This window comes from Zingiber officinale, chromosome 5B (assembly GCF_018446385.1).
Source record: "Zingiber officinale cultivar Zhangliang chromosome 5B, Zo_v1.1, whole genome shotgun sequence".
Lineage (NCBI taxonomy): Eukaryota > Viridiplantae > Streptophyta > Magnoliopsida > Zingiberales > Zingiberaceae > Zingiber > Zingiber officinale.
Window position 1 is genome coordinate 109,066,063 of NC_055995.1, and position 72,089 is coordinate 109,138,151.

The 72,089-nt window shown below is 38.7% G+C and overlaps 2 protein-coding genes across 5 annotated transcripts; one reads left to right on the top strand and one right to left on the bottom strand.

Moving 5' to 3' along the window:
- The first annotated feature begins 4,156 nt into the window (after positions 1–4,156).
- Positions 4,157–44,911, top strand: LOC121985318. Of its 4 annotated transcripts, XR_006113116.1 has the most exons (9): positions 4,164–4,555; positions 4,631–4,748; positions 4,884–4,927; positions 15,690–15,800; positions 16,239–16,331; positions 16,436–16,554; positions 27,072–27,224; positions 27,337–27,622; positions 44,621–44,903. XR_006113116.1 is itself a non-coding variant. In XM_042538688.1 (8 exons), the coding sequence occupies exons 2-8, from the start codon at positions 4,690–4,692 to the stop codon at positions 44,677–44,679; spliced, it is 654 nt and encodes a 217-aa protein (XP_042394622.1). In that variant the 5' UTR covers positions 4,157–4,555; positions 4,631–4,689; the 3' UTR covers positions 44,680–44,911. The 4 variants fall into 4 exon arrangements, 3 of the variants coding, with proteins under 3 accessions (XP_042394622.1, XP_042394620.1, XP_042394621.1); XM_042538688.1 differs by lacking the exon at positions 27,337–27,622 and having other exon boundaries at positions 4,157–4,555; positions 4,631–4,764; positions 44,621–44,911; XM_042538686.1 differs by lacking the exon at positions 27,337–27,622 and having other exon boundaries at positions 4,158–4,555; positions 44,621–44,908.
- Positions 44,912–53,703: 8,792 nt separating this feature from the next.
- Positions 53,704–56,339, bottom strand: LOC121985319 (BTB/POZ domain-containing protein At1g63850-like). Its single transcript, XM_042538689.1, has 2 exons — positions 55,129–56,339; positions 53,704–55,051 (listed from the first exon to the last, which is right to left on the bottom strand). The coding sequence occupies exons 1-2, from the start codon at positions 56,083–56,085 to the stop codon at positions 54,038–54,040; spliced, it is 1,971 nt and encodes a 656-aa protein (XP_042394623.1). The 5' UTR covers positions 56,086–56,339; the 3' UTR covers positions 53,704–54,037.
- Between the last annotated feature and the right edge of the window lie 15,750 nt (positions 56,340–72,089).

The window sequence follows — 72,089 nt, forward strand, 5'->3', positions numbered from 1 at the left end:
CAGATCTATAGAGATAGACCTAAGAGATTGCTTGTCCTAAGTCAGAGTACATATATTGACAAGGTACTCCTTCGGTTTGCCATGCAGAACTCCAAGAAGGGATTTCTGCCGATGTCACATGGCGTGAGTCTTTCGAAGACTCAAAGTCCCTCTTCTAGAGAGGAGAGAGACCGCATGGATCAGATCCCTTATGCCTCAGCCATAGGATCTATCATGTACGTCATGCTATGTACTCGACCTGATGTCTCGTATGCTTTGAGCATGACGAGCAGATACCAATCAGATCCAGGTGAAAGTCACTGGATAGCGGTCAAGAATATTCTTAAGTACTTAAGAAGGACTAAAGAATATATTTCTTGATATATGGAGGCGATGACGAGCTAGCTGTAAAGGGTTACAGTGATGCTAGCTTCCAGACCGACCAGGATGATTATCGATCGCAGTCAGGGTTCGTGTTTTACATTAATGGTGGTGTTGTGAGCTGGAAGAGTTCGAAGCAGGACACAATCGCTGATTCTACGACAGAGACCGAGTACATTGCTGCATCAGAGGCAACAAAGGAGGCAGTTTGGATCCGCATGTTCATCACTGAACTTGGGGTGGTTCCTAGTATCGCTGACCCTATTGAGCTCTATTGTGACAACAATGGAGCTATAGCACAGGCTAAGGAACCTCGCTCACACCATCGGACCAAACACATACTATGGCGCTTCCATCTCATTCAAGAGATTATCGAGAGAGGAGATGTGAAGTTTTGCAGAGTACCTACAGAGTCTAACATCGCAGATCCCTTGACCAAGGCTTTGGCATAGAGGAAGCATGATGGTCACACTAGGTCATTGGGCCTTAGAGCCTACACTGATTGACACTAGTGCTAGTGGGAGATTGTTAGTTAGAGCCCTAGAGCCAATCATTTGATGATTGTATTATGGACTTGTTGTATCATATTCTTATATAAATAAAGACATTTGTTTTTGGTTATTATACTTACTTGTATTAGTACCAAATAAACTAAGTATAATAGCGTCCTTGAGTAGAAGGCTGTTACCTATATCAATCGGTTAGTTGAACCGATAGTGAGATGATATAGGGAACACTACTCTTAATCATTCCTAGTCGAGTATTAACATTCAGGGGCAATGTTAATGCAATAAGACTAGCATGTAGGTCAACTCGATGACTTGATCTCACAAGTCATGGATATAGAGATATCAAGTTGACACATGGGTATGCATTGGAGAATGTATACTGAATGACCCGCCATGAGAAAGTATCATGGATCGTTATATGAGTGTCATATACTTTCTCATGTGACTATTAGTACGACTACTAGTCCTTAGACCTGAAGTCACCATGGTTCCCTACATAAGGAGTTATGTATTTTGGTTTCGTCAAACGTCACCCGTAACTGGGTGGACTATAAAGGCGATTACTGGGTATGTAACGAATTATGCAGAAGGATGTGAGTGATGTAGATGAGATCTATCCTTCCTATATGATGGGAGAGACATCAATATTCTTGATAGAGTGAGACCACGAAGTGCATGGCCATGCCCAAATGAGTCAATATGAGATATTGAGCTCATTTGATTTAGTGAGTCTACTTGGAGTTCAAGATTTAGATTGGTCAGAGGATGACACGGTCTATGCCTCACATTGATCAATCTAGATGTCTAGGATAGAAGGACACTTGTCATATATTTTGTGAGGAGTCACAATTAGTAGTCACAAGGTGATGTTGGATCTCAACATTCTTGTAACTTGGGTAGTAATGATGTGTTGCTAGATACCTCTTATTACTTATGCTCCTAAATGAGTTTAGGGGCATTGCCAACGTTACAAGAACCTATAGGGTCACACACTAAAGACAATTAGATGGAGATTAGGTTCATATGATGAATCAAGAGGATTAGATTCATGTGATGAATCAAATTGAATTAAGAGTAATCCTAATTGGGCTAATTGAGTTGGACTCAAGTTGATTCATGTGTTCAATGAGTCTAATTTAGATTATAACTCATTGAATCAATTTAATTAAATGAATTAGATTCATTATATTAAATTAGCTTGAATTAAATGGTTGGATTAGATCAACCATGAGAGAGATTAAGTCAAGTTTGACTTGACTTGAGAGGAAGAGGAAGAGTCAAGTTTGACTTGACTTTATGCCACATCATTTGTGAGTTGGCATTAAGTGGCCAATAATGGTGTTACACATCATCATGTTTAGAACATGTGTATGCCACCTCATGGAGGTTACAAATCTCCTCCTCATTTTAATGGCCACATTAAATGAGAGGAGTTACAATATTGTGGCCGGCCACTTTTGTGAGGAATGAAAAATTCATTTTTCATTCAAGGGCATTCACTTCATCTTCTTCCTTGCTCTCTCTTCTTGCTCTCCCTCTCCTCTCTTGGCCGAACCTTACCAAGGTGCTAGCACACCTTTGTGTTAGGTTTTCTCCACCTAATCGTTCGTGTGGATACTTCTAGAGGGTTGTACACTTGACAACCTCGAGATCCGACATCACTTGGAAGAGCGGGATACGCGAAGGGCTTCACATCAAGGGTAATTTCTTCTTCTAGTTTAGAACTAGCATAAAACTCGTACTCGTAATGTTTTCGAAAGTTTTACTTCGCACGGATCCGGTGGCATGAGGTTTCGGGGTTTTCGCGGCCCGAAAAATCCAACATCTTTAGCATAGTCACTCATTCACCCTTTGCTTATTGGCACATAGGAGGTTACCTACCAGAGTTTAGCTGGACTATATGGAGGGCAGATTCTCTGGTAAATCAGGGGATGGACCATTTGCAATTGCGGCTAGATCGTGGCTGTGATCCTGTCGTAATTGGTTGTGATCCCTTTTTGGATTCACCATCCCCTTGGTTATAGTTTGGGTCGGGATGGATGGCCAAAGGCTACCCGGAGGCTGTCGGCGGTGGGCAAGTGGCCAGGCAGCCTGACACCGACAGGGGGGGTGGGGGTGGCCTTCGGCCCCTGGCCCCGATGCCAATTATAACCTAGGGAGACGGTGAACCCAGAGAGAGGTCACAACCAATTATGATCGGATAACGGTCACGATCTGACCGCAATTACAAATGATTCATCTCCTAGTTCACTTTTTTATGGACCAAAGGATTTGACCTCGACTATATGGAGGACTGGATCTACACCTTCTTTGGAGTGACAGAGGAGACCCATGAGTATTTATTCTTTCTATGCTTGCAAATAAATGATCTCCAAAGCAGGATCGAATGGTGGCTATAGATGCCTTAGGAGATGACCAAATGCTTCGTGTCTTTGAGAGGCACTTCAGAGGTACTAGCAGGTTGATGTAGGCTTGACACCTCGACATATCCTTGATGATATATCATCTATAATAAGTAAGGAATTGAGGTATGTTTGATGATGTATCTTCTGATGTACAATTAGTATTTAGGAAAAATACAGACACATATATCATAACTTGGATGTCTACTTCTTTTTTATATATATACCAAACTTCTTTTTATATATATATATATATATATATATATATAAATAAAAAAGAAGTAGATATCCAAGTTATGATATATGTGTCTGTATTTTTCCTAAATACTAAACACATATATCAAATACACAAGCAATATTTAACTTAAATCCTTTATTCAAATATTAAACCCAAGGTTGTAAAGAACCACATTACATCTTGGTGTTCTTGGTTTGTGTATTGTTCTTTTTTTTCATTACCACTGTGTTTTAGTTGTGTTAACTTTATTAAGTAATTAACAAGAATTCTTAAGGTGTAAATTAAAGACATTCAATATTCATCCCCTCAAGCTTGATCGCATAGGTCCTAATAATTACTACATTGAATTTCATTAACGTTAACGTATCATTTGTACTTGTAGAGACTTATTGCCTTATTTATAGGTGTGGTTTATGACTAATCGAGAAATTCAAACTTGGATAAAACTACATGGTAAGGAAAACAAATTTTACATCATTACATGGAAAACCTCTTTTAATGATAAGGGTAGAAACTAGAAGATTTTTTTTATTAATCATCAAGACAAAGAGTATATGATTGTTTATCTCAATTCAGTCACAACAATGATCAGACTGTGTATACCTCAATCTACACGATCATTATTTTCAATGTCAACATAAGATGTGCCAAAATAATCTCCATCGTAATGCTATCTCGGTGTCATCTTAGGTCACTTTCTTCATTATTTGTGAACGGCACCCTGGTGCCTAATGTCCAGTGTGCCGGGAATGAATCGGAATCGACATGCCCAGTGTCCGGCTGGGACTGCTACTGGTCTGGTCTATTTTACTGCATATTATCACTCGAGCATTGGTTTTGTTGGGTTCGGGTGTTGGGGGACGATCGTATCTGAATCGGAGATTTGACTCCGATCTCGTTGAGCCTAAAGCCTCCTAAAGCCTAAAGACATGGCCGTCGTTTGAATCTTCCAAAATGCTGGAAAGCTTCTTCGCAGCGAGGTCAAGTCAGTGCAGCGTTACTGAATCCGTTCCTCCCATCATCCTTCTTTCCGGCCCTCGCTCCTGGTTTCCCTCTTCCTCCTCATTTTATTCTTCTTTCGCTGATTCAGTTCTTTGATTCTTTCACTGAAAATGAATCAGTGGGAAGACTTCTATTTTGTTTCAATTCGCTATCAACCGCGCCCGGGAGAGTCGTGGTAATGTGGTTTTCATCTGCAACAAGAGGCGGCTGGAGTACAAGCCACCCTTTTTGTCTCAGGCATTCAGTTTGGATTGTGAAGTCTATTTCGTTTTGAGTTTGGATGTTTTTTTTTCCTTTTATCTTCTTTATATCCTTTTTCCCCCTGTGCTGATCCCTTTATTTTTCCTGAAATCTTTATTTCTCCTTTTCCAGGACGGTGATCCATCTGCTGATGTCCTTGAAAGAATAGAAATGAAGTAAGATATGCTTACCTCACTTGCTTCCTCTTTGCATTGCATGCCTACCTGTTTAGTATAATGGAACCGGTATCTAGAGTTATTGAGTTTGATCTTATGCCTTGTTTTTCTAGAATCCTCAAATTTTGCTACCTGCAATTAGCCTCAGTTTCTTCCTCTTTTCATATAAATAAATTGCAGATTGTTATTAATTTTTTCTGCTGTTTCGAGGAAACTGATTGAACTCCTCAAATGTATTCAAGAGGTGTGAGTACACCAGAGATCTTTAAGGAGCTTACTCGAAGCTTTGAATTTTATTCTGTGGGGAGCAGTATAATAACCCAAAGTGTGGATGTCTTGATCATATTCAAGCAGGGGTGTGATGAATGACTATCAAAATTTATGGGAAGGTTTATTGAAGCTTCAAAACATAGATAACTTATGTCCAACCGCTTGATGATACCTTTAAAATGTCATTTAAGCCACCAAAAATTTTCACATTAATAATATAAAAATCATCCAAAAAACTTTAGTATGACAATAAATATACTACTGTAAATGATGAGATGCAAAGATATCAAACTGAAGTCGGGAAGGATTGACGAGTGCAAGAGCATTTGACCATATTATTATGTAAAATGCCAAGGGACTTTGGAAGGTGGCCAAAGTGATGAGAATCGGAAACCAAGGTGACCAAGAGAATTTGATTGAGTGTCCCGCATTACGGTGTGTTCACATAAATTAAAGATCAAAATTTATTGCTTGAACCTCAACAAGTTTTATTTGTAATGCACAAGATAGAGAAGACAAAGGATTGCAAATACCATCAGGAATATGGACATAAAATTGATGATGCTTCACTTTAAGTGTTAGATTGATTGTCTGATCAGAATAGGCTACTTGAGAAAGTTTGTGGGCAGAAAAGGGAGCAAACATAGTAAGAGCAGGGAAGACCCACAATCCAGCTCAAAAACAAATAGACTTGATAAGATGGCCAACTACTGATGCGGAGAGTAACAAGAAGTCCAAGTCATATATTTGGAACAAGCTTTGTGTTTTATTCTACATATAGAGTTTGCGTATAGTTGGGATTTAGCCTTTTACAATGGAATAGACATGAGGAATAAACTTGGATTATCAAAATACTCTTGTTGTTTGACCCTAGATTGCTGACTGTTTAGTAAAGAGGGCTGTGGTAGACAGTGGCAGCTAAAAAGAGATATTATGTATTAAAAAGAGATATTCTTGAGGTGATCTGGATGATAGAGTACTACTAGGTTCATAAGGAATATACATATAACATTAGGAACTGTTGATCTATTTATGATCTCAGGATGGAGCTCTGTGTTTGAGCTGTGGAAGTGAGATTTTAGTATTAGACTTGCCTTTAGCTTATATAATGTAATTATAGGATGGTTCACTCTCAACATGCTGAGTGCTATTTTGTAAACTTCACTTGGTAATGAAGTTCTCAACTTAAAAGGAGGTGGGGGTCATGAGGAATTATCCAGAATCATGAAGGTATTTAAGAATGGACTAAAAATTAGCAGAGAGGAGTCATCTCATAAACTATGGAGTTAAAAGAAGAATATGAAGAAGGAAAGTTGGAAACCCTATAAGAAGGTTTGTGAATGAAGTTTAAGTGTTTTGAGTTTAGTTTGAGAGTAGAGGTTTATTATATTGGAAAATTGAATTCATGATCTAGCTAGCCAATATGGTGATTGTCAAGAAACCTAATGGTAGATGGAAGATGTGTGAATTTTACTAATTTACACAAAGCCCATATGAAGGATTGTTTTTCATTGCTATGGATGAACTAGATGGTAGTCAACAATGTGATGTATGAGATGCTAAGCATTTTCCTTCTGAAATTATAATCATTGTTTTTGTGAATTAAAAGAAGAGTATGAAGAAGGAAAGTTGGAAACCCTATAAGAAGGTTTGCAAATGAATTTAAATGTTTTGAGTTTAGTTTGAGAGTAGAGGTTTATTATATTGGAAAATTGAATTCATGATCTAGTTAGCCAATATGGTGATTGTCAAGAAACCTAATGGTAATTTTACTAATTTACACAAAGCCCATATGAAGGATTGTTTTTCATTGCTATGGATAAACTAGATGGTAGTCAACAATGTGATGTATGAGATGCTAAGCATTTTCCTTCTGAAATTATAATCATTGTTTTTTTGTTGTAAAAATATACCTCTTTCAATAAAAATTTCACTCTTATACTTTGTAGCATGACCAGGAGCATTCTTTCATGTATAAGAAGATACTCTTCCTAGTGATAATTTGCCAAAAAGTAATATCCTTAACGAACATGAAATAGACATATGTCATATGGCTATATAGTAAATATGCATTTTATTCTTTTCTAAAGGTAACTAAATTAGATTTTAAAGTGTAAGCAAGTACATCTTGAATAAGGAAAATGCTATAAGTATTATTTTGAAAAAGAAAGTACAAGAAATTGTGCGTAAGGGAAATGCTGAAAGGAATGTAGATGTTGAAAATCATTATTTAATGAAAATTTCCAACATGTTTAGGTATTCATGACTAACTCTTAACTTGGCTTAAACCAGGCTTAAACCAAAAAACACTTCAATTACCTAGCTTTTTTTGCAAAATTGAAGGCCAAAGATACACAAATTAAGCACAAAATTTCCAAGTGATTAAGATGCATGAACAAGATACATTTGTTGTAAGTATATAGTTAGCTTTCAATCTTTATATCACTAGTGTTGGTGCTGGGAGCTGAACATTGAATCTATAGTTTTGATGTATGACTAAGGTTAAAGTTAGGTTTGTTGAGATCTAACAAGTTGGTGTCCAGTGTGTATGAACATGTTACTTGACAAATGATGAAGTCCTGGATGGAGTGACTAAGTCTTAGTAGATCTAGGCTGAAACGACCCTAACTTCCACTTTACTTAAATTATTTTAAGAAAAAAAATATGGTTGAGAAATACTATATATATATAAAAGCTAATTTACTATCATTTTTAAAATAAATCTCAACTGCAATAAAAATATGAATTTACCATCCATTTAACATCAGTCTAACCCATATTATCCAAAATTATTTAAAACCAACTAGTAAATAAAAATCCAACATTTAACTTAAAAATTATTTAATTCTCTCATGAAACCTCTCATAAAATCATAATCATAGTTTTATGCGGAAATGCTAGGTCTTCGGGAGTGTACTGCCCAGTCTGATCCAATCAAGAGTCAGAGCCTCTTGCCTCAATCTCATCCTCACCTGCAACCATTCAAACATAGGAGTCTAATGACTCAGCACGTTCAAACCATAATGACTAATATATAAATATACATTCACATGCATTTAAAGGTACTTCTAAGAAAAATGCATTTAACTTTAAAATCATTTGCATTTACATTCACATAGATCTTTAAAATACTTTAAGCATCATATAACTTTTTCCTCATTATAAATCATAAACATTTTAGGTATGGTTTGTCAATTGAAAGTGACTCCCTTATCCTCTGTTCAATTGATCAATCTATAATAATAAAAAAACACCATGGTACCATGCGGCGGAGTTCAACGAACCCTTATTCATTGCATCCCTTTTGCCCAAATATGGAAATCCAATACTGTGCTCCCTTTGGGGTATTTTCCTTGTAAACGGACTCCCTTTGCATTTTTTCTCGTGGTATTCCCATCAATCATTTATAAGTTCACCGTCCGCGTTTTTGATGGATTCCTCACACATCCTCTTTGTCACAGTCAAATCACATTCCTCAAAAATATTTTTTCCTTTCTTTTCCTTTTCTTTTAAAAATAAATGGCCTTTTTCTCATTTTCATGAAATAAGCATGCATCCAAATATTTCATGCATTTAACAGAAGCCTTGAGACTTATAAAACTTTTCATATAATTGTTCAAACATTTATTATGGTTACTCGGGACAATGCCAGACCTTTTATTTTTCCCTTAAACATAACTTTCCCATTTTACCCTTTATCATACCCATAAAATCCTAAACTCTATCCTTTTGACTTTTTACCATAAACTTCGACTCGAGCCCTTCCTAAACCATTCCATATACATTTTTTTTACTTCTAAAAATTCCTCAAACATGTTGTTGAGCCTCTCGACTCGTTCAACATGACTTAACTTCCCATGCAAACACTAGGCCCATTTTTGACCCAAATCGACTCAAACCTTAAAAACTTCCTTCCCAACTCGAACCATGACTCGACTAGACCCTTACAAGCATCCTAGGACCCTCCTGGACCACAATAAACTAGCAACTAGCCTGCACACCGTCTATGCTCAGTCCTAGCCCTTTTTTCCCCTCAAATCGTGCACCCTAAGTGGAGAACAAGCCCATAGCCGAGCCCTCCATGGTTCCCTCGACTCCAGACCAGTTAGCACTTCTCCTAGGATTCGTCTGGACCCTGACATGGCCCACAACCACTACTGCATGCCATGTACGACCCCTCCCCTTCCTTCCCTTAACCTCTGACCTCATGGCTCAAAAACCCTAGCCATGGGTTCGGCCACTTTCCTCTCTGTCTAGACCCATCTAGCATACATGAAACACTTCTAGGACCACTAGACATCATCCCCTTACTCCTTAATGGCAGCCCTTGTCCCTAGCAATCCACAACAAATCTCAAATTTTGATAAAAACATCAAAACTTTGTAAAAATACATCAAATGCTTATAAAACTTTAACACAATCATTTTGCATGCATAATCACATAAAACATACATAATATGGATTGAATGGTGCAAAAGAAAGGTTTAAAAAAACATGCATTTGCATTTAAAATGCTCGAATTTTGAATACCAGCAAGAGGAGTCGAAGTGCACGACCGGGGGATGACTTAGCTTCACTTTTCCTACTATGAAAATCACGTTTTTCTCACTATTATTTGCTACTATATTCCACGGTTGCAACCCCTTTAGGAACCCTAGGTTTGATGGTGAGATTTTTGAAAATAATACCTAAGGAGACTAGGGGTATTTAAACTTAGGGTTAATTAAGCTCACTAACCTTAGTTAATTAGGCCTAATTAAAGTCAAATACAACTGGCATAAAATGTTAATAATATTAAAGTTTTCAAAATTATTTGACTAGTCTACCAAAAGTCGCTTAATTTGTCGAAGTGCACGACCGGGGGATGACTTAGCTTCACTTTTCCTACTATGAAAATCACGTTTTTCTCACTATTATTTGCTGCTATATTCCACGGTTGCAACCCCTCTAGGAACCCTAGGTTTGATGGTGAGATTTTTGAAAATAATACCTAAGGAGACTAGGGGTATTTAAACTTAGGGTTAATTAAGCTCACTAACCTTAGTTAATTAGGCCTAATTAAAGTCAAATACAACTGGCATAAAATGTTAATAATATTAAAGTTTTCAAAATTATTTGACTAGTCTACCAAAAGTCGCTTAATTTGTCGAAAATTAGTTCTTAAAATAAAATAAACATCGACTTGTAATTAAATAGAAAACCTATAATTTTTTTAGAAAATTTCATACTTAAATAAACATATTTTCGAGCCATTAAAATAAATATTTATTTAAATCATTTATTTAAATTATTTTAGCACATTTAAATTCTTCATGCATGTGATTTACGTGGTCTTTGGGGGTGTTACAATTCTACCCCCCTTAAAATGAATTTCGTCCTCAAAATTCACTTAGTCTTGATACTTGAAAAGCTTAGACTCACATATTCACTTCATACTTAATCTAATTGACTAAAATTTTACACTCTATCACGCTTTCATTAGGTACATATCTCCTAGTTTCTTAAGCAAATTTCATCATATTTCATATTAAAATTCCCATCAGGATTCTATGTCAGAAGATATCTTCCATCAGTCTACTAGTGTTGATTGTCGATTTGTGGAGATTATCACTTTCCCCATTATGGGTTCATCTAAGGTAATTCTTCATGATGGTATTCTCAATAGCAAGCTCTTCACTTCTAGGTTTTTAGGTATCAATTGCAGTGCATCAACATTTTCTCAGATTGCAAGTCTCTCAAAATATATTCAATCTGTGTCATTGTTTCATATAGGTAATTCTACTGCTTGCACAAAGCGATTACTAGATGAACACAGATTCTAAATTTCAGAGACTCTAAGCATGTCTGGTATTCTCTATGTGCAAACCAACAACATCTCATCCTATTCATGTCACTCTAGCAGAAAGGCCACTTTGATGAGTAAGGTTGTTAGTCGGAAAACTCCTACATCTTTATCACCTTTTTTTTCTCTATAGCCTATAGACAATTTTTTCAATTTACTATCTGTGATTACCATTTGTAATTATTTAAACACCAACCTCAGCAACATTAAGGACCTTAGTCTTATGTCTAGGGATGAACTTGTTACTGCTAGTCCTAGGAACTGCTACTTTCCGGGCAACATCACTAGTTCTGAATCTAACTTCTTTTGATTTTGACCGCAACATTACTTTTTCAAGGTACTCCACAAGTACACTACTTCACATCCTTTTAATAGATATATCTCATATCCTTATCCCTCACTTGTCCATTTTTTCTTCATTTCTTCTTTAGCTTCATATTCTATCCCTAAGATAATTTTTAGACACTCTATTTAATCCAAGATAACAATAGGCTATGACTGATAAGATGACATCTTTTCAATCTAATGGTACTTGAGCACCAGTTCCTCTTTGGCAAATACATAGTTGGTTGTGAGTGGGTATTCAATTTCAAGCCTCCCAATACATTGTCTATGATGACTAAGATTACTTCGGTTTACGCTTTTCTTATATTGTCAACTATATCCTAGTGGTTATTACGTTAACTAGACATTAAAAATATTTTCCCTCCCACTGATCTATATGAGGATTATATATCCAACAAATATCTCAGTTTGTTACTCAGGAAAGATAGCTTTCATGTGTAATCTAAAGAAATGACTCCTTAGGGCACAATAAACTCAGCTTTGTTCTTTAGTTTCGGATGCTTAAAAGTATATCAAAAAAAAAATCTCAATATTTTATTATACTTATAACGCTGGGGCACATGTCCTTTTTATTGCCGATTTGGATGGTATCATCATTTCTAGTGATGATTCTCCAAGAATCATAGCACCAAAAGTATACCTTCACCATCAACTTCAAAGATCTTGGCAACCTACCACACTTTCATAACAAAATGATTGTTCAATTAGGGGGAAAGATCTATGTTTCTCAATGTCTTAATGGAAGTATATACTTGACTTGCTCAAGCAGGATGGTATGCGAAGAGCAAAGCTAGTTGATATTCCCATAGATTCAAATGTTATATACTGATATCAGGATAAAAAGAGTTATTATCAGATTTAAAGAAATATAAGAGAATAGTTAGATGCTAAACAACCTCACCTTCACTAGGCTTAACATTTTATTTATTGTATCTCTGATTGGTGAATTTTAGAAGCTTCGTATCATGATCATATAGAAGCATCCTCAAGAATTCTATGGCATTTCAAAAATGCTCTAAGAAGGATTTTTTAGACCATGATGATAGCCATTTACAAACTATAGGTATATCAATGTAGATTGGGCAAACTCTTCATAGTTTACATCAATATTGTGCTCTTCTTGGGGATAACTTAATATTTGAAGAGCAACAATAAAATTGTTTTGGCTAGGTTAAGTATAAAAGCATAGTACAAAGCTATTACTCTTGTTACATCTAAGCTTATCTTGTTCAATAACAAATTCAATATGTAAAGCTCTTAGTATTTCTTTGCTTTTGCAAATTGTCGGCTAACCTTTGGAATTTGCAAATTGTCGGCTAACCTTTGGAATTTCATCTTCGTTTATCCCCTATACCTAATTCCATTAAAACAACTAAGGATCAATGGCATGTAGCCCTATTGTAGCAACCACATTAATGGAATGATAAACTCTAGGCTTGAGGGAATCGGTCAAAACATTGCACCCGACTAATGTAATATAACTTGTTACTTCCTCTCTCTCTCTCTCTCTCCTACTTATTGATCCAAGAAAACCGACCCTTAATGGTTTAAAATAAACATTTAAGAACTATTATACATTGAATGATATAATAACTAACATTGTATTTTAAGTAAAATTTTAATGAACTTAGTGACTATTTATAAAAAAAACTATTTTTAACTTATGACATGGTATAACTAAAATTATAATTTAAGGGAATTTTTGTCTCTCTTAATGTTAGTAGCTCTAATGATTTTATTATTCAGTAATAATCAAATATTTTTTTTTTATATTTTCTTATATATGACTATTTTAAGAAAAAATCACTTTGGTAAAAAAAAAAAAAAATCATAGCCAACATTAATGAAAGTTTAAATAAGTCAATATAACATAACTTAACTTTCAAAAAAACTCAAAAATAACAACAAAATATTTAACCTTTTAACTTAATGCTCATAAAAGTAAACTTACAGACTTGTAGCTTCACTCCTTGAACTTCTCAGAACCGGCAGTAAGCACAATCCTTACAAGATCCTTGCTCTGATACCAACTGAAACGACCTTAACTTCTACTTTACTTAAATTATTTTAAGAAAAAAAATATGACTGAGAAATACTCTCTCCCTATATATATAATATAATATTTAAAAGCTAATTTACTATTATTTTTAAAATAAATCTCAATGGCAATAAAATTCTGAATTTACCAACCATCTAACATCAGTCTAACCCATATTAAAAGGGCAACCCGGTGCACGAAGCTCCCGCCACGCGGGGTCCCGGGGAAGGATCCATTGTACATAGTCTTACCCTATTTTTTGCAAGAGGCTGTTTCCAAGATTCGAACCCATGACCTTTTGGTCACATGGCAACAACTTTACCGTTACGCCAAGACTCCCCTTCCAGTCTAACCCATATTATCCAAAATTATATAAAACCAACCAGCAAATAAAAAATCTAACATTTAACTTAAAAAGCATTTAATTCTCTCATGAAACCTCTCTTAAAACCATAAATCATAGTTTTATGCGGAAATGCCAGGTCTTCGGGAGTGTACTGCCCAACCTGGTCCAATCAAGAGTCAAAACCTCCTACCTCAATCTCATCCTCACCTGGAACCATTCAAACCTAGTGAGTCTTGGATTGGGGTTGCTTCTCCATTCCTAGGAAGGGTTCTCCCCCTTGGGGGAACCCTACGACTTCCATCTTCTCAGATCCGAATGATCCGTCCACCTCTAGAGCGAGGATTACATGCAAGAAGACTAGCAACACATTGATAAGCTTTCTCCTCTCTTTATCTCATTTATTGAGTTGTAGATTGTTTAATTTATTATCTCTTGTTTGAGTCCTTTGCAATAGAGTAGATCTCCAGATCTGGGATGCATGAAGTAGTTGTAATGTGATGCGATGTATGAACTATGTATTTGGACATTTTCTTATTCAATGAAGTGTTTATGCCATGTTCTATATGTGTTGTATCTTGTATGTTTTTGACAAAATGTGTGTGAGGTCAATTCATATAGATGTAGAGGTTTGTTCACCATGAGAGGAGATACTCTAGTTTGTTTAACTGGGACCTTGTGACAGAGGGTATCCCTTATTTTCTAGGGCATCGTCCTTGAAACGGAGGGTAATTCCCTACAAGGGAAGCTAATTGGAGTTTAGAGGGTTTCTCCCAAATTAATGTTAGGAAGTAATTTGGGTAATCTAGCGATTGTATAATCGGGGAACCTTTGGGTATCCTTTTAGCCAGACTTTCTAGGGTACCTCTTCTACTTAATTGCATTAATCTACCGTAGAAAGTAAATCAGTTAACTCTAGTGATTGTATAATCGGAGGGCCCTCAGGTAACTTTTTAGTCAGACTTTCTAGAGTTACTTCTTTACTTAATAGCGTTAGAACTTGGGTAAACTCTGCGGTGCGACCTGTGCAGGGTTGTGCCGGACTTTAGTTAGAATTTCTACTCGAGTGTAAGTATGAAGTTAAGTAGATGAACAATGCACATTCATGAGCCAACCTTCTATTGTCTAGATAACTCATGAAAAATTAATTAGTGTCCCTACGATTGATATTTTATTACTTGATGACAATTGTGCACTTGTGGATTGTACACATCAGCGCACTTATGGCAGTGGCCTCAATCTACCACTAGAAGTTTAAATTTTTGTGTTGGTGAAGTTTATGATAATCAACAAGCTTCTTAGAAGTGCTATGTTGAGATGGTCTAGACCGACCTAAAGAGGGCCTATATAATTGGTAAGTCTGAAATGACGAGGTAAAATATGGCCACATGGTTTGTCATACCTAAGTTGTCGGCTCTCAAAATCAAACATTCAACCTGTCTATTCTAGTGTTTTCCTGGTTAAAGAGTATTGCCTCCTGTTTGTTAGATAGTCATAAATTACATAAAAGAGACACTTGAAACTCTGAAGCATTTTCAAAAACAAATTTCTAGTCATGGTTTGCACTTTTGAACTTCAGGAAGGGATGCGGACCTTGCATGACATGGATTTGGAGTTGCTATTTCTGATTATCATGAGTGAACTCATTGCCTGATCAGATGACCTGAGTGGAAGATACTGATTTCTTTGGACCACAAACCACTGAGGACCATATACCTTCAATGTTATTGCATCTTCAATCTCTTTTAGAATGGCTTTGTTTTAATGAATGTATATGAATTGAATTGTCAAAATAATTTTGGAGTTTAATTACCGCCTATTTGCAGGTTTTAGCATTGGGCATTGCAGTGGCTTATCCAAACAAAACAATCAGATGCATCTAACTTTTAAATGAGTTGGGGCCTCAACATTATTCTGTTTGCAGGTACATTGAAGACTATAATGGAATGATGAAGTATTTTGCAGCTTTTCACCTGCACAAGACCTTTCCTGCTGCAATTGTCATTGATGATTTTGAAGATCATTTTATTGATAGGTATTTCTTTCACTTATTTGTTGATTTATAGTCAAATATGAAACAAATCAAAGTCATGGTGTAGCTACCTATAAATTTCTGGTTACCCTCTTTTATGAACATTGATTACCCCATGCAATGCGCCAATTAGAAAGAAGCTTCCGTCCAGCAATGACTTCTTGATCCATAACTGTAGTACACAATTAACTAGTAGTCTAAATAGAATATTTGCAATTTCACAGCAACAACTTGTGATTACATTAAGTTCCTAAAATGTGTATTAATATATCTATCTCTATGCCATTTCTTTCCTTGCATATGAGTATAATTTTGGGAATAATAATATATACACATATGAATGTTACATCTTGTTTCTGGTAGTAATGGACCAAACTTCCAACCACCCCTATTTATTACCTGTTTGTGCATTGTAACCTACTATGTCTAATTCATTTCTAGGACCTGTAAACAAAGATATGGCAATGCAAGGGGTCGGGATCTAGCCATGGCCCGATGTCTTGCTTTATGCCGAGATGCAATACTACATGCAAAGTAAGAAACCCTTTGAGCTCAATATTTGTATTTTATTTAATTTCCAATTGATTACTAGTACTGTGAAACTCAATTTTTTTCAAACATTTTATATGCATCTTTAGCCAAAAACTGGAAGACCAAGCTTCGTGTAAACTTCTATTGGCTGATACGCACCAAGGAGACAACCCAAGGCTGCTATTTATCTATAAGAGATGGGTACATTGCATCTTGACAATTCATGGTGAGTTTTTATAAATTTGTTAATTTAAATAATTAATTCAATCACTTTCTTATCATGCTAGATGTTTTGTTATTGTTCTCCGATTTTACTTGCACATTCTCAAAAAGACACCGATTTTGTGCTCCCTATTTTATGGTACACATCATTAAAAAAAAAGTCATATCCAATTTAGTCATAAAAAAAATCTTCATTCATTATTTTTTTTACTTGCACTTAATTTGCTTATCATCCATCATGTTTACTTGCATTATCAATATTTCAAAAATGTGAGGCATCAACCAAATCATACTCATGTGAATCACGAACATAATGGCTATTATTGTTCAGATACTGTTCAATTTAGGAATGACATATATACAAGATCACAATCACATCATCCCATATCTAAAGAAAAATCTAATTATTTCAACGAACCATGTGTTAGGCTAACACATGCCCCTATATTTGATGGGACTAGGAGCCTTAATGTATTTCTTGATTGGTTACACTATATTGAAATTATTTTGACCAATATAATTTTTCCTCTATTGAACAAGTATGATTTGCCAAATTCACCCTCATGGGACTTGCTAAAACTTATTGGCGATGTGTCCAAAGTGGACAAGACCCTATTATACACTAGCATGAAATGAAAAAACAACTAATGGAAAGATATCTCCCACCAAACTTTAATAGACAATCTTCCTAAAGTCAATTTTCAAAATCATCATATGAAGAGTTGTGGTCAGATAAATCTTCTAATAGCTCAATCTCAATAAAATATATTTCTAATGACCATCTAGAAGAACCCTCTCATGACACTTTAAGCAAGTCTCTTAATAATGTAACTTTAGAAAAATCTCTTGTTGACTTGACCTCTGTAGAGACTAATTGACTTGATAATAATCATGACTTAGATTCTCAAATTATGACTCATTAATGTCATCAAAATAAAGTAAATGAGAAAACTAAAGAGAACAACCATCATGATATAGTAATGTAAGATAACAATTTAAAAATTTACAAATCACTTGACATAAATTCGTTCATATTTACTTCATTTGGTGATATTGTGAGAAAGATTATTATAATGCTTGTTTATTTAACTTTCCAACTTAGTTAAACACAAGTTCAATTTTAAAATTGGAGGATAAGCTAATTTACTAGGAGAAGTTTGAACATTAGTCTCCGTATGTTGATTTTGTTATAGGCTTTGCGGAATCATCCTCATCTTTTATCACCTTCACATTACATAATTTCGACAAAGACATGAATATCATTCTTGTCATATAATAAACTTAGATGTTTCCTACTCGTTGGAAAGGACGACCAAAAGAAGATATCTCAAAGTTAAAATGTAAAAATAAAAACAAAGTGCATTTATTTTTTTCTCATTGGAAGGGACATCCAAAGAATTACTAGAAGTTCAAGCATTTGTCTCTATATGTTAACTTTTTTACAAATTTATGGAAGTATCCTCATCTTTATGACCTTCACATTATATAATTTCAACAAAGACATGGATATTATTCTTATCGTACAACAAACTCAGATGTTTTCTTACTCATTGGAAAGGACGACCAAAAGAAGATATCTCAAAGTTAAAATATAGGGTTACCGAAGCAATTATTCCCTATGCTCGAAAAAGACGATCCAAGAAGAAAAAGTCAACAACTTGTAGGAGTCGAGTTTTTCTCAGTGAAGGAGAATAATGCAAACAAGGAACTATATTGGCATAAAAAATGTAATAATTGAAGAGATAAACCAACAATTATTCAGTTCGACAAAAGAGGCTCTCTGCTTCATTTCTATTACACCTTTCTATTTGACCAAGGAAACACATTGACATAAAAAAGGAAATGACCAAAGAAATAAATTAGCATTGTTTGACTGAGCTAAAAAGCTGTCTTGGTTTCAAACTACACCTTCCTATTGGACGGAGTCAAGTTCTCTTCAATTGAGGAGAATAATGCAGTCAAAAATTATTTTTTTTTAAAAGTTGTTTAAGTCGTTAATTTTTAAGTTAGCTTGAACTTTTAAAAAGTTGTTTAGTTTTTTTAGAAAAGTCTATTAGGGTTTTATTAGAAAAGTTAGGGTTTTATGTTATTTTATAAAGAATAAGTCGTGTCCTCAAACTATAAAAGGGGTTAGGATCCTATGTATTCATCATGTTAAGAGTCAATACAATTTGCAATTTCCTTTTCTCTAGGTGAGAATTGACAACTCTCCTCTGGGAGAGGATTGTATCCTTGTTCGCTTCGTTGTACTACATCAAAAGGTATTAGAGCTTTCCTTTGGGTGAGAATTGTATCTTTGTCCTTTTATTGTGCTGGATCAATTGGTATCAGAGCTTTCCTTTACATGAGGATCGTATCTCTATCCTTCCATTGTGCTACATCAAGACACTTCCAAATAAAGAATCTTGGTGGTGGAATAAGGTAAGAAAAGGCCAAGAAAACAATGAGTGGAGCTAGAATGAAGTTTTCAAATGCTTGTATTGACAATATAATACAAAAATGGAAAGGAACATTTTATAAAATAGTTAAAATGAGAGAAAGAAAAACAAGAGGTCTTACCAAAATAAGATGCATTAAAGATGAATCCAATAAGGTAGCAATGATAGATGATGAAATAATGGAGCTACGAAAGTGATATTTTTATTAACTTTTTAATGAACGTTTAGGTGATCAATTTAACTTAGGAAATTTAAGTAGATTAGGGAAAATTTTGATTGAAGAATTTACATTAAATGGCATGCAAAATCAGTTGAATTAGATGATGTTCCAATAGAGGTATGAAAATGCCTATGGAAGTAGGGTATTGAATAACTTACGAAGTTCATAAGCTAATGAATTATACCATGAAATTTAGAAAAAAATTAAGGGAAAACCAAGGTGATCAAGAATTAGTTTCAATTAATATATGAAAGGTCAACAATATAAATTATACATTTTCTTAGAAAATTGATTGAAAATATCACGAAAAGAAAGACTTGCACATGATTCATCGACCTAGAAATAGCTTAGATAAAGTTTTGAGAAAAATTATGTGGAGATCTTTAGAAAAGAACGGTGTTAGCGTAAAGTATATTTAAACAATTAAGAATATGTATGAGAATCTAATGACAACAGTAAAGACTATAAAAAGATTAACAACAGTGTTTTTTTATAAAGTCAAGGTTATGTGAAGGATCATTTTTTATAATAATCATAAATGAACTCATTGGACACATCCAAGACACGTGACAATGGCGCATGCTGTTTGCAAATGACATTGTTTTGATGATGAGACACGTGAGAGTAGATGTTGAGGTTGAATTTTAGCTGAAAATACTTTTTAGGCTTACGAGATAGAATTTAGAATATATAAAATTTAAGTTTATTTATGGTAGACGTAACAAGACAGTTGTTAAGATAAGAGATAATAAATTACCTATAATTGTGTAACTCAGAGTTTTAAGTATATAAGAATTTAGGATCAATGGAGGGGTTGATAGAGATGTTTTATATAGGATTCCAGCAAGATGGTTAAAATGGAGACAGACTTGAGGTGTTCTTTGTGATTGTAAAGTACATATAAAGTTTAAAGGGAAGTTTTACAAAACGATGGTTAGATCTAATATGTTAGTTGGAGCTAAATGTCGAGCTATGAATTGAACACACGAGTAGAAGATGAGAGTTGCAAATATGAGAATGTTAAGGTGCATGTACCGATATGAGGATGGAAAGAGAGAAAGTCAACATTGGTTAAGATAGTATGGATATGTATTTAAGCGACAAATAAATGCCCTAGTTGGGCGATGTTGAACCACAAATATGCATATTAATCGAGGAAGAAAGAGGCCAAAAAGACTTGGTTAGGAAGTATAAAATTCATTTAAATATAAACAAGGATATACTAGAGGATCAAATCTAATGGCGTAAGAGGATCCATATAGCCGACTTTAGTTGGTGGGATAAAAATTTGGTTGTTGTTTTCAATATTTTAGAATGGGTTATATTCTGTGGCATTTACTCATTTAGAGTTGAGGATTAAGAAAAACTTATAAACATTAAGAATGACTAGAGTATTATACTCAATATATGAAAATTTTTGTTAAGTTTATCAAGTTTATCTGTACTTTCAAAATGTCTCTCGCTCGATTATTTTACACCTTCAACTACACACTTTGTTGAGAAATTTTATAGAATATGCAAATTTTTAGCTACAATAAAATGAGGTCACATGTTTGTCATATTATGATTCCATTAAGATACTTAATGGGGTTAGTGGATGGAGGTAAAACGGCGAGTGTTAAAACATTTGGGGAGGGTATATTGATGATTTCAAAACACTGGAGGGCTTTTGAAAAAGTAGGAAAATTGTAAAGGTATAATGAAGTTTCCTACAATATAGATTTTATGTTAGTTATATGTACTATATAATTTGATGATCAAAATTTAGATATTTTGCATTAGGTCAATGGAAAAAAAACATTGATGGTGCAGCATCTCTATTTTAGTACAGTTGTGGATCAAAGTTTTTTTCTCCTTTAGATTGGTTACTGAAATGGCATAAAAAATGTGCACAAGTTGATCTACTACCGTGGATGGGGCTAAGTTCTTTAGAAGTGAAAGTTCAATTGCTTTTAACAAAAATTTAGATCAAATCATGGCACACATGACAAGACACTTACCAAATTAAGTGGCATACTTATGCATAATTAATAAAGTACAGCTCCAGTGATTTGGTCTGCATTTCAATTGAGTACATTCATGCCCCAGGAGCTATGTTGCCAACTATTATCTGTGAAAACACTGCATTTTTTGTATCACAAAACATATAACAAGCAAGTAGGGAAGCATTCTCTCATGCCTTAGCCAATGTTAATCCATGGAATAACAATCTTTGCTTGGTGTCTCTGAGTCAAAGTAATGTCAAAGAAAAACATGCCTCAATTGACAAAAATCATCCGTGAGTTTCTAGTGCAACCAACTTGATAGACATTCTGAATCAAGGAAGGTGGGTAAACATACAAAATAAACTTAAAAGTGGTAGCATGATGTATAAAAATAAGGTTAAAAGCATTCAATCATGAATAATGATTATAAATATTAATGATGGATAGAAATTATCAATAATGCAACATAAAAATGACTTAGAAACTTTGTAAAATTGCAAAAAACATTCAATCATGTCTATGCCCCTGTTAACAGCAACAAAATCCACCTCTAGTCACTAAAACTATGCAGCAACTAACTCAAAATTCCACATCTAAAGATGACTGCATTTTTATTAGTATAATATCAACTATTGTTGCAAAATGTGATTACGCTCACCCAGGTGCCCCTCATAGTCCGTCCCTAGGTTATATGAAGGGAGGTAAATCATGGAGTTAGCTTATAACCGACCGCCAAGTTGGCTAGGGGGTGGGAGGGTTTTTTTTCCCTAGGGCATGCATCTGTTGGGAATTGATCTCTTGTCCTATTGTTGTTGATTAGTTGATTCCGCTAGCCTCGGATTTTATTTACAACTGTTATCCCATCATCATAGCCTTCAGGCATCTATTTGTTGATAATCTTATGACTTCATCAATTAATTAGCTTTATCAATCAACTGGATATTGCATGTCAGTTGACTCATCCATGATATGTCACTATTTCATTTGGATCTAGACCTGTGTTCATCAGCTCACTAGTTGCTCATCATCAGTTGACTTAATTGTGACACGTCGTTTGTTTTGCTTTGATTTGGACCTGCTTATCTCTTGACTAGTTCATCAAACAATCGGACCAGATAAAATTGAGTCTGAATCCTTTATGCCACGATCTTGTCTCTCTCATTAAGTGAACACATCATCTGTTGACAAATAATACACCATTAGTCGACCACGCTTGAGTTTATTGCAACTACATTATCTGTTGACCGAATCTTTTGTTGACTAGACTATCAGTCAATTGTTCATTAGCAACTGATTGCACCATTAATTGATTGCTTTACCCATATCAGTCACCTATTTTACCCCAAATCTCACTAAACCACATCTTCATGGTTTTAGGTTCATCTAACGAATGACATTGATTGTAATCACACGAGGGTTGAATCCATGTCATACCAAGAGACTTCATGTCTCCAAAACTTTCTCATGTGCCTAATATGATCTTGACTAACTATGACTTCCAATGTCTATAGGTCAATTATTTGAGACTTTCTCCATTGCCTAACACCACTAGGACTTCCACTTGTCTAGTTTCAGGTGAAACTTGACCCGTCATAACTTCCACTTTCCTAGAGTCCTTTGGACTTCAACCTTGCCTAGAGTTCATTCCTCTAGGACTTCAACACATGCCAAGTATCCAGTCATACTTGAACTTCCACTTTCAATACCGATTGACTTCCTCCAGTGGCACGTGTCTAGTCTACTTGACTTACCTAAACTTCCTATCAATCAATTGTCAGATCCACTTGGACTTTTTCCTTTGCCAACGTCTGTTGGACTCTCCATGTATCTGCCAACACCAGTTAGTCTTTGACCGAAGACAAATGTCTAGTTAATCTTAACTCATTTAGATCTCTACTTGATTCCTCATCTTCAATCATTGAACATATTATTCAAACATATTGCTTAAACATCAAAATTCTTTGCCATGTCAACTTTGACTAAGGGCCGATTGTACTAATAATTTCTTCTATTTTGATGTTTGCTAATATATTTAACTTAAGCTTATCCATTAGTCCAACTTCTCACATTCTAAGAAAAAACCTAAATGAAGATTTTCTAATTTAAACTCTTTATTTTCCCCCTTGAGAATACATCAAAAAGATTCACCCATAACCTTCTGAATCCAAGTCCAATATCTATGCCTTGGGCATGTTATCCAAAGCTCAACCTTGAGCTTATCACTTAATCAAGGTGGGTACCTCCCTTTATTCCAATTTTATTTTCTCAACTCCTTTCCCTAATTTAGGGAAGCCCCTCTCCCTCCTAAGGAAATGCATTTTCTGAGTATCTCTCCCTTTGAGATCGTACCAACAATTATTTTGAAAAACTGCCAACTTATCTAAATGCAACAAATGAAATATCTTGAATACTTTAAACAATTGTTATAGAAGAAGACTGTTTACAAATTCTTTGAAAAATGCAGTAACAATAAAAGTATTTTTTTTTAAAAAAACCTTGTAAAGACTCAAAATTGGATTTTAAAATATCATGATGAAATGCCTTTTTAAGTGACAAAAGGATGTGTAGTGGAAATGTGGTTTTAAAAGACTTAATAGTGAAATTCATGCCCATGCTTTAGGAGATATGAAAGCAATAAATAAAAAATTGACATTGGTATTTTATGTGGTTCAAAACTCTTATTTTTAATCCACAGTATATGGATTCATAAGGTGAGTCGCCCCTTGAAAACTACTATACTTTTCCCTTTTCGAAAATCTTCCTAAGGTAGAGAAACATTTTTACAAAGCTAGTTACAATAGAAGAATAAGTAAAAAGGGAAAAAGTAAATGGAAAAACCTAAGAATAGTAAAAGTAACAACAACAACCATCAATCTTTATCCCACTAGGTGGGATCGACTATATGGATCTTTCTACGCCATTGAGTTCTATCCCATGCTATTTCATCATTTATATTTAAATAAATTTTATCTTGTTTTATTGTTACTAACCAAGTCTTTTTTTTATCTTCTTCATTTGATGTGCATATTTGTTATAGTTTTGCGTCGCCTAATTAATGCATTTAATTATCGTCTAAATACATGTTTATACCATCTTAAAAGTATCTCTCAAAGTTTTTTCTCAATATGTGCAATATCAACTTTCTCTTTAATATTTTTATTTCTTATTTTGTCCATCCTTGTATGTCCGCATATCCATCTTAACTCCCTCATTTCTACAACTCTTATCTTTTGCTCATGTACTCGAGTCATAGCCTAATATTCAGTTCCATATAATATAGTAGGTCAGATCGTCATTTTATAAAACTTATTTAAGTCATAGAGGTATTCTATGATCATAAACAACACCCGACACTCTCCATTTCAACCCTCCTGCATCTCTCTCATTCTCTCCATCATTCTTAAAAAATAATCATAAATACTTAAAACTCACGGTTACAGATAACTCGTCATCTCGTATCTTAACAATTGGTCTTATTACGTCTAATATTACTAAATTTATTTCACATATTCTATCTTTACTCTACGTTTAAAACCTTTCATTTCTAGCACTTCTCGTCAAGATTTGAGTTTAACATTTACTCTTTCACATGTTTCATCTACCAAAACAATATTATCTGCAAACAATATGCACTATAATATCATATCTGGGATGTATCCAGTGAGTTCGTCCATAATTAGTATGGACTTAGAGTTGATTTTTGATGCAACCCTATCCTTTTAGGAAACACTTCGGTTAATCCGCTTAGTGTCTTCTCTTTTGTCATTATATCCTCATATATCTTTTCTAGAATTCTCCATATAATTTTCTTTATCAGTTTTTTCTAAGTCGGCAAATACTAGGTGTAAGTTGCTTGAGAAGATGTATAACTTCTAGTGTCGACCTTCCAAGCATAAATCCAAATTGATTTTTTATCATCATGGTCTCCTTAGTCATTTTTTTGAAATCTTTTTTAAAGTTTTATGATATGACTTATTAATTTAATACCTCTATAGTTAGTGTAATTTTGTACGTCTTCTTTGTTCTTATATAAGATAACTAGAGTACTTACCCTATTAGGTATTTTTTTCGTTTTTATAAAATTATTTAATACCTTACTTCCCTAGGCATTTTTATATTTATATTGGAATATCATTTGGTCTAACTACTTTTCCATTGTGCATCCCATTTAAAATTTGTTCTATTTCTGAAGTTTGAATTATAATAAAAATTTAAATTTCTATACTCATTTGACCTACTTAAATTTTTTAAGTTGATCACTTGAACTTTCGTTAAAAAATTGATGAAGATATCTTTTCCATCTTCCATCACTCTTTTATTTTCTCATCGTTTAATAATACTTTATTGCATTCATCTTTAATACATTTTATTTAAGTAAGATCTTTTGTCTTTCTCTCTCTCGCTTTAGTTATTTTATAAATGTCTTTTTCTTCTTTTGTATCTAATTTTCGATATAAGTCTTCAAAAATTTCATTCTTGGTTTCATTCACTATTTTCTTGCCTTTCTTGGCTACTGAATACTTTTTTAAGTTTTCCTTATTCTTACAAGTGTTTTCTTGGCTATTCACTTTCTCTTGTATTTTCTCATTTCACCACTAAGATTCTTTACTTGATGGTGAACGCCTCTTTTACTCACCGAGGACCTCTTAGCTACTATTTCTAACATTGATACCATCTTATCCTATGTCGTATTCGAGTTGCCGTGTATTTATCCTAATAATAGTAAAAGCAAAGGTGAAAAATTGCAAAATAAGAAATACTCAATGAAGAACTTGTGTCGCAAAATCTTGCTATACATGGAGAGCACTTGTTGCTATTTCTTGAATGTAGTAGAATGTTTTTGGAATGCTTTATTCGAGCGGCCTTTGCTTACTATTTATGGAATCAGATCAATCAGCATTAATCAACTAGTTAGTGTTAATTAGTTGAGTGATCCACTCTTCTCGGATCTTATTTGCAACTAGACTTGTGTGATTGTTACTGCTTCTAGTCGATTGTTACTTGGCTGTCAGTCAACTATTCTGACATCAGCCGACTTAATTTGACTCTTAGCTGACTTTGCTAAATCAATCTTTCACACATCCTCTGTTCCACCTGATTACGACTATTCATCTGTTGACAAGTTTGTTAGTCTACTGAACCAGATAAAATTGTAACCGAATTAGTTGGATCATGATCGCGATGTGTTGACTGTATCCTTTGTCAACTTTGTCATTCACTGAGTCTGTCATGAGTGAACTATTCCTTAGATCACGAGTGACCCAAATCTAAATACAACTGATTTCTTAGATCATGACTGTCATCTATCTTGTGTTATTGGTCAAATGTGCCTTTGTTAGTGGTTGATTGGATCAAATCATATCCTGTTTAACGTTTATTTTATTTGAACTGAGTTTTACTTTTAGTCGATTGGACTTGGAACATAATCCCATCTATTGTAAGTCTTGGTTAACCATAAAAATCAGTTGTTTGTTCACTATCTGCAGTTGATTGATCCGTTGAGTGTGACCTTGAAACACATCTTCGCTTAAGTAAGAAAGCTACTAGAAGAATTACCTTCTTGACTTCTTCGTCCTTGACCTACTAGGCTTCATCATCTGCCAAGTTCTTCACCGTATGTTTTTGAGATAAGATGAATTGTCAGATAAAGTGATGGTTGAGCTAAAACTACATTATGATGGCTATTGTCCGGTCAGCAACAATTTTACTCCGGCCTGTATCATAAAAGTTTTCTAGGTTAATCAATATTTGATGCCATCCTACTAGATTTTTCACTTTTGTTCTGGTGTGTTTTTATTCAAAGAAACTTCAATTTTGTTGAAAACGTGTTGACGGAGACTTTTATCTCATAAAGCAATTATTTTCGTCTTTTAAACAGGTGATGTTAATGGTTTCTTCATTTTGAAGAATAGCAACGTTTCAAGCAACGCCCTGGAAACAAGAAGGGCCAAATACTCCATTGCACTCCAATCTCTCTTGCTGGAAGCGATACTTGAAAGTCCTGCTAAAAGTGACGAGCAAAGCCTGCCAGGTTTTATTTATTATCTACAGCAAGTACAATTACAATTACAATTACATTCTAGTTAAGCTGGCTAAACCTCAAATTACATATGCCAATCTGAGTGTCTGAAGTCTATCTGCAGTTGTGCGTTAGTGTTCACCGTTGGCCCTCATTTTCCAAAAATCCAAGGCTGCCACCTGGCAATGCAACACCAAAGACATGCTCCTCAAATTACCATGGAAGGCTCTTTTGTTCCTTTCTCGTCTTGTTCAAAATTTTGGCGAGGATGTTCCATGCCAATCGAGCTCGTCTAACTAATTCTTTAGCTTTTTCGTTTTCTTTGAGCAGTGAGTTGCGAAGCCAATGTAGCACTTTCAGTGATGTTGATTAGAAACTCTGAGAAACCCTTGGCCTGCAAATTTGCATCGGTAAGCTAGACATCCTCTATGGAATACCCGAATCCAATGTCCTTGGAATGTGGAATATTTTGGATGAATCAGAACGCCATTTAATACTTTTCACCGTGATTAAGATCTGCAATTGAGACATTTTAACTGGGGCAAAGAATTATAATCCCAGTGCCATAACTGAGCCATCTACCAAACCATGGTCGCATTCCTCAGCCGTCGCCAGGAATACAATATTCTGTGCCCCAGTAGACACAAATCTCTTACCAAAATTAAAGCACACCGCACAAATTACTTGAGTTTGGAGTCGCGCTAAAGCAGCGCAATTTAACAATGACTTTCTGAACATGAAGGTTAATCATCCACTGCGTACAATAGACATTACACATTGGTTATGAATTTTTAAATTGGTCAGGCTTGTTGGAGTGTATACTGAAAGCCTAAGCTTTGTAAACATTCATTATGAATAAAAAATCATATTTGGTCTAATTGTCTACATTTGTTTGTAGTTGTTCATTTAATTTATATTGTAGATAACATAGTATGTGGTGTCACATACAGAAGATGATGTTATCAGTACCTTATAAATTATAAACAGTAGCTCACGACTAAAATGGAAAGGAACAAACCATTAGAAGGTCGTAGTGTAATTAGGTATTAGTTTATCTTGACTATATAATTACACTAGTACACTCAGAGTGTATTGAGTAGGACCATTAGAGGTCGTTTCTTTTATACTAACTTTATAAAGGAACAAAGACCTCAGTTATTATGGAAGTGTGTGCTCTTAATCCTAATATAATAACAAGCACATATGTTTGATATTTATTTCTTTAATTTATCAATGGGTGAGATTTAGTTCGATGAATCAATAAACTCGATAAGTTGGGAAATGGTATCACTTATAGTGTGTGTTGTTGATTATAGAAGGAAACTGTGTCCTAGAGATACTAGGTTGATAATGTCCTCAAGAGGAGCTCATAAAGATTGTCATGTTAAACCCTGCAGTGGACTTAGTTCGACGTGATAATAAGGTTGAGTGGTACTACTCTTGGACTTAGATATTAATTAAATGAGTTGTCGGTAACTCACTTAATTAGTGGACATTCGATATCTTAAAACAGGGAGACTAACACACTCATAATAAGAAGGAGCCCAAAATGTAATTTGGGATTGGTGCGGTAGTTCAATGATAGTTCTCTAGTGGAATGAATTATCATTGATAAAATTAAGTTGTGTGTTGGCGAACACGGGATGTTTAATTTTATCGGGAGACCAAACCAATTCCTCCTCTCGGTCCCTATCGTAGCCTCTTATTTGTAGAGTTCTATACCCACCTATACCCACCTTCTATACCCACCTGAACCAAGCTAGGGCCGGCCTAGGTATATTATTGGGTGGTCGGCCCTAGCTTGAACCCAAGTTAGTAGGGCCGGAAAATAAATTAAAAAGAAATTTAATTTTAATTTTTATTATTATGTGGAAGATATAATTTAAAGAGAATTAAAATTAAAATATCTCTCTTAAAGATACAAAAGATTAAAGAAAGAGATTAGATCTCTTTCCTTATTTGTAGATTGGAGAGATGTTTTATTTTCTCTTTAAAAATTATTCACATGTTGATAAAATTAAAATTATAGAAATTTCCTTTTATCAACCATGAAGAGATTTTAAAGAGAAATTTTATTTTTTAAAATTTCCGGAAACAAATTAGGAAGTTTTAATTGTTGATTAAAACTTGTCCAATTTGTTCTCCAATGATGTGGCCGGCCATTGAAGTTTGATTTGGAAAATTTATTTTATTTTTCTAAATTAAATCATGTCAAGGAAATTGAAGAAATTTTATTATAATTAAATTTCCTAATTTGCCTAGGCCAAGGAATATAAAAGAAGGGGTGAGGGTGCCTTCAAGAGATACAACATCTATTATTTCTCTCCCTCTTTTGTTCCTTGGTGTGGCCGGCCAACCTCTCCCTCTCTTTCTCTTGTGGTGGCCGAATCTCCCTCTTCCATTGGAGCTCTTGTGGTGGCCGGATACTACTTGGAGAAGAAGAAGAAGAAGGAGAGAAAGCTAGCATCTCTTGGAGCTTGGTTAGTATTTTGGTTTTCCTCCTTGGTGAAGTTTTTCCTTTGTGGCCGAACCTTGCTTGGAGGAGAAGAAGGTGGTTGGTGTTTTCTCATCTTGGTAGATCGTTGCCCACACAACGTCCGAGGTTAGAAGAGGAATACGGTAGAAGATCAAGAGGTCTTTCTAGAAGGTATAACTAGTAGTTTTTCCTTTTCCGCATCATGCTAGTTATTTATGGAAATAATACCAAATACAAGAGGCTTACGTTCTAGTATTTCGAATATGTTTTTCGATGTTGTGTTCTTTTGTTTCTTTCTTTTCCTTGTGATTTGATTGTTTTCTTTGGTTAACCTAAAGTTATTTTAGGAAATTAAATATTAGCTTTCTATTAAAGGTTTTGTCTAGTCGGTGGTGGTTGCTCCCATATCCAAGAAGGCCATGTGCCTCGCCATGTCAGTACTGGGAACCTTTTATGGAAATTAATATTTAATGGAATTAATAACTTAAGGAGACTTGGGTCGAACGTGTTAAGTTCCGCAGGAGATCCAAGTCAAAACCTAAAAGAACAAATAGATTAAGTTTTGGATCAAACGTGTTAAGTTCCGCAGGCGATCCAAAATTTAATTTAAAAGAACACATGGTAGCTAGGAAAATGTTCAGATCTTTGTACAAATTTTTGTACAGTGGAACCTATAGGTTTTCCGAGTAGCAACCAACAAGGCTGACTCCTAAGAAATTACCCTGATAGTTATGTTTCTTGCTACAAAATTACAACTAGATATCCATAAGAAATGATGACCGGTTATGGCCGGTTCCAAGTCTAGATAAAGGAGGAGGGTTATGTTAGGTTGTCAGACAATGTTAAAATTATGACAAATATTAAATAAATTGATCCATTAAGCTATTGTGCTAATGCTAAGTTGTTCTTCGGAAGGAACACGTTGTAGGGTTCGATTGTAACGTCTCGACAAAGACTGTTACATCTCCAGAACTCGAGTGTAGTGCTAAATATGAAAGAGTTCGTGTTACAAGGTCCGATTGTAACGTATAAGCAAGGATCACGGTTAGGGTCGATTTGTAGCTAGAGGGGGGAGGGTGAATAGCTCGTCGCATTCGTTGTCTTGCATCGTCATGATGATATGCAGCGAAAAACACTTAAGCAACGCTAACGCTAGGATTTACTTGGTATCCACTCCATGAAGAGGTGACTAATCAAAGGATTCAGCCCTCTCACACACATCCACTAAGAAAACTCTCTCTTTCGGTAACTACCGGAGGTGGAGAAACCTCGTACAATCTCCTCACAACAAGATACACTCAAACAAGAAGAAAATACACAAGTGTATAAATAAAATCCTTTTCTTGCTTGCTCTTGTTGATGTAGATCACCTCTTGACTCTTGGAAGTGCACCATCACTTATCCCCAAGAAGCTTCAAGAACTAGCGGAAAGATTGTCGAAGAGATTCGTGTGTGTTGGGGAAAAACTCTGCAGAGAAAAAGCTCACCAACGGTTATATACTTCGCGCTTCTAGGGCTCCTAATCAATTGGGCATGTTCCCAATCGATTGCCACGTTAGATCCGCATCATCCCAGCCATCCATCGCTCGCTACTTGCTCAACGGTCACATCCCAATCGATCGGCTGATCGATTGGGGGCTTGAATCAATCAGCTGATCGATTCAGTCTCCCTCGCGTTCACGCGCGAGAAACATCCCCTAATCGATCGGCCAATCGATTGGCGGTGCTCAATCAATCAACTGATCGATTGGGAAGCATTCTGTGTGCGCGATATAAGCTCCCAATCGATCGGTTGATTGATTAGGCCAGCCTTCATTCGGTTACACAGTCAGTCGATTGACTACGGTCCAATCGATTGGTTGATCGATTGGCCTTCCTTTTACTTGCTTAAATCAAGTCTGGGATCCCCAATTCCAACATCCGGTCAATTGTGACCTGTTGGAACTTCTTGTGCCTAACATCCGGTCAATCTTGACCTGTTGGGACTTTTTCATCAAGTGTCTAGTCAATCTTTTGACCCACTTGGACTTTTCCCTTCGTACCAAGTGTTTGGTCAACCTTGATCCACTCGGATTTACCGTCTCGTGCCAAGTGTCCGGTCCTCCATGACCCACTTGGACTTCCACCAGATGTTCGGTCATCCTTGACCCATCTGGATTTCCTCGTATTAAGTATCCAGTTAATCTTTTGACCTAGGGTTTCCCAACACCAGCTGTTCGGTCAACCTTGACTCACCTGGATCTCCACGTGCATGGTTTCACTCACCAGGTCTTTCCATCTGCCTAGTTTCACTCACTAGGACTTTTCATCTGTTTGACTTCACTCACCAGGACTTTCACCTAGCTTCACTCACTAGGGTTTTCACCTGTCTTCACTCATCAAGATTTTCTCACTGCCCGACTTCACTCACCGGGACTTTCCATTTGTCTGGCTTCACTCACAAGGACTTTCTCCTAGCTTCACTCATTAGGATTTTCCCATTGTCCGACTTCACTCACTAGGTCTTTCACCTGGCTTCGCTCACCAAGATTTTTCAACTATCTAGCTTCACTCACTAGGTCTTTCACTTAGCTTCACTCATCAGGACTTCCAACTGCGTGGCTTCACTCACCAGGACTTCCTCTTGTCTAACCTCTAGTTAGGACTTTCTTAGTCAAGTATCCGGTCAACCCTTTGACCTACTTGACTCTTCTTCACATCTAACTAGTCAGTCCTTAACAAGAGGGGAATTGTATCAACAATCTCCCCAATCAGACGATTGCATTTGCAATCTTCATGTATTGTCAAACATCGAAACCCAAGCATCAAGACTCAAACTTGAGCCAACTCAGGTTTAGTCAACCAGGTCAACCTTGACCTAGGGATATTGCACCAACAATCTTCTCTTTTTTAATATTTAACAATACTTTTAAGTTAGGCTAATCCCATAGCCTCAACTTCCTTCATGTCAATGCATGAATGAGAGTTTCCTTCATTGTCTCCCTTTCCTAGAGAGCAATGAAGGCCTAACTTAAACCCTACATTCTCCCCCTATTAGCACGCATCAAAAACTTTCCCTCTGAAGAGTTACCCAACATTGTTCACAACCTCACATGTTGTTCACAATACTATAATGAAGGTCCCATACTCTTCATTATCTTCAATGCTCACCCTTGAGCATTAACAATTTTAACAATGAAGGTCATATACCCTAGATTTGATCCAATGCTCACCCTTGAGCATTCTACTTTCCAACAATAAATGTCTCATACCCTTCATTGTAGCCACTACTCCTCCTAGAGCATTCTTCTTTCCAACAATGAAGATATTCGATCTACCATTGTTTCCCCATGCTCAATCTTGAGCATTTTACAAAACGAAGGTTTTACCACCTTCTATGGTTTCGGAAAAATATTTTCATGTTTTTAAAGAGTAGCTCCCCCAAAAAACATACTTCAAACTTTTATCATTGCACCAACAATGACTTGGAATCCCTAAATCTTTAGGAAACTCAAAAATTTGAAGTTTTGAGATTTAAAAGATTCAATATTGAAACTAACCTCATCCTAAACTTCAACCTAGTGTTCCTTAACCATTTCTCCTTGTTTTCATCATGAAAAACTCCCCCTAAATATATAAAAATATGTTTCAATGGGTTAGGAATGGTTAATAAGGCTAAAATGGTTTAAAGTGCTGAAATCAGACATTTACAGTCGAAAACAGTCTTCTCAATCGATTGAAGTTGTGACTCAATCGATTGAAACCATTCAATCGATCCACTGATCGATTCTGTGAGCTTCTACTCACGGAAAAAGCCTTTGAATCGATCCACTCATCGATCCAGGTTTGGGTGAATCGATCGGATGATCGATTCAGCGAGCTTCTGCTCGCGATAATACCCGTCTCAATTAATCGCCCGATCGATTGGATGTCTGATTTCCTGAAATCCAATTTCAGCGAAATTCAGAAATGCCTTAAAAATTCTACAAAATTCTAAAATCATGAAAACTCTTGTAGACATTATTTAGGGTATATACTATCAAGAAAAAAATAGTTTTCTAAGAAAATGCTTTCTATTTTCAAAGATTGATACAAAATTAGAAACTTGTAAAAATTTCAATATTTCTTCCAAGTTTGTGTCTAACTTTTCAATGATGAATACTATCAAAAGATAGCCTTCACCAAAGTTTTACAAAGTATATTCAAAATGATTTTCAAAACCAATTTCCAACTATGTTCTTTGGGCTCAATGCACATGACTTGTACATTAGCTTTCCCAATGATTGGAGTACACATAACTATGTATTTAGATGAAATCAAAACTCAAATAGATGCACTAAATCAACATCTTGAGTCTTGTTCATCACCCTAGCATCTCACTTGTATCTAATGGGTACTAAAACACATACAAGTTACCTTATAGTCTTTGTGAGATATAGATTTTGATTTTGCCCTAAACTAGGGATCATGCATATCTATCTAGGCATTTTAGGAATTATGAACATCCACCTAGGATGTTATTTGTTAGTAAATGTCATTGTCCTTACTTGCAAGGAATTAAAAAATAATGTTTGATGAGTTATGACATACATCAAAAAGAAATAATTTTCAAAAGAAAATATACTATTGCTATATGATGTATCTATGACATGATATGACATTTTTGTTTGTTTTTCATAATAAATATGAATGCAAACTATGATGTCATGACATATGATGGGCAAACAAAGCATGACAATTTGACATAAATAAAATATATCTAGATAACGTATCTAAATATTCTTAATTCCTTAGCTAAATTAAAATCTAATCCTAGATTGCCCATCTTCACAAAAAATACTAAACCCCAACTTGACAATTCTCTTACTCTTGGTTTAGTTGTGCCAATTTAAATTAAATCAAATTCCTCAAATTTTGGCACCTTTTACTCTTCCAAAGAGTAATCACTTAAATTAAGATTTAAATTTGCCCTTAACGCCTTAATAAGATACCTAGATCCCAATTTGACATTTCTTATGCTTTTCTCAAGTGTGCCAATTTAAATTAAGTTCAATTCCTCAAATTTTGACATATTTTACTCTTCTAAAGAGTAAACAATAATCCATTTCATTTTCAAAGGTTAACAATAACCTTGAAAATGCCTCCAAGTGTCAACTTCATCAAGCTTGGGTTAAACTACCATTCCAATTTGAGTTGACACTCTCTAACCCATCTAGGGGGTAGAGAAGATGCTCCTAGGAACCCAAAACCTATTGGTGCTCCTTGGATGTTCCAAGTACTCACTAGGGATAACGTCCCTAGATATCTTCCTAATGACCTTTCTAGGCTTCTTAGAAGCCTTGGTCACTTTCTCTAGGTCAACTCTAGGGATTACTTCCCTTGTGACCTTCTTGGTGATTTTCTTAGACTTCTTAGAAGTCTTAGTCACATTAGTCTTGGCAAAAATACTTCTAGGGATAACTTCCCTTGTATCTTTGACTTGACCCATAGATCTAGGGTTGGTTCCATAACTATATGGAACTCTATGATAAGAAGGAACATCCTTCTTAGTTTTAGGTTTGCATCCCAAACATCTATGACCATTGGATGATTTTTGGTTTCCTAAACCTAGGTTATGCTCTTTTTGCCTCTTAAGGATACTTTCCATCCTTCTTAGGGTCTTTTCTAATTTATTAAGTCTTGACCTTAAGGCTTGGTTTTCCAACTTTAAATCCTTAGATTTTGATTTTTCTTGATTCCTATGAGCATTTCTATTAGGCCTATAACTAAAATCCTTAGAGTTATTGTTTAAGTTTTTATCTACCTTCCTAGCCCTAGGTTGAGTTATTTTAACATGATAAGCCACATGTTTTTCTTTAATTCTATCATGTCTTCTATTTTCATGATAAATAACATTAAATGATATAAACTATTCCTAGTATGTTTTTTATCATTACTCAAAGGGATAGAATCAATAAATGATACCTTAGGTTTTACCTTGGAAGTTCCCCCTTGACTTGTGCTTCCTTCTTTAGGCTTGACCAATTTCTTCCCTTTTGGACATTAGCTCCGGTAATGTCCTTTTTGGTCGCAAGAAAAGTACACAATATGCTCCTTACTCTTCTTTGTTGTGGGGGCGGTCTCCTTGAGCTTCTCCTTGTCCTTTGGTGTCACTTGGCTCTTCTTTTTAGCTAGTTTAGGGCGCTTAATCTTATAGTGCCCATGTTTCCTACACTCAAAATATATAATATGATTTTTATTTTTAATTGAACTAATTATACCTTCACGTGTAGGGATAACATTCAATCCTCCAATTGATTTCGCTTGACTTGTGGAGGTTGCCTCATCCTCTTCTTCTTCACTTGACCAGAAAGTAGAGACTTCTTCTCGGTCCGGAGTCAATGATCTACACTCTCCTTCAATCCTAGAGGTGAAGGCTTTATCATCTTCATCCTCTTGCACATGAAACAAAGAGTATGCTCCCTCTTTACTCTTTTGGTTGCACTCTTTTGAGGATGAAGCTTCTTGGACTTCTTCTTCGGAAGTTGAGCATCTCTCAACTTCAGAGTCCTCTTCCTCTTGGTCTTGTTTCAATGAGTCGCCCTATTTGGATTTCTCTTGGTTTGGTGCAGTGGAGGGGATCTCATGGATTTTAGCCAATTTGCTCCATAGCTTCTTGACATCTTCAAATTCTCCAACTTGCTCTGAGATGTTGCTTGGCAATAGATTGACCAATAACTTGGTCACTTTATTGTTGGCCTCACATCTTTGGATTTGCTCTTGACTCCACTTGCTCTTCTTGAGAATTTTACCTTTGTTATTTGTTGGAGCTTGGAACCTTCCATTAGATCAAACCATTGCTCTATGTCTATCATAAGAAAATTTTCGATCCTTGATTTTCAAGAATCGAAGCTCATGGATATAAATGGTGGAAGCACCCTTGTGTCGAATCCGAGTTCATCTCGGAATTCTATCTTGAAGTTGAGCCTTTTGAAGTCTTTGACTTTGATGAACTTGCTTCAACATCTTCTCCTTTTAGCTTGTTGCCCTTTCCGGTGATGATTCCGATGAAAAACGACCTCGCTCTGATACCATTTGTTAGGGACGATTTGTAGCTAGAGGGGGATGAATAGCTCGTCGCGTTCATTGTCTTTCTTTGTGATGATGATATGCAACAGAAAAACACTCAAGCAATGATAACGCTAGGATTTACTTGGTATCTACCTCAAGAAGTGGTGACTAATCCAAGGATCCGACCCTCACACACACATCCACTAAGAAAACTCTCCTTTTCGGTAACTACCGGAGGTGGAGAAATCTCGTACAATCTCCTCACAACAAGATACACTCAAACAAGAAGAAAATACACAAGTGTATAAATAAAATCCTTTTCTTGCTTGCTCTTGTTGATGTAGATCACCTCTTGACTCTTGGAAGTGCACTAGCACTTATCCCCAAGAAGCTTCAAGAACTGGCGGAAAGATCATTGAAGAGAATCGTGTGTTGGGGAAAAGCTCTGCAGAGAAGAAGCTCGCCAATGATTATATACTTCGCGCTTCTAGGGCTCCCAATCGATTGGGAGAGCCACGTCAGATCCGCGCCATCCCAGCCGTCCATCGCTCACTACCTGCGCAATGGTCACATCCCAATGGATCAGCTGATCGATTGGGGAGGCTTGAATCGATCAGTCGATTGATTTAGCCTCCCTCGCGTCCACGCGTGAGAAACAACCCCCAATCAATTGGCTGATCGATTGGGGATGCTCAATCGATCGGCTGATCGATTGGGAAGCATTCTGTGTGCGCGATATAAGCTCCCAATCGATCGGCTGATCGATTGGGCCAACCTTCATTTGTGCACATAGCTAATCAATTGACTGATTGATTGGACTACGATCCAATCGATTGGCCTCCATTTTACTTGCTTAAATCAAGTCTAGGATCCCCAATTCCAACATCCGATTAATCGTGACCTGTTAGAACTCTTCAAGCCTATCATTCGATCAACCTTGACCTGCTAGAACTTCTTCACTAAGTGTCCGGTCAATTCTTTGACCCACTTGGACTTTTCCTTTCGTGCCAAGTGTCCTGTCAACCTTGACCCACTCAGACTTATCGTCTCGTGCCAAGTGTCCGGTCCTCCATGACCCACTTGGACTTCCACCAGATGTCCGGTTACCCTTGACCCATCTGGATTTCCTCGTGCCAAGTATCCGATCAATCCTTTGACCTACTTGGGCTTTCCAACACCAGATGTCCGGTTAACCTTAACCCACCTAGATCTCCATGTGCTTGGCTTCACTCACCAGGGCTTTCTATTTGCCTAGCTTCGCTCACTAGGACTTTTTATTTGTCTGATTTCACTCACCAGGACTTTCACCTAACTTCAGTCACTAGGGTTTTCACCTGGTTTCACTCACCAGGATTTTCCCACTGCCCGACTTCACTCACCGGGACTTTCCATCTGCCTGGCTTCACTCACCAGGACTTTCACCTAGCTTCACTTACTAGAATTTTCCCACTACCCGGCTTCACTCACCGAAACTTTCACTTGCCTAGTTTCACTCACTAGGTCTTTCACCTGACTTCACTCACCAGGATTTTCCAACTGCCTAGTTTCACTCACTAGGTCTTTCACCTGGCTTCGCTCGCCAGGATTTCCAACTGCCTGACTTCACTCACCAGGACTTCCAACTACCTGGATTCACTCACTAGGTCTTCCCCTTGCCTAACCTCCAGTTAGGACTTTCCCAGTCAAGTATCCAGTCAACCCTTTGACCTACTTGGCTCTTCTTCACATCTAACTGGTCAGTCCTTGACCAGAGGGGAATTGTATCAACAATCTCCTCAATCGGACGTTTGTATCTGCAATCTCCATGTATTGTCAAACATTGAAACATAAACATCAAGACTAAAACTTGAGCCAACTCAAGCTTAGTCAACTAGGTTAACCTTGACTTAGGGATATTGCACCAACAACCGCTATATCTCTATGAGAACTTGGATGTAGTGTTAAATAGGTAAGAGTTCTCACACCATACGTTGGATAAGAACAAATATGATAGAAAAACTAATAATCTAAGATTTAGAATATGGAATATAGGAACTCTCACTGCTAAATCAACGGAGGTAGTAGATGCGATGATTAGGAAAAAAATTAGTATTTTGTGTGTACAAGAGACAAAATAGATAGGCGAGAAGGCAAAAATGATAGAAAATTCAGATTTTAAGTTATGGTACGCTAGAAAGAGTAAAGTAAGAAATGAAATGAGTGTTATTGTAGATAGTTTGTTAAAGGATGAAATTGTAGGAGTAGTTAGAAAAGGGAATAAAATTATAGCTCTTAAAATAATAGTGATGAAAGAAACTATGAACATAATTAGCATATATGCACCGTAAGTAGGATTAGATAAAACTATCAAATTAAGGTTTTGGGATGACTTAGATGAAATATTACAAAATATATCATAAAATAAAATGATTTTAATAGGAGGTGATCTAAATGAGCATATCGGAGTGAAAAATGAGGAGTATGAGATAGTACATGGATGTTATGAGTTTGGAATGAGAAATGAGAAAGGAAAAACTATATTAGATTTTGCGATAGCATATGACTTTATATTAGCTAATACGTTTTTTTAAGAAAAGAGAAGAATACTTAATCACATTCAAAAGTGTGAATAATAAATCGCAAATTGACTTTCTTATGGTTAGGAAGAAGGATAGAAATATTTGTAAAGATTATAAAGTCATCCCTGGAGAAAACTTAACTACCCAATATAGGTTAGTAGTGTTGCATATACGTCTCAAATATAATATCAATAGAAAATATATATATATATACAACTCCTAGAATTAAGTAGTGAAAGTTAAAGGATGGGAAGTAAAATATATTTAAGGAGAAGGTAGAAGTACAAACATTAGGTGAAATATATAATGACTCTAATACAACATGGGATAAGATGGTATCAAAGTTGAAAATAGTAGCTAAAATTGTACTCGGTGAGTCAAAGGGACATGCATCATTAAGTAAGGAATCTTGGTGGTAGAATGAGAAAGTACAAGAGAAAGTGAAGAAAAAACGAATAGCTTATATGGAATTATATATTTGTAAGAACGAGGAAAACTTAAAAAAATATACAGTAGCTAAGAAAGAAGCTAAGAAAGTAGTGAGTGAAACAAAAAATGAAACTTTTAAACGATTATATAAAAAATTGGATATAAAAGGAGAAAGAGACATTTATAACATAGCTAAAGTGAGAAAAAAGAAAACAAGAGATCTTATCCAAATAAAATGTATTAAAGATGTGTTAGTATTAACCCTAGTATCAATTATGAGATAATTGATAGGACAATTTTGTATCATATTTTATTAATTAATAAAAGGTAAAGTTGGTTATTATATTTATTTCAGTTCAGTGTCGAATGAATAAGTATAATAATGTCATAGGGTAGTAGGTTCTAGTCTACAACATATCAATTAGTTGAATTGATAGTGGGAGCTTTTATATATATATATATATATATATATATATATATATATATATATATATATATATATATATATATATATATTCTTAACTATTCCTAGTCAATCATTAATATACAAGGACAATATTAATACGTTGGGACTATTATGTAGGTCAACGGATGACTTAATATCACAAATCATAGATATGAGATATCAGGTTGACACATGGATATATATTAGAGAATATGTAGTGAATGACCTACCATGAGAATGCTTCATGGATTGTTATATGAGCGTCATAAACATTCTTATGTGACTATTGGTATGAATAATCCTTAGACCTGAAGTCACTACGGTTCCTTACATAAGGAGTTGTGTACTTGGGTATCGACAAACGTCACCTGTAACAAGGTGGACTATAAAGTCGATCACCAGGTCTGCAATAAGTTATACGGAGGGATGTGAGTGATATAGATGAGATCTATCATTTCCATATGACAGAAGCGATATCTCTGAGCCCCTTGATTTGTAGGACACAAGAATGTGTAACCATGCTCAAATGAGTCAATAAGATATTAAGCTTATTTGTTTGAGTGTGTCTACTTAGAGATCAAGAAACACAAAGGTTGATAAGAGGATGACACGATCTATGCCTCATTGATCAATCTAGATATCAAGGATAGAAAGATTGAGTCATACAAGATAATAGACACGGAAAGCTTAAATCGGATCTTGACATTCTCGTCACTTGGGTAGCAATGATGTCTTGCTAGATGTCACTCATTGTTTATATATCTAAAGTGATTTTAGATACATTGCCAACGTTACGAGATTCTATTGGGTCACACACAAAGAACAAGTAATTTTGGAGATGGGTGCATATGATGGATCATTGGATTAAGTCTAATTCGAATTAGACTCATTGAGTTAGACTCAATTAAATTCAATTATTAGATTGAGTTCAATTCGAATTAGACTCATATAATCAATTTGGATTGATGAGGGTCAATGAGTTAAATTCATTGGGTGAACTCGAATTCACCAAGAAAGAGGAAAGGTCTTTTACATGAATTGATCATGTAAAAGAAGAAGATGAAAAGGCTTTTCATGAAAGATGAAAAGGCTCTTCATGAAAGATGACTAAGAGTCAATTCATGAAGGAAGATCAAAAGATCAAAGGACTTTTGGTGTTCCATGAGAGTACAAAAAGGTGATTTTTGGCCATTGAAGGAGAGTGTTCATTTGTCTTCTTCTCTTCTTCTTTCCTCCACCGAGACCTTCCTTGTGGTTGCTAGCACAACCTTGGTAGGTTTTTCTTCTCCACTTCTTGAGTTCGTGAGACGGATGAGAAGCTTGTTCGTGTGGATACCGTAGAGACGCAAACATCTGATCGCGTTGAGATTTGTATCCAAAGAAAAGTTGCTGCCGGGATTACAAAGGGCACGCAACAAAGTTATAACTCCTTCTAATTTAACTTAGTATTTGTTGTTTATCTCCTTCGCATGGATCTTCTGGAAGGATCTAGTTAGTTTTTCCGCTGCGCTTTTTACTTGTTTAGCACCCTAGATCCTAACAAGATGAATGTAATAACGTATTAGTAAACGATGGAGAAATAAAAGAGCAGTGGAATAGGTATTTTCATCAACTTTTTAATGAAGGTTTAGGTGACCAACTTAACTTAGGTAAATTAAGTACGTCAAATAAACTTAGAAATTTTAATTTTTATCGTAGAATTCAAACTTTAGAAGTAGAACAAACTTGAAATGGGATGCACTCTGGAAAAGCTGTTGGACCAGATGATATTTTGATAGAGGTATCGAAGTACCTAGGGAAACAAGGTATTAAATGACTTATAAAATTATTTAATATGATATTGAAAATGAAAAAAATGTTTGATCAATGGAGGATAAGTACTCTAGTTCCCTTAACAAGGGAGACGTACAAAATTGTGCAAACTATAGATGTATTAAACTAATGAGTTATATCATGAAATTTTAGAAAAAAAATAACAGAAAAAAGATTAAGGAAGGAGATCACAGTGACTGAAAATCAATTTGGGTTCATACTTGGAAGGTCGACAATAGAAGCTATACATCTTCTTACACAATTAATTAAAAAATATCGGGAGTAAAAATAAGATCTACACATAGTATTTATTGATTTAGAAAAAACTTATGATAGAGTTCCAAGAGAAATTATATGGAGAATTCTAGAAAAGAGAGGTGTTAGCGTAACATATATTGAACTAATTAAAGATATGTACGAGGGTGTAACAACCAGAATAGCATGTAACAACCAGAGTAAAGACTTCAGGCAGAGTAATTGAAGGATTTCCAATAAAGATAGGGTTACATCAAGGATCAACTCTAAGTCCCTATCTTTTTACACTAATTATGGACGAACTCAGTATGCATATTCAAGACACAGTACTGTGGTGCATGTTGTTTGTAGATAATATTATTTTGGTAGATGAAATACGTGAAGGAGTAAATGCTAAACTAGAATCTTGGTAGGAAATACTAGAAAGGAAAAGTTTTAAACTTAGTAGATTAAAGATAGAATATATGGAATTTAAGTTTAGTAATATTAGAAGTAATGAGACAATTGCTAAGATAGGAGAGGATGAGTTGCCCGGAATTGAGAGGTTTAAATATTTAGGATCATTTTTTCAAAACGATAGAGGGATTGAGAGAGATGTCTTACATAGAATACAAGAAGGATGGTTGAAATAGAGGGGAACTTCGAGTGTTTTATGTGACCGTAAAGTACTTCTAAAATTTAAAGGTAAGTTTTATAAAATCGCAGTTAGACCTGCTATGTTATATGGAGCTGAATGTTGGGTATGACTCGAGCACATGAGCAGAAGATGAGAGTTGCAAAGATGAGGATGTTAAGGTGGATGTGTGGACATACGAGGATGGACAAAATAAGAAATGAGAGCATTAGAGAAAAAGTCGGAGTTGCATCTATTGAGAAAAAACTCTTAGAGACACGTTTAAGATGATACGGGCATGTACCTAGACAACTAATAAATGCTTCAGTTAGGCGATGTGAAACTATGATAAGCACGCATCTCAAACGAGGAAGAGGAAGACCAAAAAGGACTTGGTTAGCAACAATAAAATAAGATAAAATTTATTTAAGTATAGATGATGATATAGTAGAAGATAAAGTTCAATGACGTAAAAGCATTCATATAGCTGACCCCACCTAGTAGGATAAAATTTGATTGTTATTATTGTTGCTGTTGTTTAAAATATATCATATGAGTAAGCATACTATTAGTAATGGTGGTCGCCCTCCATAGGAAGTTGCAACCGATTTCAAGGAAATAAGTTACTTTTAAATTTGTTTAGAATAAAATCCTGTAGTCATGATTAGGCCTTCTTTAACACCAAGTTGTAAGGCCAGCCCGAGCATATAATAGTGAACTCCATGCACCTAAAGGATTTCTTCAGATTTGATTCCTTTGCACACATAATTATATTTTGGGATCAATTTAGTTAGATGGTTGGATTGCTTATATGCTAATAGTTTAGCCAGGTCAATTACAATTAATTAGTGTAGTGAAAATAAATATAATTAAAATATATCAATGCTAGCACACAATGTAATGTCTTTTAAAATCCTCATTTCTACTCCACTGACGGTGTATGACTCATCGATAAGTCACTCTCGAAAGCTTCACTAGTTTATCTTTTTTTTTTTGGGATATGTAGAAGCCTTTTAAAATATTCTTTATAAGATGAATACTGATGTTAAGAAGATTAAGGCCTAAGGTTACACAAAAGAGCTCAGAATATGAAAGTAAATAAAGCTTGAATGCTAACTTTTAAATGCTTCCCTTAAGGTTACACAAGTCTATTATTGTCGCTAATCAATTGATTGGATCTATCATTAATCGATTGTCTTTCTATGCAATAGATCCTAATCTGCTAATGCCTATCTCAATTAATTGTTCTTTTGTAGCCCTTAGGTCTTCTCACCATTGCCATTCAATTTGTCATTAATGATTATCTGTAACTTTTTTTATTATGTCATAAGTTAGCTTAAATTTGTCATCAGTCCGCTGATGTTAGATCATGTCAGATAAGTTAATTCTCTTGTTGTGTCTCCAACCACGAGTAAAAGCACTCATTTTGTTCGTTATTTTTTTTTTGAGTCGATTACTTTGTCAACTCAATCATCATCGACCGACTGTCTAGTTGACTTGATCATGAATAAAAATATTATATTCATTGAATAATCATTCATAAGTTAACTACTTGTTGAATCAGCCGCTAGTTGATTGAAGACAATCTTTAGTCGATTGAATCATTACTGCAACCATTCTAATAGTTGAGTCTTCACCTAAGTTGAAGAACTTTTTTTAATGTTCAAGGCTCTCAACTCACTTTATAGATTTATTTGCAACTCCACATGAAATTGTATTTTTAAATAAAATTTTTAATTATGATCTCTAAGCTAAATGTGTATTTACATATTTTTTTATTGGTTAATCTAGGTATCCAAGATTTTGGCTCGACTAATCCTAAATATGGACAATCTGACCCCACAAACTGACCACCAGATAAATCTGAGAAGCACGGATGGATCTTGACAAGACACCATAGCATCAACAGTGGTTTGAACTTCATGGGCATTTGAAAATGCCATGTGTGAGATTCGAACTCTTGTTGCATTTGATTCATCCTTGCCTTTACACTATATTAGTCTTTCCCATAGTTGGTCAATGATTACTATCAAAATACTTATAGTTTATCAAAATATCTCATAGCAAACATTGTGAATCATTTAGTATTAACCTCGACCTAACTAGACTTTCCTTGCTATAGTCATTTGGTCAATTTTGACCTGACTATATTTCTCACTTTATTAGGTCAATCTTGACCAAACTTCATTAAATATATTGTCAACAAATTTCAAAACTTCGGAGGCCGATTGTACGAACAAAAAACACACATTTCAGCATGGTACACGGCTTGCCCGTGGCCCCTACCATGGCCATCCTTGGAAGCGAAACAAGCATTGGAGTAGCACACCGGATGTCCAACATGGAACACAGGTTGATTGTGTCACCTAAGACGTTCATGTCCCATGATATGGATTCAATGAGAAAGTTTCAACGTGCAACACGGCCTAGTCGTGTCACTCACCATAGTCGTGTTCAGTGCTATAGAATTGACGAGAAGACTCTAGCGTGCTAAAGGGCCTAGCTGTGTTCCTGACATGACCATGGCACGTGTAGCAACTAATCCTAATTTTTAGAGAATCTGTTGAAGACTTGGCAATTTTTGAAAGCTATGAAAGGACGAAGGGGGCACTGGCTAAGGGACATCAAGGATTTGTGATATAAACTCTAGAAGAGAGCCGTTTTTTATGAGTCTTGAGATTTTGCTCGACAAGGAGCACATGGAGAGCTTCTAGAGACATCGACATTGTCTACAAACTGAGTTCTTTCTACACTTTATCTTCTTATTGAGTTGTAGAACGATTACCTTAATGGTTTTAGATTATATTTCCATCGTGATTGAGTAGTCTCCCTAATTTTGGGATTAGAGAGTAATCTAATGATTATTTGACGATTTTAATGCATTATTTCTCTTCTTATCCATGATATGTGTGATTCTTGATTAGTTCTAGTTTATTTCAACTATTCATCTATGTTTTAGGATTTAAGATAGGTTATTAACCTCTTCAAGATAGACCAAGGGGTGAACCCTAATTATAATCAAAGCATATAAATATATGTTGGATTCATAGGGAATATGGGATGGATCTAATAGTGAATTCTAATTGCCAACTTATAGAACTAACTTGAGGGTTCCTCTACGAAAGTAGTTTGAACTCTCTCGAGACTTACATGGTATGTCATAGAGTGTAAAGGGTTTGTCCTAATTTAATGTAGGAGTTGCTTTAGGATAGACACATCAGTGTTTTCTTTCTTTTCCCTTTTCCATAGACACATCAATCACCTAAGGATAAACCCCTTCAAGTATAATCTAACATTGAGATAAAAGAGAGGAATAATTAATTTGTCAATGATTTTTATGTGGAAACTGAAGTCTTAGAATTGTCTTTAGAATTGGTTTTCTCATGGTTTCATTCAAGCACTCTTATTTCTTTTCCATAGCACTCTTGTTCAAGTTCATTTAGATAGCCTACTTTGTAAGTAAATAGGTACTCAACAAAACGATCCTAGTGGATGATATTTTTATTACTTGATGACGATCGTGCACTTGTAGTAGTTGCACAATCACCCACCACGGTCATGATGGACTAGGGTTGGTTGGCGGTGCCTTGCTTAAAAACAAGGAAACTTTGTTATGTTTTGGTAATTTTTAGAGTCTATAAAAGCAACTAAGGGGCGTTGGTTCAAGGCATCGTGGGTTCTCGTGATAGGAGACTCCAAAAGAGAGTCATCTTCGAAGAGATCCAAGGAATCAGAGATTTTGTTCATCAAAGAGCATGTGGAGATCATACCAAAGTGTCATTGACATTTACAAGTTGAGTTCTTCTTGCACCCCTCATTCTTTCGAGTTGTAGAATGTTTTTGAGAATGTCTTTAGCTTGTTTCTTCATCGTGATGGAGCGGTCTTCTTAATTCTAGGATTAGGGAGTAATCCGATATTAAATTGATAAATATAGTTTGTTATTCATCTCTTTTATCGCATGATTTTTTGATCCTTAATTTAGTTGTTAGTATACATAACATGTTAATATGTTTTAATTGATGTTAGCATAGGTCTTAGGGTGGGGAGGAAGAACCGAAAGACGAACTCCGATCTCAGACCTATAAAACTAATCTTGAGGGGTTGTTCACAAAATAGTTCAAACTCTCTTTAGAGTACCATTGGATATCACCAAGTGTAAAAGGTCTATCATAGTTCAACTACCATGAAAGTAGGAGTTGCATTATAGTAGATACACCGGTGTATTCTCGAAACGGAACATCCGGTACCTTAGGATATACCACAATTCCATTTCCTTAGTGCATTCGCTTTCTTGACAATTCTTCCAATTTCGACTAGTCTAGATTACGTTCCATTGCTCATAAACTGGTACTCAATTCCACAGTCCCTGAGGACGATAATTTTATTACTTGACGATGATCGTGTACTTGCGGTTAACACGCATCAAGGAGCCAACATTGAATGAGTCATTTATACAGCAACAACAGTTAAATTTCTTGATGGACTAATGAAAAAATTTATTTGAGTACTGGATGTTGAACAATAATGGTAAAGAAGTTAGAATAAGTCTTATGAAAGGAGAATTTCAAGAGGATTTGAAGCTAACGTTTCTAAAAATATTTTGAGCAATCTCTAAGCCTTCTTTTACTTAATTGAGAGCATTTGTTGAGAGCTCAGTTATAAATTATTCAAGTATTTATAAGAGATTTTCCACCTTTGGTATTTCACTGAGACGGAGAAAAGTACTGATTGTTCAAGGGAGATCCACTTGAAAGATTGATAAACCCTGGGCTTCTAAACCACATTACATCTTCTAGTCGTTTGATTTGTTTATCATTCTTTCCTTTTCATTGTGTTTTTAATTGTGTTAATCTTGCTAAACAATTAGCAAAAAAAAACTCTTTTAAGTTTTGAATTAAAGACACTGGCTATCCCTCTTCTTTAGCTCAGTCGTACCAATCCTAACAAGATTTTAATATATAATCTATTAGATTGAGTTTCTAGATATTAAAGAGCGAAATCTTCCTTGCATAGATGGGAGTTTAGGTAGACTACTATTCAAACTCATACCAAAAAAATGACAAAATTCTCTAGCTTGCTGGAGCATTTCATTTAGCTAAGGTAGGTGGCATATAGCCTGATCACCACCCTTATGGTGGCATGGTGGCATGGTGGCATTTTTACGTCATTTTTACACAAATGATACCTATTCGGACATCAAAAGCATCCAGTAAGCGTCATTACAGCACACTTTAATATCATTCAACAATAAAAAATTATAGAGGTAAGTATTTAAAAATTAAATTTCAGAATTAATAGATGAATTTTTTTTAATGGACGGTTGATTTAACAATATTAAATTAATAGGTCGTCTGTTACGAGTGCTTCCTGATTTATTATAGTGACTAATGAAAAATTTGTATAGAGTTAGATCAGTCACTCTAAAAAATAATTAACTTAGATATTGATGTCAATTAAAAATTAATAAAAATATAGATAAAGTAATTCTTTTGTTAGCCATTGTTCCTTGTTTATTCCATAATTTGATCTCATGGTGATATGATAATAAAGATGATTCCCTCATCCCTTATCTCTGCCTGTCTGTCGTACTAACACACGGGAGAGGTACTATAATTTGATCTCAAATTTCATTTGAAGGGGGCACTGATCCAGCTCGGTACTTTTGCAGACTATATTTGCGGCCGCTGTATCTGTGTGGATCAATGCGGTCTGACTTATGATGAGCAGAAGCACATTCAAGATTTTATCACTAGAACAGTAATTTAATAAATTAATAGAAGATCCTATCCTCAAAGTTGGGATGTTTTCAGAAATTCCGTTCCACCAGAATAGTATGAATGATGGGCCTGCAAAGTTGAAAGCGACTTCCATATACTGTGCTTCCACCATCTTTTGTTTAAAAAGATAGATCCGGAGGATGGAGCTAGCATAGCAGAAGGGTCGATTTTTCTAAATGATAAATATATAAATGAAATAAAAAAGTAATACCAATATTAGATGTCTATAAGTGTCTGTACTTTACTTACCAAAACATGCTGCTCACCTCTCTAAAATGATACCTATTGCGAGTTTACCATAAGAGATAAATAATACAAGAGACTGTCAAATAACACGCTTTCGCCACTCATCCTTTGTCATGGAATTACTTTTGGGGCTTAAAATAAGTTAGCCACTATGTGAATCATTGATCTGATGTCAATCCATCCATGAATCTTGCTCCACAGGTGGCTAGTGATGACACATCAGAAGAATATATGCCCATTGATCTCTTCGTCTTGTCGACACAATGAGCAAAGTTTTGTGGGGTTCATAGGCATTATGCCTGCTGTTCATAACATTTCATGCGCAAGTAGCCAATAGATGCAGCGATGCTTGTGGAGGTGCCTGACTTCCATGCTGCTACTGTCCAATGCATCTCAGGGTCTCTCGATCCAAAGAATGTATAAGCGTTTGTTGCACGAGGTTTGCCCGTTGCACACCAGTCAAGGAGCAACATATTCGCAGCTCCCATACCTCCTGCTTGTGCCACAATTTGATTCCTAATTTGAATCAATCTCTTAATCAAGGGTCGACACCATGTGAATCAAAATAGGTTAGCCAACGTGTGAATCATTGATATGATGTCAATCCATCCACGAATCTTGCTCCACACTTGCCTGGTGATGGCACATCAAAAGAATATATTGTTGGATATATGTGAATGGAGAAGAGGTAGAAGAAGCATAAAGTTTCATTGTGAATGAGACTTTAGTTTTACATTGGGAGTTTCAAGACATATTGGTTGATTTATATTGATTCACATGCATTGATAATGTGAACAAATGCATAGGAAGAGACTTTCTCTTACACATGAATGTGCAAGGGGTCCAAATCCAATTCTCTTTTGTCTGCTCAGCTGCTTTGCTCACTTGGCGCTGTATAGATAAGTTGAATTTAATTTGGTGTATTTAAATTTGACTAATTCCCTACTATCTCCGGTAATAGATTATTTGGCCTGCTCAGCGGTCGGCCTTTTCGTCTGGTCGGCTGCACACCCATCCGATCGCTCAGTTCGCTAAGCCGCTCACTCAGTTTTCTCGGTCGCTCGCTAAGTTCACTTGGCCACTCTCCTAATTCGCCTGACCGCTCGCTCAGTCCGCTCGGCTGGACACTCATTCGCTCGCCCGTTCGCTTGCTCGACCTCTTTGTCCGCTCGGTCGCATGCTTGTCCGATTGCATGCCCGCTCGGCTGCTCACTCGCCCGGCTGCTCGCTCGATCTGCTCAGTCAGTCACTCGCCCATCCGCTCGCTCACCCGGTTGCATTAAACCAAATTGGCTCGTGTGCAAGCACGACCTGAGCGCGCCGAATGCTAGACCGGTTGGAGCAAAATTTGCCCAAGTGGAATAACTAACATTTTGCTACATAAACTTTTTATTGCTTATTTAAGAGTGTAATGGATGCATTAAATTAAAGATTAGTGTTTCAAAGCTGGCGAATAATGATCATTAAACGATCATTAACGCTGCCCATTAGTCTGAGCTCATACTGTGACCATAAGCAAAAGGTTACACGCTCAAAAAGTTAAAGCTCTCCACCTACGTTCCCCTTCTCTTCTGTCGTGCATCTCTTGCTCGGAGGAGTGCCCGTGATAGTAGTCAGGTACCTCTTAGTTCGCCGTGACCATTAGTGCTTGGTGGAAACACACAGTTCACCGTTATATCCTAGGAAACTGTGACCCTCGCATGCCTCGATTCATCCGCCTGATCGAACTCTACGTTCGCTCAGTCGCTAACTCGGTTGACTTTTTCGTCTGGTCGCTCAGTTCGCTAGGCCGCTTGTTCAGTTTGCTCGACCGCTCGCTCAGTTCACTAGGTCGCTCGCCCAGTTCACCCCGTCGCTCGCTCAGTCGGCTCGGCTGGACACTCATTCGCTCGGTCGTTCGCTCGTTCAACTTCTGTGTCTGCTTGGCCGCAAGCCTGTCCAGCCGCATGCTCGCTCGACCGCTCACTCACCCGGCTGCTCGCTCAGTCTGCTTGCTCAGTCTACTCGGTCGGTCACTCGCCCATCCGCTTGCTCGGTTTGCTTGGCCGGTTACTCGCTTAGTCCGCTTGACTGCTTGGCCCTCTGCCCGGCTGGACATTTGGCCGATCTGCTCGGTCGGCCGCTTTGCCCGCTTGATACTATGCAGTATGCCTTTAGCACTTGGTAGAAAACCAACCTCTGTTAGCAGTTTGAGATTATCTATTTAGGTCATCTCGACTGATAAGTTGAATTTAATTTGGTATATTTAAATTCGGCTAATTCCCTAATATCTCCGACAATAGATTATTTTGTCCAACAATCTTGAAATAAATTCGTCCCACCTCCGATTGTGCTTTGAGGTTTTCTCAGGTTATCTGTTTCCCAGGATACGGTAACCCTCGCAGGCTCGGTCCATCTGCCTGCTTGAACTCTGCGTTTGCTCAGCCGCTAACTCTGTCGGCCTTTTCGTCCGGTCAGTTGCACGCCCGTCCGATCACTCAGTTGCCTCGGTCGTTCGCTCAGTTTGCTCGATCGCTCGCTTAGTTTGCTTGGTCGCTCGCCCAGTTCACCCGACCACTCGCTCAGTCCACTAAGTTGGACACTCATTCACTCAGTTGTTCTCTTGCTTTGCCTCTTTGTTCGCTTTGCCGCAAGCCCGTTCGGCCGCACGCTTGCTCGACCGCTCACTCGCCCGGTTGCTCGCTCGATCTGCTCGGTCGGTCACTCTCTCGTCCGCTCGCTCGGTCTGCTCGGTCGGTCACTCGCTCAGCAACTCGCTCGGTCTGCTCGACTACTCGGCCCTCTGCCCGGTCGGACATTTGGCCGATCTGCTCGCTCGGTCACTCTGCCTGCTCGGCACTATGCAGTCTGCCTTCAGCACTTGGCAAAAAACCAGTCTCTGCTGGCAGCCTGAGATTATCTGCTCATGTCACCTTGACAGATAAATTGAATTTAATTTGGTGTGTTTAAATTCAGCTAATTTCCCAATATCTCTGGCAACATATTGTTGTAAGATCGAAAGCGCTAGAGGGGGCGTGAATAGTGCTCATGGCTTTTACTTTCGTTTTGGAAATATGTAGCGGAATAGAAGTAAACGAAAAACAATAGCTAACACTTTTGGTTAGTTGGTTCTAAGTCTGTGTTCACTCCTACTCCAAGGTTCGCACGTAATTGTGATTTCGATGGGCAATCACTAATCAATCAGAAAGGTTACAAAATAGAGTTTACAAGTAATTTGTAATTAAAGAATACCGACAATAGAAAATTTTCGGTGGATTAGTCGTTAGAGTTTTCGGGCGTCGTAGAAGCGTTTTCTGAGCAGCTCGAAGAAGCGGAAGTTGTTCGTTGTGTTATTCTGAAGCTTTTGGTCGAGACTACTTTTATAGGTTGTTCCGAGCGCCCGGAACCTCTTCGGGCGCCTAGACCACGTGGCTCGGCCACTCCGCGCGTGCCACCTCAGTTTGGCGATAACTTTTGGGTTCCATGCACCTGGACCGACTTGGGGCGCCCGGACCAGCTCGGGGCACCTGGACCAGCTCGGGATGCCCGGACCAGTTCTGGGCACCCAGACTCCGAGCGCCTGAACCATCTTTCTCCAATCCTTGTTTTCTGCAAAACAAAGTTAGTCCAAGCAAAAACAATACACATATAATGTGAAATTATGACAAATTCTGACTGTCCGGTTCTGACTTTGAGTTTCGTCGAAACTCTAGATCGAACCGACGTCTACTGTTCCCTCACCGGGGAACGCACCCTCACCTACTCCTCTTAGGAGAGTTTACCTGTTGTCAGCCTAGTCCTCCAGACTGACTGGATTTTTGCTCAGCGCGAGGCTCCAGGACTTTCTGCTGGGCGTTCGCTCCACGACCCGTCCAGTCTTCCACTCGATTCGTGACACTAGGACTTTCCACCTAAAGTCCCAACTCTAGGGTTTGTCTGAAACCCTTGACCCGCCAAGACTTTCCGTCTAGGGTTACCACCCCTAAAACATAAGGTTATCACCCCTAGGATTTTCCACCGGCCTAACCGTAACTAGGACTTTTGCCTAAGTACACTTAGGACTTTCCTGCAAATTCATTCACATATGTTAGACCACAAATAACTTTAACTTTGAATCCTTTTTCATTATCAAAATTCATGTTCGATCGTCATATACTTTCCGTATTAACAATTATTTTATCCTAACATATATGCCCATTGATCTTTTCGTCTTGTCAACACAATGAGCAAGTCTCGTGGGATGCATAAGGCATTATATCCGCTGTTCGTAACCTTTCATTTACGAGTAGCCAATGGATGAAGCGGTGCTTGGGGATGATGCCCAATTTGCTGCACTAGGTTTGTTTGTTATAAACCACTCCCGTGCCTCTTGCTCATGCCACAATCTGGTTCCTGATATGAAGCAATCTCTTGATCAATGGCCGAGTTTCTCTTTAGTTTTTGTGACGGATTGTTTCATCAAAATATAGCTTGCTGTGTTCGAGATTAAGTGGATAAGTGAATGACTAGTTGAAAACTCAGCTGAGAAACGACTCCCGTGCCTCTTGCTCGTGCCACAATCTGGTTCCTGATATGAAGCAATCTCTTAATCAATGGCCGAGTTTCTCTTTAGTTTTTGTGACGGATTGTTTCATCAAAATATAGCTTGCTGTGTTCGAGATTAAGTGGATAAGCGAATGACTAGTTGAAAACTCAGCTCATCGTTTCTTAGGAGATGAACCATACCGATCGTAAAGTTAGCCTACCAATTGCCGACCTGCCTTCTTGCAGTAAGAATGGAAATTCAGTAGGACACCATTAATAACTATGTTTCAGGTTCAAAGTGGGCATAAATGCCTTAATCGATTAGCCAGAACTAGCCTCCTAATTCAGATTCATTTGCAATCACCAATCAATAATGAACACAAGAAAGTTGTCATACAGCTTCAAATTCTCTCTCGGATGAACTTGAACAAGTGCAAATCATATCAGTGAAGAGGAAGAGAAAAACATCGTGAATCCAAACTACCAGCGCCAGACATCCTCCACAAATTGAAGATGTTGTATGTGAGGCAATGAATAGGCCGACGACGGCGAAGCATGCTGTAGACTCAAGACTCCAAGACTTGGTAGTAGTAGTAGTAGCAGTAGCAGTAAAATCAAATGAGATCGAACTAAAATTGTGGTTAAAAAAAGCGACATTCTGAGCTGCGCTCTTGTGATCAATCAGCAGGAATTTTCGCAGGCAGCTGCGGCGGCGGCAGCAGCAATCCTCAACTGCGGCGGCTGCTGATCAGAGGAGTGGCCGTTCCTCCGCCAGAAGGCCCGCCGCCACCACACCTCGAAGCCCCTCTGGATGTTGGGACAGTCGTCGCCTGCGTTCAAGAAACGGTCGAACCAGGACAGAAGCACCTCCTGCTGCATCGCCAGCGGGAGCGTGAGAATGGTGTTGGCGAGGCCATCCTCGATGAGGTGGCGGTCGAGGCCCTTGCACGCCCTCCGAATCCAACCGAAGTCCTCGTAGAAAGGATCCAACCACGTTTGCAGCAGCAGGCACCGCGTCTCCTTGGACACCAGGATGTGGCCTTTTCCTATCCCCACGAACAGCCGCGCTGTCACCCGGCTCACCTCGTACCGGTGGATCGCCGGCACCTGTGGATGGAGCTCCGACAGTTCCGCCTGGCACGCCCACGTCCGCAGGAAGTCGTCCCCGATCTGTCGATCGATCAGGATGTCGAGGATCCAATGGAGGTTATCGGCCTGCCGAGCGATCTGGGCGGCCTCGGCGAGGTCGGAGGCGGCCGCGCGAGTGAAATGGTAGCGGAGGGAGCGGAGGCAGCCATCGCAAGCGGAGTAGAGAGAGTCCTTGCTCAGGTCCCCGTTACCCCCTCTGCTCGCCCCCGGGCCGTCACCCTGCAAGGTGGTGCTGTTGCTGTTCTCGCGGAGCATCTTGGAAACAAGCCCTTTCATCTCCCGCCTCGCCTTTTCATCCTTGCCTTCCAGGACCACCTGGATAAGCCGGACGAGGACCTCCTCGCCGCCATTGCCCTCGTCTGCAACGGCCGCGGGGGCAAGTTCCAGGGAGACCCTCTTCAGCACCTCTCCTGCGCTCGAGCTCTCGATGTGGAGCTGTGACAGGAGCAACGCCACCTTTTCCTCCTCGTCTTCCGCCCACGGCGCAGCTTCCAAGTACTCGAGACAAGATAGAACCCCTGCGTCGAACGCGATCGCCGCAGACACCTGCCGAAAATTGCAAAATTAGTCAGATCCATGAACAGAGTGACGCGATGGAGGATGCAGGCAGCAAAAAGCGGCACCTTTAGGATTCCTAGGACTTTCGACACATTCTCCCTCATGAGGCGCCGGCGAAGGTCTCTGCAATACATGAGGCGGAGGGTCTCGACGTAGATCTCGATGTCGTCGCAGTCGGAGATCTCGACTATGTGCGGGAGATACCGCTGTTGCTTTGACCAACGGTCGGACAGCTTGGTGGCGAAAAAGCGGCTGTGAGCGACGAGGACCTGGCGGTGGACATTGAGGGAGATGGTAAGCCCGTCGATGGAGGTAAGGGTGAGGCGGACATCGGCAGAGTCGGGATCGTTGAGCTGATTGCCCGGACTGCAGCTGTCGATGATCTCAGCCACGCGCTCCTGAAGGAGGAGATACCGTTCCTGGGCGGTAGCAGGCAGGGAGGCGGCGGTGGCAACAGCAGTTGCCCGGTCAAGAGGGTTGGGAACGGCGTCGCCTAGGGAGCGAGGCTGGTAATCCTGCTCGTTGGCCATCATGTCGAACAGGGTCGGACTGGAGCGGCTCTTGTCGAGGGGCGGAGGCGGCGGAGGGGACATGGGGTTGAGGAGGCCGGCATTGAGGGCAGAGTTGAACTTGGTGTAGCCGGAGGGGTAAGGACCATAAGTGGAGGAGAAGGCACCCGCCGGGGCGCCGACGGGGGAGGTGGCCATGAGCGCAGGCGAGGGCGTCGGCTCCTGGAGAACGTGATCCACCGAGCGGTCGCTGCGCGGGCGAGGCGGCGAGGAGGAGGCAGCAGCTGCTGCGCTGGTCCAGCACCAAGGACCGTCGGAGGAGACGACGTGGGGGGCGGCGGTGGCCTCGCGACGAGTGCGTCGCTCGCTGTTCGATCTGGAGTTAGCCTGCAGCTGCCGTCGTTGCGTGGGTGACTTTTGTGGACGCTGCTGGTGGTGGCGGTGGTGGTGTTGTTGTTGTTGTTGTTTGTGATTGTTAGAGGAGGATGCAGCCATCGGGAGCGGGGCTGCCATAACTTTGTTTAACTCGTCCTCGCCCCTTCCGCGCTTGTCGTCTTTTGATGAAAGCGAAAGAAACGGGATTGTCGTCTCCGTAATCGAGGAAAATTATTTTAAGTCAATTAATTATTTAATCCTAGCCATAGATGCGCCTGCTGTGGATCATCTGCTTGATGGTGAGTGGGGATGCAAACGGAGGCGATCAATGAATGCACCGAAGTACGGCTGGTTTGGTTTGGGTCGTGGAGTGGCAGGAAAGGAGCGTGTGGTAAATTATGATTACGGTGAGGCTGTGAATTCTGATCCGAAGGAGCTTTTTGTCAGCGAAATGCCGGCCCAATTGATGTCTCCCGATCCATAGAATTTGTTGCCATCATGCTGGTGGGGGGATCAAGTGCTGGTTATGGTTGGAAGGCTCGTGCCCACTTGAGAAAGGAAGGAAGAACACAGTGGATAACAAGCCCTAAATGGATTGCTTTGTACATAACAACATTCAATATGTATATATATTCTTATTATTTTTGTCGGAGGGTTGGGATCTACCTACTTTTAAAAACATGTGTATTCTAATGCCAGCTTTTGGTCATATTGCGGCTGCCGTTAGCTAGCACCGTAGTGTTTCGACGGCTAAGCCAGGCCGATGTGAGCTTGCCATGGCCAAGCAAGGCTGCTAGAAACTCAAGGCTAAGCTAGGCCCCCGTTAGCTTGCGTCCAAGCAAGGCCAACGCAAGTTTGCTGCAGCCAAACTCGATGCCAAGCCAAGCACAGCGCACTCATGGTCATGTTGCCATAGTGAACTCATCGAGTGTCATCGTCGAATGCTTCTTCCTTTTCCTATTTTCTTCTCTTTTTCTTTTCCTTTTGTACTGTAGATTCTTTTTTTTTTTATCAGATCTCTTTTGTTTCATTATCCACTCTTCAGAGTTATAATATTAATAATTAGGGCTGTCTTTTACATAAAATTATCTCTCTTTTTGTGAATTATTATTTAAAGGAAACCATAACTATTTTTTACTTCCTAAATGCCCTTCTAAATATGGTCACCTGTACCGTTGTACCCGAATCCAACTACTCAAAAACAGAGGATACACAGTCGAATTAGATTAGCGTTGAACCCCCAAAAGCCTACAACTTCCCCATAAAAGCATTATTGTCATGCTAGAATAATATTATTTTATTGACAATTTACTGAATCACGTAGTTAACATTTGTGAAGATTTAAATCACCTATGTTAGTTTTAAAATTATCAAATAACATGCCCAATATTTATTTTACGCATCCACATTCGTTCGCATTCGCTCGCCAAATCATCACGTGCGTCCAAACCAAAAGATAAATCCAAACCACGCTTGCGCCTTCTTCATGACATGCATCCGAACCAAAATTGACAGTCATAAAACACGATGGTAGTGGAACACCAAGATTGTTTTGATATGATAAATAAGTTAAGTTAGGTCCTGTCGTATTTTTAACCTTGTGTCTAAGTGGAGCTTAGGAGCACAGGAAGTCGAGCAAAAGACGCAGCTAGCGAGAAGGACGACATGGGAGGGAGCCGACGGGCTTGGTACGTCTGAGGTACGAGGTGCTGCGGAATAGTACGCAGGTGGACGAGAAGGAGGTGCGCGGCGTTTCCGAGGGACGAGAAGTCGGAGCGGAAGGTTGCTCGAGAAGACCGAAATTGAGTTCGGGTGAGCCTTATTTCGGTTGGTTGAAATCACCCAAGCGAGCGGAGCCGGAGCGGAAGACCCAGACCGAGGCGAGCAGCACCGGATCAGAGGATCCGAACCAAAAGTCAACTTGGCTGACTTTAGTGGTCCGAGCGTCCAGATCCATTCCGGGCGCTCGGACTGTCTGGGTGCCCAGAGCCATTCCGGGTGTCCGGAGTTGAATTTTCACCAGGATCGTGTCAAACGCGATCCGTTGCGAAGGGGATAAAGTTTATCCCCTCCCATGCGCCTGGACTCCTTCCAAGCACCCCGACCAAGGCTATAAATGCAGTCTTGGTTCAGAAGCTTCAAATCAATTCCAAGCATTAGCATTCCAACACTTGTACGCTTTCTTTTAGAGCTGAGCTTCTATTTCTTGTTCGTCATTGCTGCAAGAGGTTTCTCTACCTGAAGGAGATACTAGTGCAACACTTTTCTTGGATTAACAACCTCCCCGGTTGTAACCAAGTAAACAACTTGTGTCTCTTCTTTTCTATTTTAATTTATTGCTTTTATAATTTATGCAAATGTTCTGTTGAAAGTTCGATTAAGGTTTTTTTATTTGCAGGCTATTCAACCCCCCTTCTAGCCGGCCACCGCGATTCAACAAGTGGTATCAGAGCAAGGATGCTTCAGGAGGATTAACTGCCGAACGAAGTGTTAGAGTGTATACTAAAAGTCTAGCTTTTGGTATGAACATTTATCTAGAAATAAGAATCACATTGGTCAAATGTCTACATTTATGATAAATGTAGTTGCTCAATTAATTTATATTGTAGATAACATGGTGTGTGGTGTCACACACAGAAGATCATGTTATCGGTTCCTTATAAATTATAAACAGTGGCTCACGACCATGATGGAAAGGAACAAACCATTGGAAGGTCGTAGTGTAATTAGGTGTTAGTTTATCTTAACTATATAATTACACTAGTACACTTAGAGTGTATTGAGTAGGACAATTTGAGGTCGTTTCTTTTATACTGACTTTATAAAGAAACAAAGACCTCGGTTATTATGGAAGTGTGTGCTCTTAATCCTAATATAATAATAAGCACATATATTTGATATTTATTTCTTTAATTTATCAATGGGTGAGATTTAGTTCGATGAATCAATAAGCTCGATAAGTTGGGAAATGATATCACTTATAGTGTGTGTTGTTGATTATAGAAGGAAACTGTGTCCTAGTAATCTAGGTTGAGAATGTCCCCAAGAGGAGCTCATAAAGATTGTCATGTTAAACCCTGCAGGTGGACTTAGTCCGACATGACGATGAAGTTGAGTGGTACTACTCTTGGAGATAGATATTAATTAAGTGAGTTGTCAGTAACTTACTTAATTAGTGGACATTTGTTATCTTAAATACAGGGAGACTAACACACTCATAATAAGAAGGAGCCCAAAATGTAATTTGGGATTGGTGCGGTAGTTCAATAATAGTTCTCTAGTGGAATGAATTATTATTGATAAAATTAAGTTGTGTGTTCGGGGCGAGCACGGGATGCTTAATTTTATCGGGAGACCAAAACCAATTCCTCCTCTCGGTCCCTATCGTAGCCTCTTAATTATAGAGTACTATACCCACCTATACCCACCTTCTTACCCATCCTATAGGGGCCGGCCAAGCTAGCTTGGAGACCAAGCTAGGGCCGGCCATGGGTATGTTCATGGGTGAATTCATGTGGTCGTCCCTATTAAAATAAAAAGGAATTTTAATTTTAAAATTTTTCTTATGTGGATAATATAATTTTAATCCTTCCTTTTATAAGATTCTACAAAAGATTAAGAGAAGAGTTAAAATCTCTTTCCTTATTTGTAGATTAAAAGGTTGATTTTAATTTTGGTAAAAACTTTCCTTTTAATTATATTCATGATTTAAAAGAAAGTTTAAAAATTAAAAATTCTCTTTTATTAGTTTCTACAAAAGATTAAGAAAAGATTTAATATCTTTCCTTATTTGTAGATTGAAAGGAGATTTAATTTTTAGAGATAACTTTCCTTTTTGAAAATTATCCACATGTTTAAAAGAAAGATTTTAATTTATAAAATTCTTTTTATTAACCAATCATGAAGGGATTAAAATTATTGGAGAAATTTTTATAAATTTCTAGAAATAAATTAGAAAGTTTTAATTTTTGTTTTAATTAAAACTCTCCTTGTTTTGGGGAGAAGAGTGGCCGGCCATTATAATTTGAAAAGAGAAAATTATTTTAATTAAATAAATTTTCCTTTTCAATGGCAAAAGAATTAAGGAAGTTTTTATTAAATTTTCCTTATTTGCCAAGACCAAGGATTATAAAAGAGGGGGTAGAGGAGGCTTCAAGGCTAACGACTCTATTCTATTTTTCCTCTCTTTTCTCCTTGGGTGTGGCCGGCCCTTTCTTTCCTCTCCTTTGTGTGGCCGAAACCTTCTCATGGTGGAGATAGCTTTGGTGGCCGGATCTAAGAAGGAGAAGAAGGAGAGAAAAGAAGCCTCTTTTCTAGCATCCCTTGGAGCATGGTGGTGGTGGCCGAACCTCTTCATCCTAGGAGAAGTTTTGATGGCCGAAACTTGTAAGGAAGAAGAAGGTGCTTGGTGGTTCTCATCTCAGAAGATCGTTGCCCACACAACGTCCGAGGTTAGAAGAGGAATACGGTAGAAGATCAAGAGGTCTTTCTAAAAGGTATAACTAGTAATTTTTGTTTCCGCATCATACTAGTTATTTTTGGAAATAATACTAAATACAAGAGGCATACGATTCTAGAGTTTCGAATTTATTTTCGATATAGTGTTCTTTTGTTTTTCTTTCCCTTGTGATTTGATTGTTCTTTTCGGTTAACCTAAAGTTATTTTAGGAAATTAAATATTAGCTTTCCATAAAAGGTTTTGTCTAGTCGGTTGTGGTTGCTCCCATATCCAAGAAGGTCATGTGCCTCGCCACGTCAGTACTGGGAACCAATTATGGAAATTAATATTTAATGGAATTAATAACTTAAGGTGATTTGGGTCGAACGTGTTAAGTTCCGCAGGAGACCCAAGTCAAAACCTAAAAGAACGAATAGATTAAGTTTTGGATCAAACGTGTTAAGTTCCGCAGGCGATCCAAAATTTAATTTAAAAGAACACATGGTAGCTAGGAAAAGGTTCAGACCTTTGTACAAAATTTTTGTACAGTGGAACCTCTAGGTTTTCCAAGTAGCAACCAACACGAAGCATCGAACTAATGACCGGACCAAGCATCTACCCACTAAAATTCGAAGGGGAATTCGCTACCTGGAAAAAACGAATGCATGTATGTTTCAAAACCGACTTTGAATTACTTCTTATAATGGAATTTGATTTTGTAGCACCGGAGGGCAAAGAAAAATATCAATGGACGAAAAAGGAGTAGGCCAACTACGTGGCAAACGGTAAAGCAGAGTACCATCTGTTGAACGTTCTTCCGCCATAAGAGGTCAACCGAATCGGCAACTACGACTCCGCGAAGGAACTTTGGGAGAAGTTCCTCGAGCTGCATGAAGGGACGTCCGAAGCCAAGCTCGCAAAACAAGATCTACTTCGCAACCAGGTCACCAACCTGCGACTTGGAGAAGACGAAACAACTGCGCATCTGCAATCGAGAGTCAAAGAGCTTATTACCGAACTTTCAAATCTCAGAGAAAAGGTAAGTAGCCGAGATTCACTCAGGTACGCACTAAATTCTTTTCCTAGAAATACGAAATGGGTATCACTAGTAGATGCCTTTTATATTTCTAAAGATTTAGAAAAAATTACTTTAGAAGAATTATTCTCGACATTTGAAGTGTATGAATCAAGATGTGCAGGTACGAAGGAGCCCAAGCACAACATCGCCTTCAAAGCATCGAGAGACGAATCTGAGTCAGAGTCCTTTCTCGACGACGAGGAAATGGTTATGATGGTAAGACGTTTCAAGAAACTTTGTAAATCTAAAAATATTAACCATTCGCAGGGTAGAAAGAAGAGGACGATCCACTGCTACCACTACAACGAAGAAGGGCACGTCAAGGACAACTGCCCCAAGCTGAGAAATAAAGACAAGGACAAAGGTAAGAAGTCTGTCCAAAAATACAAGGTCTTAAAAGCGATGTGGGACGATATGTTGTCCGAATCGAAAGTCGAGGTCTTCTCCGGACTTTCACTAATGGCAAGTCATCAAGACGACGACTGTGAGTCAAGCTCTTCCGAAATAAGCATCGAGAGCATCGATGAAGGGGGAGCTACGTCAAAAGATAGCAGCAGTTCAAGGGGAGACACGGACAACGAAATAGACAAGGTAAGTCAGGTACGACCTCTGTCACGCACCAGAGGAGTCCCTGTCCGAAGAAATTTCGGCAGCATCTCCCCTGTACATCGGACAATCTGAACTTTTCTACAACATCATATACCTCAGCCACATGCGGCTGGAATAACAATAATAATAAATAGACAACAACACAGACAACCACACAGTTTGTATAAATTTCAGCCTCTGGCTGACACAACCACGCAGTTTAATAAACAATGATAATAAGACTCAAAATCCACCCTACTCAACTACACCTATAAAGCTCAAATCCGACGATCAAATCAACTTACCTCTTTTGCCGTCTAGGCAGGGTTGTAGTAAAACATATCGAATAAAAATCCATCGACAAGTACAATCCATACAGAATCCAAAGTATTCAAAACCTAACAAGTTCAAAACATAGTCTAATACATAACGCCAAAGACAAATAAACAGCCTCGTGGCTGCAGGGGACTAGCAACTGGAACTCTCTCCTGACAGCATCAACCTGAAAATAGTAAATATCCACGGGGTGAGTCAACTCCTCAGCGGGTAACAACTGATATACATAGTAAGGAAATAACATCTAGCACTAATCATGCATACAGTCTCCTGACGTAATAAAGGTAAATGTAAACTGTAGTAAACAGGAGAAAACTGTACTAACCATGACCTGCTACAAGGATAAACAGTCCGAGAGGTATAGAAATCCTGTATGCATGTCAAGCATGGCATCCAACCAATATGCAGCAAATAAATGCAGCAAACACAATCACAAGAAATAAATACATCAATGCGTATGATGCCAATGATGCGTCCTGGTCACCCCTGACACCAGTCAACCATCTCACACACAATAGTGAGACAGAGTGGGTAGAGCTGTGACAACCATGCACTCTGTCGTCACTGCTCCTGATGAGTGACTGAGTAGACGGGATGCTGTCGGAGTACACCTATCCTCTTACCCCAAATCATAAATGGGGGAGCGCAATGCTCTCATCTCCCAGTACACGATGACGGGGAGGAATCTCTGCCGGCTACCACGCTGCGTCACACTACCCATGAGCGAACCAACGAAGCCAAACAGAGTCCCTGCTGCAACACACTCTGCCTGAATCGACCACTAACCCATGAGTGGTGGTGTGTGCAGATCCATGTAACTGGCGATGTGCTCAACAATAATGGAGCGGACTATCGCACAGCATGCAATCATGCGATTGGTGCATGGCACTAACCATGTAAATATCCTGAGCTAAACCATATGTATATAGAAGGTGCACCTTAGGTCAATGAATCAAATCAAAGGTACACAGAATAAACAAGGTATAAAACCTAGGTCCTGAACATGGTGAAGCATGGTATATCACTACCCCCTATAAGCATGTATAAGCAAATAAGGAATAACATGAGATGCAAAACAAGTATCAACCAAGCATGTAACAAGTATCGGGTAGTGACTAACCGAAACAGATAAGAAACATAATTATTGCAATTTGTTAAATTCACTACTATGCATATCAAACGACATAAAGTCAGAAGTACTCGCCTCCAATCGAAAAGGTCCAATCCGATAATCGAGATACTCGTCGAGATACCGTCTCAAATCAAAGTCCTATAATAGCCACATTTAATTTAGCTACATATATATCACATAGCTAAAGAAATTCCTTATTTACCAAAACCCTAATTCGTTTCACTATACAATTTGATTTAGGTCTAAACCTAAATCAACTTGAACTCTTCCAAATACGAACCTAATACCAAAACAAATTTATACACCTTACCTCTACTCGCAACCGATGTTGATCCACAACTAGGGATAGTGTTGCCGGAATGAATAACTGCTGCTGGAGACCAAAGAGTTGCTGCCCAAACAAACACATATTAGGCTAATACACATCCTCAATATCTCAAGATTGGCAGATAAATCAAATTGAAGCCTAACATTTCATACCCAAAACCCAAGCTTCTGTTGACGCTCAACTGACCAGAAAACCAAAAATAATCGGCGGTGGAACATCACCTCGAGTATGTGGCTGAGGCTTCATTGACGATGGTAGCAAGCTTCCTAATGGTCGGGCTAGGTCAAACGACGTTAGTACTGTACAGTGGTGCTCGGCGTCTTTGGCGGCAATGGGGATGGGACTCAGACCTCCCAGCGACGGCTAGCGCACATCGTCGGCTGTAGGGCGTTGCCGCTGCTCCGTGTGACGGCGACGGCGGTGGAGCGACACAACAGGTGGGCGACAATGGGTCGACGGTGGTAGATCGTCGCCGGCGCTTGGGGAAGAGGAGCGTCAGCTGTGGCGTCGGCCATTTGTCGGCGGCCTGGCTTCGGGTGGAGGAGACAGTGGGACTGGAAATTAGGGCACAGTGAGGAGCAGCGCAATAGGGAAGAAGAAGAAGGATTGGAGAAGAAGTGTTGGCTCGAGTTTTTGTACGCTGGTGGGGAAGAAATCGTCGAGCGGCGTCGGTTAGGGCACGGGTTCGGCAGGGTCGGGCGCGTGGAGAAGAAGAATCGGGCACGCACAGTAATGGGGAGGAAAAGAAAATAAATAAGAAAAAGGGAAAAGAAATAAATAAATAAATCTTTTCCTCACTTAAATGGGTAGCCTAAACAGGCTTTCCCGGGCCCCGTTATTATCCCCGTTAACTCGTTCATACGAGCTCCGAAAAATTCCCGAAAAATTCTCAAAAATTTCGGAAAATTCCCTTATTATTATTCTCTATTTTTTCTGGTATTTTACATTCTCCCCCACTAATAAAAATTTGGTCCCCAAATTTCGTTATCTACCATCAACAAATACTAACAACAGATAAAGAGTATAAATGCTGAACGGTAAATTGAATCACATACCTCAAGTGAAAAGATGGGGGTATCGAGCTTGGATCAAAAAGAAATAGATTACACCATTGTCAACAAAGACAATGGAAACCGATCCAAACAACCTAGGAATACCGAAATCATCGAGTCCATGAAAACATCTAGGGCTTTGTAAGCCTAAATGGTAAAACCTAGAACTCATAATGCCCGTACAACAGACATACTCAACTATAAGATCCCCGACAACAAGTCTGAAATCTAATCACCAACAATATAAATCACCAAAGAATAAATCCTCCAGTGTGAGAGCAACGCTCCATCACAGGAAATACCACATATGTGGGAGCAACGCTCTACCACAAGAAATCCTCAATATGTGGGAGCAACGCTCCACCACAACCATCCATAACATGTGGGAGCAATGCTCCACCAAAACAATCCATAAATACCGCTAAAACATTGGTAAGCTCAAATGACATTACCAAAAACTCATATTGGCCGGAATGTGACCACCCTCGTTTGACAATCAACTGTGGCATGATATGCTGACAAACTGTCCATGCCAAGTTTAATATCAAAATCGACCATTTCCAATACTAAAAGATCCATCGTAAGTATTAAGTTGCCAAAAGTCTAACGATAATCTCTGACCTCCTGAGTGACATCCAATGTATCACCGAACGGTAGGGAGACGATCATTCGCTGGGGTCTGAAAGTGGGTAATCTACCAATCTCTCGTATAAAAGTACGAGATATAAAAGAATGCGAGCTACCAGTATCTATCAGTATATCTGCAGATAAGGCATAAATAGAAATTGTACCGTGGAAAACGGATCCGTCGGCTCGCTGCGCATCCTCTATGGTAATCACATGAATACGTCCAGACTCTGGCGGAGGAGGAGGTGGTAACGCTGCCAGCGGCTGCTGCGGCTGGGCAGAAGCTTGCCACTGAGGTGGTACTGGATACTACGCCAGAGAAGTCTGAGAGGGTGGCGACTGATACTGTGCCGATGACTGGGACTGAGTCTGGTACGGCCTAGAGGCTGAGGCTGCATCTGATACTGCCCCTACGTCGGATAATAAGGTCCTGGAACAGAACTCTGGAGTGCTATGGAAGCACTGGAGTACTCCTGTCCAAGCATGCCAAATGCCGCTGCTGCAGGTGAAGCTATCCCGTGCTGACGATGTGAAGATTGGGCTTTCTGCCCTCCTGGATATGCCCCCGTCTGTCACGCCCCCAGAGGAGTCCCTATTCGAGAAAATTTCGGCAGCATCTCCCCTGTATGGTGGACAATCTGAAACTTTTCTACATCTCCTATACCTCAGCCACAGGCGGCTGGAATCATAACGATAAATAAAAACACATTCCACACAACCATCCATGCAGTTATATATAATCAACAAAGTAGTAATACTCTGACTCGAAAACCACCCTACTCAACTACACTCGTAAAGCTCAAAACCGACGAACTCACCTCTTCTGCCGTCCAGGCAGGCATGTAGTAGAGTAAATCCAAATCATACCAAAAATCCATCCAACGGAAAGATTCCATACAATATCCATATGTAAAGTCCAAAACAAAACTTGTCACGCCCCGGAGGAGTCTCTGTCCGAAGAAATTTCGGCAGCATCTCCCCTGTACGGCGGACAATCTGAAACTTTTCTACAAACACTATATACTTCAGCCACATGCGGCTGGAATAATAACAATAAAAGAAAACAAACACCACGCAGTTAATATCAAATTCAGCCTCTGGCTGACACAACCACGCAGTAAAATATATATCATCAGCCCACTCGGCTGGAACAAAACCAAAACACAAAGACTGCTAGCCGGCTAGACTTACACAACCAACAACAAATACAAATACCACATAACAACATCAACACTCCAAAAATAAAACCGGAGTACAGAGCTAAACAACTGATACAATAAACAAACAAAACATACGTGAAACTGATAAGTCTTCTGATGTGACGTGGGGACCAGCAGACAGGATACTCCAAGCGACACCAAAACCAAACCTGGTACCTGAAAAATATAGAGTCTACGAGGGTGAGTTCAACAACTCAGCGAATACCAATAGACATGCCTAGTAAAATATATCTAACAGCAATAAACATGGAATACAGCTTCCTAATCATATATCTAGGAAAGATGCAAAACTGAAAGGTAACTAAGGAAGCTGTACTCACCAGGAACTCCTATCCAAACAAAAGGGTCGTCAAACCGAAAGTGCCCTAAATCCTGTATGCATGTCAAACATATGCATCCAACCAAATGCAGCAAATAAATGCAGCAAACACAATCACAAGAAATAAATGCATCAATGCATATGATGTCAATGATGCGTCCTGGTCACCCCTGACGCCAGTCAGTCATCTCACACACAAATGGCGAATATTAATAAGGGAATTTTCCAGAATTTTTGGAAATTTTTCGGGAATTTTTCGGAGCTCGTATGAACGAGTTAACAGGGACAAAAATGGGGTCCGGAAAAGCCTGTTTAGGCGACCCTGTTTTAATGAGGAAAAGTTTTAATTTATATTTCCTTTTCCCATTTTTTCTTTTCTTTTTCCCATTTTCTTTTCCTTCCGCGTGCCCTCACCCGACGGTTTCATTTTTCCTTCTTTTCTTCCCCGATTCTCCTCTTCCGCCGCAGATCTTTTCTCTTCTCCTTCTTCCTCCCAGAGCCCAGTACCTTTCCTCTCTTCCTCTCTTCTCCCGAGCGCCGACAGTTGGCGAATCACCTCTTCTCTGGCTTGGATCGCGTCGCCCTCTCCCCGCACGGAGCAACGGCCATCTTCACTGCCGCCAGCCGACGCGGATCATCGACCCTAGCGCCGGCCACCGCGTGCCCTAGCCGTGTCTTAGATCCACCGCCGGCCGCAACTCACAGAGCCGACATTGCCGTTCCTCCACAGCCCTAGCGCCGGCCACTCTGTGCTCTAGCATCTCCGCCGACGCCGGGTAGTGTCGGCTTTCCCTCCTTTGCTTCCCGATTCCCTTTTCCCTCCTCTGTGCCGAACCTAGTGCCAACGCCACCTTGCCTGCCGAGTTTGATCTCTGCCCTAGTTCCGAGTCTTGGCTCCTCCTCACTGATTTGTGGTGATCGGCTCTTGGGACCAGAGGTCCTCCCTCCCGCGGCTTAGCTTCCACTGCCGTTCGGTCATTCTTCTTTCCCCGCTCACAGGTAAGTGAGGTGAGCAACGTACCCTTGCTATTTCTTCTTATCAGTAGTATTCTTTTGATCTGCGTTTGGATTACAGATCCAAGTAGTAACACTAGAACTTGTTGGTTTCTTGGTCAGCAACTATTGATTGGGGCGTTTGATTTGGAAGAGAACAGGTCTACAATCTCGGCCACAAATCTTGATCCAGTAGCAACTATATCTTGGCATTGGATCAGTGATCACGATTGTGATTTTGAGGTAAGGTGTAATAATTTGAAATTTCTTAATGTGATTAGGAATTCAGATACGTATTGAGATGATGTGGTCTATGGATTTAAGCATTTGCTTAGTTGTAGATCATAAGGGATTGGATTTATGCTGTTGATCATGTATAGGTTGATTAGGATCTTATCCTATTGGTCGTTGAGATTTTATTTAGCTATTCGTTGAGTTCTAGCTAAATAAATGTACGTATATTGGTGACACAGGATTTTGACGCGAGACGAGTATCTCGACGTCGGATTGGACATTTCTTATTTGGAGGCGGGTACTTTTGACTTATTGTCTTTGATATGCTTAGTAATTAAATTAACAAGATGCATTAATTGTGTTTCTTACTTGTTTCGGTTAATCACTGCCCAATACATGCTACCTGTTGATTGATTGTTTGTTTACATCTTGTATGGATATGTACCTGATTTCACATGCTCATGGGTAGTGATATAACCATATTTTACCATGTCAGGACCTAGGTTTGATACCTTATATGATCAGATACCTTGATATGATTCATTCGCTTTGGTGCACATTATGATATGTCCAGAGATTGGTTTAGTATATTACCATGTTTAGTGACATGCACCATTCGCATGATTGCATGCTGAGTGATTGATTGCTCCTTTATTGTCGAGCACTTTGCCAGTTTCATCACTGTTCGGTGCTCCGTTGTGACGCTCATGGGTAGCGGAACACAGCGTGGTAGCACGTCAGTTTGGCTCTTCCGGTGCTCCGTTGGTCCGCTCATGGGTAGTGTGACGCAGCGTGTAGCACGTTAGAGATCCCTCCCCGTCACAGTGTATCGGGAGATGAGAGCATGGCGCTCCCCCATTTATGATTTGGGGTAGGAGTACGTATGTACTCCGACAGCATCCCGTCCACTCGGTCACTCATCAGGAGTAGTGATGCAGAGTGCACGGTCGTCACAGCCCTACCCACTCGGTCCCACTGTTGTTGTGAGTCGGCTGACTGGCGTCAGGGGTGACCATGACATTGGCATCATATGCATGATGCATTTACTATTTGTGTTTGTGTTTGTTGCACTTATATGCTGCACATTGCTTGGATACCTTGATTGACATGCATACAGGTCTTCTATACCTTTCGGACTGTTTGTCCTTATACCGGGTCCTGGTTAGTACAGATTCTCTCCTGTCTTCTTCGGTTTGTAGTTACCTTTATCTTTATCAGGAGACTGTACGCATGATTAGTGCTAGGTGTTATTTCTTTACTTTGCATATCAATTGTACCTGCTGAGTGTTGGACTCACCCCGCCTCCATTGTTGATATTTTCAGGTTGATGCTGTCAGGAGAGAGTTCCAGTTGCTGGTCCCTGCAGACCTCGAGGATGTGATTGGTTTTTCGTTTGGTTTCCTTTTCTGTTCTAGACTGTTTGCACTTGTTATGTTCTGGATTTATTTGCTTATGGACATGATATAGATTTTATTATATCGATGAATTTGGATTTGGTTTTTATTCTACTACATGCCTGCCTGGACGGCAGAAGAGGTGAGTTCGTCGGATTTGAGTTTTACGAGTGTAGTGGAGTAGGGTGGATTTCGAGTCAGAGTATTATTCTACTGTTTGATTATCTTAACTGCGTGGTTGTGACAGCCAGAGGCTGAATAGATTATATATAACTGCGTGGTGATGTTTTATTTTATTGTTATTATTCCAGCCGCCTGTGGCTGAGGTATTTGTGAGATGTAGAAAAGTTTCAGATTGTCCACCGTACAGGGGAGATGCTGCCGAAATTTTCTCGGACAGGGACTCGTCTGGGGCGTGACAATTTAGTGGTATCAGAGCAGGTATACGATACTTGCTATGTGTTCTGGATTTTTGAGATTTATCTGATACCAATTTATTTGGTATCAGAGATCGGCTTACGAGTTTTATTTCTCGTGTTTCGGATTTCATGTTTAGTCTTCTCGATGTGATTTTTATCGGGTTTTGGGACCTGGCAGCAGCAGGACATCTCCAAGCTATAGGAGGTATGTCAGTATATACTGTTATCCTACCTTTCTGTTAGTATATGCACTGTTGTGTATTACAGTTTATGACATGTATTAGCACTCTTTACTAGTACCTGTCTAGTTGATATATCATACATTTTATGCATTAGGTAAACCACTGATGATGATCGACCTTGATAGAGGTTAAGGGTTACAGTTTCTGGTGATTTATTATATCATACACCAGTAGTTTTTATCTTCTGTTACTATTAGTTGATTAGAAGATCGAGGCACATACCAGCCTCTGCTATTATTAGCCGGATAGTGAATAGTATCTATGTATTCATGCTGACATAGCTAGTAGAATACCATATTACTGTTGGTGCAACCTTAGGTCAAGGTTGACCCGACTCGAGTTGACTTGACTCGAGTTGTATTTTGATGTTTGACTTGGGAAGATTGTTGATGCAACTTTAGGTCAAGGTTGACCTAGTTGAGTTGCATGTTGATGTTTGACACTCGTGAGAGAGTTCTATTCTTGATGTGAGACAAGAATAGATGTTTGGGGGATTATAGGTGCAACCGTAGGTCAAGATTGACCTGGTTGACCTGATTCGGAAAAAGTCCAAGTATGGAGACTTGGCACCGGAAAAGTCCAAGCAGGGAGCTTGGCACTGGAAAAGTCCAAGTATGGAGACTTGGCATTGGAAAAGTCCAAGCAGGGAGCTTGGCACGCGAAAAGTCCAAGTATGGAGACTTGGCACGGGAAGAGTCCAAGTATGGAGACTTGGCACGGAGAAGTCCTGGTGAGTGAAGCTGTGCAAGGGAAACTGGGATGTTAGGCGGTTGGAAAGTCCCGTGAGTGAAGCCAAGGGAAAGTCCTAACTGGGATGTTAGGCGGTTGGGAAGTCCTGGTGAGTGAAGCAGCAAGGAAAGTCCCGTGAGTGAAGCCGGGCGGATTGGAAAGTCCCGTGAGTGAAGCCGAGCAGTTGGAAATCTGAGTGAAGTGAGGCGGTGAAAATCCTAGTGAGTGAAGCTAGGTGAATGAGAAAGTCCTAACTGGATGTTAGGCGGTGTGAAATCCTGGTGAGGCAGTTGGAAAGTCCCGTGAGTGAAGCCGGCAAGGAAAATCCAGATCGATCAAGGGTGATCGGACATCCGTGTTGAGAAGTCCAAGTGAGTGAAGCTTGGCATATGGAGTCGGAGAGGGCTCGGTGGCTCGTTCTCGAACTAGGTTAGAGAGGGCACTCTAAGCAGGGAGTTGGATCGTGCGTGGCCGATCCGGACGATCCAGAGGGTTCCCGATCGGTCCGGTGACCGATCGGGCGTGCTGGTCAGGCAGAATCTGATCGGTCCGGAGACCGATCAGAACCTCGCGAGAAGAAAACCGTGGATCGGTCCGCCGACCGATCCATTTGCGATCGGCGGGCACAGAAGATCAGTGGCGTGAGGAGCCGAAGCCTGATCGGTCTATGGACCGATCAGGAGGTTCCCTGATCGGTCCACAGACCGATCAGGGCTTCGATCGCGACACCTGATCGGTCTGGGGACCGATCAGGTGACAAACAGAAGCCTCATGCGCCTAGGCTGATCGGTCTGTAGACCGATCAGGGTTCTAGCCGTTGCGATACAACGGCTAGTTTCTTCGCTGTTTCTTCTTCACAGGTATAAAGGATCGAGGGCATCTTCTGTGCGCAGCTCTTCTTCTTCCTCCTTCCTGTTGCTAAGTGCTGCTGTGCTTGAGCTTTGTTGAGCTCGTCCAAAGCTTCGCGTGAGCTTCCGGCTGGATCACCTGCTGTTGTAGGCGCTTGGAGCTGT

Bases quoted from the DNA above. Each gene is read 5' to 3' on its own strand.
- LOC121985318 (XM_042538686.1), top strand. From the start codon at position 4,464: ATGCTGGAAAGCTTCTTCGCAGCGAGGTCAAGTCAGTGCAGCGTTACT. The intron at 4,749-4,883 runs GCATTCAGTTTG...CTCCTTTTCCAG, and splicing joins AGCCACCCTTTTTGTCTCAG to GACGGTGATCCATCTGCTGA. The intron at 16,555-27,071 runs GTGAGTTTTTAT...TCTTTTAAACAG, and splicing joins TTGCATCTTGACAATTCATG to GTGATGTTAATGGTTTCTTC.
- LOC121985319 (XM_042538689.1), bottom strand. From the start codon at position 56,085: ATGGCAGCCCCGCTCCCGATGGCTGCATCCTCCTCTAACAATCACAAA. The intron at 55,052-55,128 runs GTGCCGCTTTTT...AATTTTCGGCAG, and splicing joins AAGTCCTAGGAATCCTAAAG to GTGTCTGCGGCGATCGCGTT.